Source organism: Eleutherodactylus coqui, chromosome 8 (genome assembly GCF_035609145.1).
Source record: "Eleutherodactylus coqui strain aEleCoq1 chromosome 8, aEleCoq1.hap1, whole genome shotgun sequence".
NCBI lineage: Eukaryota > Metazoa > Chordata > Amphibia > Anura > Eleutherodactylidae > Eleutherodactylus > Eleutherodactylus coqui.
Window position 1 is genome coordinate 166,537,856 of NC_089844.1, and position 72,089 is coordinate 166,609,944.

General features: G+C 48.8%; 1 pseudogene; it reads left to right on the top strand.

Annotated features, from left to right (window-relative positions):
* Positions 1-7,443: 7,443 nt before the first annotated feature.
* LOC136577651 (sulfotransferase 1A1-like) lies at positions 7,444-58,180 on the top strand (annotated as a pseudogene).
* Positions 58,181-72,089: the final 13,909 nt, after the last annotated feature.

Consider the following 72,089-nt stretch of genomic DNA (forward strand, 5'->3'; position numbering starts at 1 on the left):
AGTTTCCAGGGTAGTCAGTAATACTCTCTCTGGTGCAAAACACTTAAGTAGTTATAGAGTATTCCTTTTTCCACTTCTCACAAACAGTGTAATTAGTGGAAGTGTTAATGACGAAACTAAGGAAACACTCTTCAGCATCTACAGTGAGATTTAGGGGGACCATCCCTGAGTGTGGTCGGGCACTACCGCACACGCAACAGTTAGACTTGTTGCTCTTGTTATCATTGTACCTCATCAACTCCAACCAGAGATTCTGGTCGGAGTAGCCAGTCTCTTCTGTCAAGGTGTCCTCAAAGGTAGGGTCGGCTATGATCATCATGTTCTTTAAGGTCTTTATCTTACGGCGGAGAGGGTTAATTATGGGCAGAGGACTAAGTGAAGGCCTCCATTCGGGAGCATCTACCATATACCTTATTTTAAACTTCCCTAAGGGATCTGTCCTCCCGTACCGGTATGTCCCCAAACTGTAAGTCCCCCGGGCTTGGATTTTTCATGGTTAGTGTAAGAACCATATTAAAACCAAGTAACATACTAAGTTCAGCCTTCCAATACCCACTGTCCTTATTATTCTTAAGGAGGGTCATACGACTCATTAGGGATTTCCCGCTATCCTTATTATTCTTATTTAAGGCACTTTATAGGAACAGTCGGTTCCTGTGTTCCATCCCACTGATCCCCAATAACGGCAGTCTTCTCCCCAGACATTATCAGTGGCGCAAACATATTGTATTCCCCGGGTATATAAGTCATATAACCAGCTGGACTGAGCTAAATCTGATCTGCTGTGGGATTTTGCGCCTAGACACTGGACCACAGTACAATAGTCAAAGGAATATGCGGCCACTTGAGTGTTGGACGAGTTATACCAGAAGGTAACCGTACCCTCATATTCTTCCGACTAAGGATTCCAGTTGCCACCCTCCTCTCTCACTAGCCCCAACCAGAGTAATGTCCTCGGCACAACTAAGACTGGTCTCCCGGATCTGAGGCTTTCTTACAGTATGAAGCGTGGATCCATATAGGTCTTTCGGCTAGTTTCACAGCTGTGGCAGTAGTCAGAAGCACCTGGTAGGGACCATCAAATCGGGGCTCAAGAGGATGCTTCCTGAGGAACTTCTTGACACACACCCAACCCCCAGGCTGCAAGATATGTGTCGCAGTGTCTGCCTCTAAGTCTGGAAGAGAACACCTGTGCATAGGTTTTGGTTAGTGCTTTAACAACGGACATCACATACTTAGTCAACACATCAGATTGTAATTGTAACTACTGAGGATAGTAGCAACCTAGCCTTGGGGCTAGCCCAAACAATCTCGTAGGGAGATAATGCATGATCCCCCCTGGGTTCATATCTAACACTGAATAGGGCTATTGGATGACAGTCTTTCCAAAGTAGCCCCATTCTCGGCGTCATTTTAAGTATCGTGCTTTTTAGCGTGCCACCAAGTCTCTCCACCTTTCCACTACTCTAAGGGTGGTAGAGTGTGCAACAGGCCTGGGATACACCCAGAGCAGACATGACATGTTACATTCACCTGCGAAGTTTGTACCTCTGTCTGACTCTGAATCACTTCTGGTACCCCATATTCACAGTTTACCTCGTTCATGAGCTTCTTTGCGGTTACTTACTTGTTTGCCTTGGTAACAGGGTCGGCCTCCAACCTGCAAAGACATCAACAACAACAAGCGCATATTCATACTTCCCAACAAGTGGGAGCTGAATGTAGTCAATTTGCAATCCCTGAAATGGGTAGAGTGGTCTAGGCAAGTGTGATGTGGCAAATTTACTTCTGCCCTGTCTCACCTATGGCATAGATCATGCTAAACTGGACAAATGATGCAGCAGCTACAGAGAACCCAGGAGTCGCTCGTCCTCTTTCAAGCATCGACGTCATTGCTGCTTTACTAGGTGGGTCTTTCCGTGCGTCAGCTGGGCCATCATGGGATACAGGAACTGTGGTAGGCAAGTGCTGTTGACTGTTCACCATACACGGTTCTATTTCTGCTGCTCCCATTTTAGTCCATTTATCCTTTCCTTCCTTGCTGGCTTGTAACTGTAAAGTCTTTAGCATATCAAAGTCCAAATTCTGTCAATGTCCAAAGTTTTTGCCACTGACTCATGCTGTCAGTATCTTTTCTTCTTTCTTCCACGGCTTGAGGGCCGCTGCCTTTGCTGTGCTGTCGGCGAGGGTGTCGTCTCTCACTTCTCCATTGTAGGAATCCGTGTGAACTCTCCTCTGCCAGGTAGTAGTAGGGCCTCCATGAGACTCTGCACCGCTGCACCATTCTCAATTGGTTGTCCTGCTAAGGTAAAAAACTGTCTGGCCTTCCATATTGGGCCGTAATCATGAGCTATGCCAGATGCATACCAGGAGTCAGTGTAAAGGGTTGCCGCCTTACCTTTCGCCACTCTACATGCCTCAGTGAGGGCTTTCAGTTCCGCTTCTTGTGCTGAGACATGCGGAGGCAGAGCTTCTGCTTCTAGGACATCTTGTTGTGTGACCACTGCATATCCGATGTGGAGTCATCAATCCTCACCCTAGTACCATCTGCAAAAAGCTCAACATATGCATTGTCAACAGGGGTTCCAGTAACTGTTTGCATACCTGCAGTTTCTTGCTGTATCAGTACTAAATAATCATGTTGATGTTCTATTTCACATGGATCAGAGTCTTGTAGCACAAAATCATTTATTTCCTTTTTATTTTATTTATTTATTTTTTAAAAATCCAATAGCTGATCTACAACACCTAGATCACCTATGACCTAGATCACCTATGCCTCCCCCCTTTTGAACCGGAATACTCAATTGAAAAAAGAGTAGTCGGGTTCAAACTAGTACAACGTTGAAAAAGGAAACCAAGAGGCACAAAAACAAGCACTTTGTAGGTCAAGGTGACATTGTATGCAGCGAAGTCTGAGCGAAAATATCCTTTTTTTTCAAGTCGCAGTTAGCATTTCTAACACAAGGAGGCGCAACGCAAGCAAAATTTACAGCCACCCAGTGAAATAGCATCCAGGGAATTTCACCGTTTAACTTTCACTATCCTGTCAGAATATAATTATACCTTCAGTGTAGACTGACACTAGAATATACAAAGACATAAGGAAAAAAACTAAAAAGAATGCGGATGAATTGACATCCTACTCTGAGCAATTAAGTCCCTCTTTCTCACGTAAAAACCAAAACTACTTCGTCAAATTACGTGAAAAAGTTTGCTGGGTGACTGTAGGGAAATTATTCCATCTGTAGGATCCTTCCTTAACATCATCTGTCTGAACATCCATTGGAGAAGCAGGCAGCGGAAAACAGAGCCCCTGGGAACACACCATGAGAGGGCGTCCCCTACTCATGGGTTCACGGCTTCTGTCCTCCATGCATCAACTCCAATCTTCTATACACTATAAACCAGCTTAGTCTTCTACTATGTCCTAAGCTGCATCTTCACAAAGAACAAAGGTTTGTTTCCCTGAACTTATCACACATCCAAGGTGGCCACATTTTGGAGTGTAACAAAGTCTGGTCAAACAAGACCTTACTTCAGACAATCTTGATGTTAGCACTAGATACAGTGGCATTGGGGAATGTAGGCCTCCCAAGTGCAGCAAGATGGCCACCAGAGGCAGAAAGGGGCAGGGCTACAAATCTCCCAGGTGAGGCAAGATGGCTGCTGGAGGAGGAAGGGGCAGGGGCTTAGTCCTGTCCCGGATCGGAATGACCGGAAGTAACGTCACACACCCTGAAAGTGAGCAAATCGGGGGAAGTAATTTCAGGATGGGGGCAGGGCTCACCACACTTGCTGCAGAGTCACACTATGTGGGGGTTTTAAACATTGCAAGTGCAGCCGCCATTATAGGGATGGGCTATAGTCAACACAAAGGCATTACATTGTTCATGATACAGGCAATACACATCCCCAACTACACTCCCCCCCCCAATTCTGCTCGCGAACCCCTTTCCTACATTATACAACCTCCTAGCAATCTAAAGCACCATTCTGTCTGCCAGGGCCTCCTGCTTATCTTCTGAAAACTTTTCTGCGGTCTGTCTACAACCCAACATTCCTTTCTTTCAGCAACTTTCCTGATCCTTATCTTTGCTTGCTTTTTTTCCCACCATTCTCTAGAATTCCTAGACAACCTAGATCTATGCCGTATTCTATTCTGCCTGCTCATTCTATCCTATTTGAAATTTCTGGACGCAGTAAAACTTTACTAGATTCCACCTATCTCTTCTTACCTCGCAAATCACAATGTACATTAACTGTATAAACACAAAACAAAAGGAACAGACGGGTTAACTGGGAAATGCTCAGTGGCTTAACATCAGCCCACTCTCTTATCAGTAAAACCCCCAGTAACAAACACTGCACATTCTTTAAACAAGACCTTTGACTATACACAAAGACTGACGATTATATTCAGTGACCAAGACTAACAGTATTTGGAGTATCAAGCCGTCTCACACCACGGCTATAATCCCCGCGTATCCCTTTCCACATATGAGAACATAACACGCTCGATCATACAGGTAAATACGCCTATTTTAACCCCTGCGTATCCCTCCTTACATATGAGAGCATATACCACGCTCGATCATACAAGTGCATACGCCTATTTAAAATTTTCCTGGCCTCGCTCTCCAAGTGTATTAGAGCAAACCGTGCACTATTACATAGGAGAGTGCGCCCCGGGCGCGCTCCCTCAGGCTTATACAGCCAAGTCCGCCCTTCTGACACATTAACCCTCACAGAATCTGTCTCTTGGTCTTGTATACACAATCTTTAACCGCCTCAGACACAACATTCACAGCATACAGAATACCACTAGACAGGTTAAACGGTGATAATCGGGTAGACAGAACTATATTACCTGCCTTTCAGTGATTTATTACTCTGGCTGTAGAGGTGGGCAGATAAACAGACAGAAGTCATCTCACACAGGTAGATTAACATAAAGCTATCTTACCATATTCCGTAGATTTTCGGGCCCCTGAGTTCTGCGTTTTATCTACCAGTCTCTGTATCTTTCCAGAATAAAAAAAAAATCACAAATCTACCCGGCCCACCAAGGGACGCCAAATTGTACTGGATCATATTTTTCTCCAGCAGGTTTCAGGGTATTCTGTTGCTTCCTAATTGTATAGTGTGCACACATAATGAAAGAAACCAATCCGACAAAAGTCATCAGCCTTGAAGCTCAACCAGCTCTCTGGAGTTACAATTCCAGAGCCCTAATTTATTGAAACACATAATACCTGCCCTTTATGGGCGTATAACAGATTACATCAGTAACGTATACATATTCTTATTCGCTGGGTCATATAGAATTCCCTGCCTCCCTCCCCACCTTCTCTCAAGTCCAGTGTACGTGTGGACTTTGTCCTCTCAGCATGCGGTCAGTTAAAGGGGTTGTCTCGCGAAATCAAGTGGGGCTATACACTTCTGTATGGCCATATTAATGCACTTTGTAATATACATCGTGCATTAATTATGAGCCATACAGAAGTTATTCACTTACCTGCTCCGTTGCTAGCGTCCTCGTCTCCATGGTTCCGTCTAAATTCGCTGGCGGCTTGCTTTTTTAGACGCGCTTGCGCAGTCCGGTCTTCTGCTCTGAGCACGAGCCGCTTCAGTGTGCTCGCCGCTACAGCTCTTTTGCGCATGCGCAGACGAACTGTATCTTCTCGGGAGCGCGCTGGAGCGGCCATTCTGCTACCATCCTCTCTTAGAGGAAGGTGCAGAGCCGCCCAGCCCTCCAGCAGAGCTGCCCAGCCCAGCCCAGCCGCCCAGGTAAGTGATCGGTGACGGACTGACGGGGGTGACGCGTGACTGACTGCCGCTGTGGCCCCGGAGCCTACCATTGTGGCCCCAGAGCCTACCGCTGAGCCCCCGAGCCTACTGCTGTGGCCCCGGAGCCTACCGCTGGGCCCCAGAGCCTACCGCTGGGCCCCGGGGCCTACCGCTGGGCCCCGGAGCCTACCGCTGGGCCCCGAGGCCTACCGCTGGGGAGCCGGGGCGTAGCGCTTGGGAGCCGGGGCGTAGCACTGGGGAGCCGGGGCGTAGCGCTGGGGAGCCGGGGGCTAGCGCCGGTTACCTGCTCCCTGGCGATGGGTGACTGGTCGGCCGCGTTCAATCCCGGGGTCCGGTCGGCGGCTGCGGGGCGTCTGGTTGTCAGGGAGACACAGCTGGTAGCGTCTCGGGAGCGCGCACGTCGGGCTACAGCAAGCGACGGGAAAAGAGCCGGCGGCCATCTTGGGAAAATTTTTATAAGTTGCTGAAACGCTGGAACTGTAAGTACAAACCAGCTAGAAAAGTCATTTACAGGGGGGCTTAGTAATGTATGCTTAATTAGGGGGACTGGGCAAAAAAAAAATTCACTGCTTCCTCGAGACAACCCCTTTAAAGTAATTCCTTTGTTGGAGAAGTTGAAGGTGGGGGGAGGTGGGAGGAGAACGCCCAAAATGCATACAAGTAAAACACACAGTATAGGAATGTGATTTAACTCTTTCCTTATGTAGTGGACCTTTATATTAGGCTAAAGTTATAAAACACACATCTTTCATCATGCCATTGTCCTGCAATTACCATAATGAAATTATGCAGCCATTAGCCTCTACAGAGTTAAATCACTACAGCTGTGCAATACTTCTAGTTTATTACAAATCAATAGACATTTTACGCTAACTAATCTTCATGTCTACTACAAATGCACTGCTCAGATATGCTGATGTGAAGGAGCCTGCAGGCGGGTGGTGCTCCACCGCAGGCACAACGCTGCTCCTGCCTCACACTTTTGGGTTTCTCTAGTCTGGCTGTCTTGGCCTTGCGCCCTTTGGGGGACCCTACACACCGGTATACACCCTGTGAGACCCAACGCTCAACCACCTCCTAATTCCAACTGAAAAGGTAAAAGTGTTATCAATTTGGTACATTGCACACTCTCTCATTGCATCATTTAAATGCCCCAATCGGCGTTTGGAGGTCCTGAACGTCCCACTCTGCCTTCAGTGTTATCGGAGAGTTAGGATCGGTTGTCATGGCAGCCTAGGGCCTCCTGAAGGCCCCCAGGGATGCCATGAATGACCATCTATCAAGGCACACCTTCATAGATTACCCTTTCAGAACGCGGTATAATGCAATACTATTGTACTGCAGTATACTGTATGAGCGATCAAAAGATTGCAAGTTTAAATCCCATTAAAAACAAGTTTATAGGAGTTTTTTATTAAATATTAGAAAGAAAATTAAAACTTGTAACCCCCCCCAATAATGGCACAATTTTATTTCCTAGGTCTTTTCACACATTAATACTTCAGAGTTTTCCAGCACATTATGGGGTACACCAAAGAACGGAGAAAGGCTGCAGCAGGAAGGGTTAAACAAGTTCTATAATTATGCTCTAGTCACATCCAGAGCTGCATTCTCTTCTCTTATATAGGCTACAGCCATGGCTAATCGTCCTGCGATGAAGGTGGTCGGTGGGATGCCCCTCCTAGGGCCTTTTGCAGAAAACTGGGAGAGTGTTCAGTGTTTCCAGGCCAGAGAAGAGGACTTGCTGATCGCTACATACCCGAAATCTGGTGAGACTGAGGAACTTTATACACAGGGGCGTCCCTATCCTTGTCAGTCCCAGAGTCTCTGCTCTTCAGGTAGTGGCACTGCTGGCTGGGGTATCGGTATGTGGCACCGCTCCTCTTCCACCGTCCTTGTAGCTTCACCAGTCTTGTTGCGGGTCTGACTTGTCGCTACCTCTGACCTACCCTATAAACCTGCCCTTGTGTGCTCTGCCCCGCTCCTGAGTGCTTCATAATACCATCTTTAGGCTGCCTGTCCACGGGCGTTGCGGTATCTTGCGGCAGATCTCTGCCATATGGGAGCAGGGGCTGTCAGACGGATCTCCGCTGTCAGCCTATCTGACAGATAGGCTGACCGCAGAAAATCGCAGCAAATCACAGCATGCTGCGACTTGCTGGCTGCAGCGAAGAATCGCAATGATTCTCCACTCGTGGACAGGGGGCATGCGCATACTGTCAGGGGTTGAACCGGCGACCCAGCCCCTGTGCTTGAGGGGGCCCAGAGGCCGTCCTCCACCATATACAGGTACACTTTCAGATCGCACTGTCTGCGGCCGCCTGATTAGTGCGGTCTGGCCGACAGCATGAGCCAGAGACGAGAGGAGGAGGAGGAAGGACTAGATGAGGACAGGGGAAGAGGAGGGGGGATGAGGGAAGGAGCAGAGAGGACACAGACTCGTGCACAGCATAGCATGGAGCATGGATGATGAGGTCCTCTCCTTGCTGCTTCCCTCCTGCTGACACTGTGTACAGCTGCTCTCCTCACCACAGAAGTAGTCCAGGCCCCGGGGTATCTATCTAGTATCTATCTGGCCTCATGTCCACTCGCACGCACGGATTTCACTGCTGAATCCTGCACATGCGCACCAATTTCTTTTAAAAAATCTGTCTTTCCGCATATCCGCGGCACAGCACAAAAACAGCTGCGGATACGGACATCTTCCATAGGCTTCAAAGGAAGCTGCGGGAGCCGCCTGTGTGGCAGATCCACAGGAAAATGGAGCATGCTGCGATTCCTTCTCGTGCATGCGACCCGCACGCCAGGAAGGAATTCATCTGCATGCTTTTAGCTGCCTTACTGATGCTAATGCATCCCTATGGGCAGCAAGAGGCACGGATCTCCCTGCAGGGGCCACGCGCCAGTTTTATAAGTAAAATCTGCACGTGGGCATTGGCCCTCAGGTATAGGGAGGGGGGGGAAAAAGGGCCTGGGGGGGAGGGCGGACGGCCCAAGCTGAACTTTTGCACCCGAGCCCGTGGTACGCCTTTAGGTATGCCCCTGGTTCACTGCGTTCCCTGCGGCCGAATTATCACTACAGGGAATACAATCCAAACCCGCCCATGGACCACCAGCCTTATGCCTGCATCACACGAATGTATTTGCAAAGTGTTTGCACGTACAATATGTAGTGAATAGAACGCTCTGCAGCTCGGTAGCCTCACGCACGTGCCATGCCTGGCCCACGTCTTTAATTTGGTGGTTCAGCGCTTTATGAAAAGCTACCCACGCTTGTCAGACCTGCTCGGAAAGGTGCGCCAGCTCTGCGCACATTTCCGCAAGTCCCACACAGACGCTGCCACCCTGTGCACCCTGCAACATCGGTTTAATCTGCCAGTGCACCGACTGCTGTGCGACGTGCCCACATGGTGGAACTCTACGCTCCACATGTTGGCCAGGCTCTATGAGCAGTGTAGAGCTATAGTGGAATACGAACTCCAACATGGGCGGCGCAGTTGGAGTCAGCCTCCTCAATTCTTTACAGAAGAGTGGGCCTGGTTGGCAGACATCTGCCAGGTCCTTGGAAACTTTGAGGAGTCTAACCAGATGGTGAGCGGGGATGCTGCAATCTTTAACGTCACCATTCCTCTGCTATGCCTCTTGAGAAGTTCCCTGCAAAGCATAAAGGCAGACGCTTTGCGCTCGGAAACGGAGGCGGGGGAAGACAGTATGTCGCTGGATAGTCAGAGCACCCTCCTGTCTATATCTCAGCGCGTTGAGGAGGAAGAGGAGGTGGAGGAGCATGAGGAGGAGGGGAAAGAAACAGCTTGGCCCACTGCTGAGGGTACCCATGCTGCTTGCCTGTCATCCTTTCAGCGTGTATGGCCTAAGGAGGAGGAGGAGGATCCTGAAAGTGATCTTCCTAGTGAGGACAGCCATGTGCTGTGTACAGGTACCCTGGAACACATGGCTGACTTCATGTTAGGATGCCTTTCTCGTGACCCTCGCGTTACACGCATTCTGGCCACTACGGATTACTGGGTGTACACACTGCTCAACCCACGGTAAAAGGAGAACTTTTGCACTCTCATACCCGAAGAGGAAAGGGGTTCGAGAGTGATGCTATACCACACGACCCTGGCGGACAAGCTGACGGTAAAATTCCCATCCGACAGCGCTAGTGGCAGAAGGCGCAGTTCCGAGGGCCAGGTAGCAGGGGAGGCGCGGAGATCAGGCAGCATGTATAGCATAGGCAGGGGAACACTCTCTAAGGCCTTTGACAGCTTTCTGGCTCCCCAGCAAGACTGTGTCACCGCTCCCCAGTCAAGGCTAAGTCGGCGGGAGCACTGTAAAATGATGGTGAGGGAGTACGTAGCCGATCGCACGACCGTCCTCCGTGACGCCTCTGCCCCCTGCAACTACTGGGTGTCGAAGCTGGACATGTGGCCTGAACTCGCGCTGTATGCCCTGGAGGTGCTTGCTTGTCCTGCGGCTAGCGTCTTGTCAGAGAGGGTGTTTAGTGCGGCTGGGGAATCATCACGGATAAGCGTACCCGCCTGTCAACCGACAGTGCCGACAGGCTTACACTCATCAAGATGAACAAAGCCTGGATTTCCCCAGACTTCTCTTCTCCACCAGCGGACATCAGCGATACCTAAACAATACGTAGGCTGCACCCGCGGATGGAAGCATCGTTCTCCATCACCATCAAAAACGGGGACCTTTTAGCTTCATCAATCTGTATATTCTATTCATCCTCCTCCTCCTGCTCCTCCTCCTGAAACCTGACGTAATCACGCCGAACGGGCAATTTTTCTTAGGCCCACAAGGTTCAGTCATATAATTTTTGTAAACAATTTTTATACGTTTCAATGCTCATTAAAGCGTTGAAACTTGCACCTGAACCAATTTTTATTTTAACTGGGCTGCCTCCAGGCCTAGTTACAAATTAAGCCACATTAACCACAGCGATTAATGGGTTTCACCTGCCCTCTTGGTTGGGCATGGGCAATTTTTCTGAGGTACATTAGTACTGTTGGTAATTTTTTTGGGCCCTCACCTACAGTGTAATCCAATTAATTTTTTGCCCACCTGCATTAAAGCTGACCTTACATCAGCTGTGCTGGGCACTGCAATGGGATATATTTATGTACCACCGGTGGGTTCCAGGGAGCCACCCATGCTGTCGGTCCACACGGAGTTGTAACTGCATGTGTCCACTTCTAAAGAACCCCAGTCTGACTGGGGCATGCAGTGTGGGCCCAAGCCCACCTGCATTAAACATGACATTACCTCAGCTGTGATGGGCAATGCAATGGGATATACTTATGGACCGCCGGTGGCTTCCTGGGACCCACCCATGCTGTCGGTCCACACGGAGTTGTAACTGCATGTGTCCACTTCTAAAGAACCCCAGTCTGACTGGGGCATGCAGTGTGGGCCCAAGCCCACCTGCATTAAACATGACATTACCTCAGCTGTGATGGGCAATGCAATGGGATATATTTATGTACCGCCGGTGGCTTCCTGGGACCCACCCATGCTGTCGGTCCACACGGAGTTGTAACTGCATGAGTCCACTTCTAAAGAACCCCAGTCCGACTGGGGCATGCAGTGTGGGCCCAAGCCCACCTGCAGTAAACATGACATTACCTCAGCTGTGATGGGCAATGCAATGGAATATATTTATGTACCGCCGGTGGGTTCCAGGGAGCCACCCATGCTGTTCGTCCACACGGACTTCACAATAGGGAGTTGTACCTGCCTGTGTCTACTTATAAAAATCCCCAGTCTGACTGGGGCATGCAATGTGGGCCGAAGCCCACCTGCATTTAATCTGACGTTAGCCCTGCTGTCCAGGGCACTGCAATGGGATACATTTATGTACAGCCGGTGGGTTCCAGGGAGCCACCCATGCTGTGGGTGCACACGGAATTCCCATTGCGGAGTTCTACCTGCCTGTGACTATTTATAAAAAACCCCGGTCTGACTGGGGCATGCAGACACCTTGACAGAATGAATAGTGTGTGGCACATAGGTTCCCCATTGCTATGCCCACGTGTGCAGCTCCTGATGGCGGTGGCACAGGATTATATTTCTCATTGCTTCTGTACAGCATTGTGGGCTATCGTCCTGCCCCTTTTAAAGAGGGTCGCTGCCTAGCCGTGCCAACCCTCTGCAGTGTGTGCCTGCGGTTCCTCCTCATGGCAGACGCACTTATAAATAGACATGAGGGTGGCGTGGCATGGGGGCAGCTGAAGGCTGCACAGAGACACTTTGGTGTGTGCTGTGGACACTGGGTCGTGCGGGCGGGGGGGGGGGGGGCAGCATCTAACCCAGGAGAAGTGGCAACGGAGTGTCATGCAGGAAGTGATTGTGCTTTGTTGGAGGTAGTGTGGTGCTTAGCTAAGGTATGCATTGCTAATAAGGGCTTTTCAGAAGTTAAAATTGTTGGGGGGGGGGCACTCTTGCCGCTATTGTGGCTTAATAGTGGGACCTGGGAACTTGAGATGCAGCCCAACATGTAGCCCCTCGCCTGCCCTATCCGTTGCTGTGTCGTTCCAATCACTTTCTTGAATTGCCCAGATTTTCACAAATGGAAACCTTAGCGAGTATCAGCGATATACAAAAATGCTCGGGTCGCCCATTGACTTCAATGGGGTTCGTTATTCGAAACGTACCCTCGAGCATCGCGAAATTTTCGTCCCGAGTAACGAGCACCCGAGCATTTTGGTGCTCGCTCATCTCTAATTGGTACGGGTTGAGACCTCAGGTGCCAGTTCAGAAGAGTTTTGTAAACTAACTGCTCTCTTGGTGGATCCGGCTCATGTATTTGTCTTGACAGCCACTGCAGAAACTGAGCTTTCCGCAGGTCCTGACAAATAGTAAGCCACGTCCAATTCTGCAAAACAAAGGTTCTCCTGGGTCATCGCTTAGCCCAAGGAACTAGACATCTGACATAGGAACAAAAGCCACACCTGTACTTACACCTGCTTCTAAACTCCGCACCTTTCTGGGCTTTGTTTCATGCTGCCGCCCATGGATCCACTCTGTTTCCTCTCTTATGCAACTACTCTATGACTGTCTTTCAATCATTCTTTTCTCTCTCTCACCCCTGCACCCTTTTACACTTTATCATTTATTCTTTTCTGTACTGAATTTTCTGGCCATATGACGACAGTATTGACACAAAAGCACGGGGGACAACCACGGCCACTTGGATACTACTCCATGAGGCTGGATCCAGTGGCTCGAGGAGCTCCCTCATGTATGTGCGCGGTGGCAGCAGTACAGGCAATGGTTGACAAATCTTCGGAGTTGGTATTGAACTACCCCGTAGTGGTCCTCACCCCTCATGACATCCGGAGCATATACACGCAAGTGCAACCCAAGCACTTCTTTCTGGCCCATCAAATCTAGCCACAATGTGCTCCTGTCATTCTTTTCAATGTTACTACTACCTTGAACCCGGCTACTCTTCTTCCAATTAAGTATCCTAGTTCAAAAGGGGGGGAGGAGAAGACATAGGTGATCTAGGTATTGCAGGTCAGCTATTTTTAAACAAGGTTCTGATCTGTTTGAAATAGAATACCAGCCTGATTGTCTAGCGGTAATCGGTGCAAGGGGTTTCAGGAGTTCCAATTCAGCTGGCAGAAACTGAACCGCTTGAGGTAATGTTTAAAGGGTAGTGATGCCTCACGCGCTTCCTTGTGCTGGAAGGTCCTGAAAGCATATTGGGAACCGATGTGATGGGGCCCTTGGGATGTTGTATCGAACTTCACCCGTCCGGTGAGGCTCGTATACACCCCGGGTCTGAAAGTCACCCGACCTTCTGTCGGATGGCAGCAGACCAAGCGACACCTCTCCCTGTCCTCACTCTTATGCACGCAGAGGAGCAAGATTTTAATGTCATTCTCCGAGCCTTTGGGCTACCAGACAGACGGACCTTGGCAGACTGTCAGTCTCATTGGTAATGGTCTACCTAAAGGAAGGGGAAAAAGCCCCCTTGGTCCGTCAGTACCCCCTGGCACATGTCCAGGAAGATACAATTGCAGACACTGTCTCTTCTTTATGTTAACTTAATGCCCTTAAGGACTGTGTCTTCCCAGCCAATACCCCTTTTGTTCCCCGTTAAAGAGAAAGAGTTTAAAGGGCCAGCCAGACTGTCAGTATTTGTTTGCATTTATTTTCAGAGGAAAGCAGTACTGTTGGACAGTGCTGCCATAAGGGGCACAGAATAGCCCAAAACCAGTTCACCAGATGCATGAAGCTGGTATTAGATGCCTGGCCAATTCCCGAGGGCACCGCCCTCTTGTAATATGTTGATGATTTACTTTTTTTTATGTACTCCTGACCCAAATAGTTACCTCAATTCATCACTAAGCCTTCTGTGTTTCCTCCATCAGAGTAGAATGGCCGCAAAGCCAGCAAAGACAAACTTCAGTTCTGCAAATCTCACGTAGTGTTCCTGGGCCACTGCCTAGGTCCAGGTGCTAAACACCTGACGCCAGAGCGCACGAAGGTGGTAAGTGACATGCAACTTCCCACCTCCCATGCCCAGTTGCGTACCTTCTTGGGACTGGTTTCATACTGTCGTCCGTGGATACGCTCTGCCTCCATGACCATGCAGCCTCTGTACGACTGTTTGGGTTCACGGCCATTTGCCCTAACCCCGCAGGCCGAGTCAGCCTTCCATCAGCTGAAAGTACAGATAACCAGACTGCCAGACTATGACAAACCTTTCCAAATGTACATCACTGAGATGGCGGGACACGCCACCGCTGTACTGACACAAATGCATGGTGACAAAAAGCGACCTGTAGCATACTACAGTGCCCATCTTGACGCGGTGGCTAGAGGGTCTCTATCATGTGTCCGAGCGGTTCTAACAGTCCAGGCGCTACTGGACAAAAGTTCTGACGTTGTCCTAGATCAGACCATGGTGATCTACACCCCACATGACATACATGGTATCCTGACACAGGTAAGCCATAGACATCTGTCTCTTGCCAGACAGATAAAAATTGAACTCGCAGTGCATTCCTCCTCGAACATCTCATTCCAAAGGTGCACCACCTTGAATCCAGCCACCTTACGTTTACTAGGTGACGTAGATTCAAATGGGGGGAGTAAGTACAGGGGACCAGTTGTTTTACAACTCCCTGAGTGACGAACAGGAGGCATTTGACACCCGAAACCAGCATGACTGTGTGGCCCTCATGGCCCAGGAAATGGCTGGGTTTGCGCATGTCACAGACAAGCCCCTGCAGAACCCCCAGTTTGAGCTGTTTGTGGATGGATCCAGATACATGAATGACGAAGGAAGGTTTGTAACCGGTTTTGAAGTAGTCACACTGAATGAGATACTTGTACAAAACCACTGCCGCCACACATGTCAGCGCAGGCCTGTACAATCGCGAAGGATACCACTGCTAACATCTACACTGATTCCAGGTACGCCTTTGGTATTGCACTTGACTATGGGCCTATCTGGCGCGCGCAGAGCTTCACAGCTCAAGGCAAGCCGATCAAGAATAGAAAAGCTGTAAGTTTACTAATGAAAGCCATCATCTTGCCAGAACAGGTGGCCATAATAAAGGTTACTGAAGCCCCTGTTAACAAATGCATATTTTGAGTTGTTTTTTTTTTATATACATGGTCCCAGGGTGAGGATGGACAACTCCACACTGGATATGCAGTGGTCACACAACAAGATGTCCTAAAAGCAGAATGCCTCCGCATGTCTCAGCACAAGAAGCGGAACTGAAGGCCCTCACTGAGGCATGTAGAGTGGCAGAAGGTAAGATGGCAAACATTTACACTGACTCCCGGTATGCATTTGGCATAGCTCATGATTACGGCCCAACATGGAAGGCCAGACAGTTTTTTAACCTCAGCAGGACAGCCAATTAAGAATCATGCAGCGGTGCAGAGTCTCTTGGAAGCCCTATTTCTACCTGACAAAGTGGAGAGCTCACACCAATTCCTACATCAGAGAAGCAAGAGGCAACGTCATCACAGACCACACAGCAAAGGCAGCGGCCCTCAAGCCGTGGAAGAAAAGAAGAATTTGACAAAAACTTTGGACATTGACAAAAACTTTGAACTTTGATATGCTAAAGACTTTACAGTTAAAAGCCAGCAAGGAAGGAAAAGACAAATGGACTTAATATGGGAGCAGCAGAAACAGTACGGTGTATGGCGGACAGTCGACAGAACTTGCCTACCACAGTCCCTGTGCCCCATGATGGCCCAGCTGATGCCCGGAAAGACGCACCTCTCAAAGTAGCAATGATGTCGACGCTTGAACAAGGAAGGGTGGCTCCTGGGTTTTCTGTAGCTGCTGCATCATTTGTCCAATTTTGCATGATCTTTGCCTTAAGCAACAGGGCAGAAGTAAATTTGCCACATAACACTTGCCTAGACCACTCTACCCATTTCAGGGATTGCAAATTGACTACATTCAGCTCCCACTTGTTAGGAAGTATGAATATGTGCTTGTTGTTGTTGATTTCTTTTCAGGTTGGAGACCTACCCTGTTACTAAAGTAAATAAGCAGGTAACTGCACAGAAGCTCATGAATGAGGTAATCCGCAGATACGGGGTATTAGAGACAATTGAGAGTGACAGAGGTACACATTTTACAGGTGAAGTGATGCGAGAGGTGATGTCAGCCTTTGGGGTGGAACAAGCGTTTCACACCCCATACCACCCGCAGAGTTCAGACAAGGTTGAAAGACTAAATGGTACGCTTAAGTTGAAAGAAGTGTTGTTTGGCTCTATGCCAAGATTGGGGCTGTATCATCCACAGGCCCTACAGCAGGGCTATGACACAGTAGCCGGATATGTAAAGCACCTGTGTGACCAACTAACAATAACACAGAATCTAGTCTTTTTCTTCCATTCCAGACCCAGACAATTTAGAGGTATCACACTCTCTACAACCTGGAGACTGGGTGCTCGTAAAGAGGCGTGTCCGGAAATCCCTAGGGCCCAGATTCAAGGAGCCCTATCAAGTCCTGCTGACCACACCTACTTCAGTAAAAGTTGAAGGAACTGTTGCTTGTCTTGGGACTAATGGGACTTTTCACGCCCTGCTTTGCCCCCCCTCCCCATGAGAAGGAAAAATGAAGGACATTTTGTTTATTGATGGACTTTTTGGACTCCTCACTCCATGCTTCGCCCCTATGAGAGGGTGCAAAATGACAATGCCCAGAACCACTTTGTTAGACACCACCAAATACTGGTAGATGGACTGAACACCGCACAGGTGAAGGACTGTTGGACTTGCACACACACACCTGGTGCCACTAGTTTTCTTTTCCTGGTTGTTACTGTTCCGCCGAAAGAATTGCTTACATGGACAAATGAAAACTCAGAAATCTGAGATAGCTGGTGGGGTAACACATTTAGTTCTTTGAACCCTGCCAATTGGTTCTCTGGTCTGGGAGGGTGGTTCATGGGAATTTTACAAGGTATGCTTCAAGTAGCAATGATTTTGCTCGTCACATATATATTGCTTTAAAGTTAATCACGTCTTGTACCACACGTTGTAGTGAAAAAGCTTTTGCTAAACTTTAACCCAGATGGACTTTGGGACCACCACATGACTCTAGGGAATCTGGCAGAGCTGGCACCACTCGGGTGAAGTACCTAGCATGATGGTGGACCCTATGTCCAAATGGGGGAATGTGAGGGGTTAATTCGTGTTTATGCTTTTCTAAAGAGAAAGATAAGTGTATTTCATCTTCTTAAGCTTAACCACAAATACGTGTAAGGGTTGACGCTTTTAAAATGGACTACAAAGACTCCATTTTGTCTCTTTGCTTCTCTGCTATAATACACATATATTTTGTATTAATTTCAACTTTCACTTGAGAAAAATGTTAGATTTCAGTTAGAATGATCCACCTGGAAATATTAATTGGATTACCACTAGGTTTCTGTCCTGTTCTTATCTTTAAATAATTCTAGTTGAAACTTAGTAACAAGCTTACAGGAATGTACCTCCCAATTACACCTACACAGAGGAAGACATACCGATAAGAGGCTGAGATGTTTTAAATCAATACATGTGCTTATTAATTGTAATTGTATCTGGCATAAAGCCACTTGCTTCGTAGAAATGTATAAAGATTGAATACATTGTACATTAAACAGGCATTTCTTTGGTTAACACATACGGTGTGGTGTCCATTGAACTCCTCAGAGTATACTCGCAAGATTCAAACAGATTGGGAAGCAGACAGCATCAGCTGACGGGTCCCCTTGTGACCCCCCCCAAACAATATGGTGTGTATGGTGGCAGTAGGTCAGGGGGGCAGTGATATGGTCTGTATGGTGGCAGGAGGTCAGTGGGGCAGTCATATGGTCAGTATTGCAGCAGGAGGTCAGTGGGGCAGTCATATGGTCAGTATTGCAGCAGGAGGTCAGTGGGGCAGTCATATGGTCCGCATGGCGGAGGGGTCTCTGCATACACAGTGTATTATAGAGGTAATGTATCCATTGTTCCCATATAATCTTATTTCCCCCTATTTATACTTGAGTGATGTATTATATATAAGGGATGCACTATATACACGGTGCAGACAGGATCGCTGAGCAGAAGAACGATTTATAAAAAATCACTGATTACAGTTGTTTGTATTAGTTTGTAATCAGTATCTTCTACCACCAGGTGGCGACATTGCACTGCTGAGGCACTCACTAGTACAATGCAATGGTGTGTTGCTGCCACCTAGTGTTTCTACACGGAATGTGGATTGTGTTTAATATATTACCGTGTATTTAATGTCAAAGCTGTTCTACAGGTCCCTCCCCTTTATAATGGCTCCTCCTCTTTGTAGAGGCTGCACCCCTCCATTTATGCATAGGAATTATCAAACAATTTTGTCCTGTCACCAGTAGTTTACTTTCTTGTAGTTTATAACTGTTTTGCCCTTACCATCATGAAAGTCATTTTTGCAGGAGGTGGCAGGAGGTCAGTGGGGCAGTCATATGGTCTGAATGGAGGTAGGAGGTCAGTAGGGCGGTCATATGGTCTGTATAGTGGCAGGAGGTCAGTGGGGCAGTCATATGGTCTGTATGGTGGCAGGAGGTCAGTGGGGCAGTCATATGGTCTGTATGGTGGCAGGAGGTGAGTGGGGCAGTCATATGGTCTGTATGGTGGCAGGAGGTCAGTGGGGAAGTCACATGGTAAGTATTGCAGCAGGAGGTCAGTGAGGCAGTCATATGGTCTGTATGGTGACAGGAGGTCAGTGGGGCAGGCATATGGTGTGTATGGTGGCAGGAGGTCAGTGGGGCAGTCATGTGGTCTGTATTGTGGCCGGGGCTTAGTTGGGCAGTCATATGGTCTGTATGGTGGCAGGAGGTCAGTGGGGCAGTCATATGGTCTGTATGGTGGCAGGTCGTCAGTGGGGCAGTCATATGGTAAGTATTGCAGCAGGAGGTCAGTGAGGCAATCATATGATGTGTATGGTGGTAGGAGGTCTGTGGGGCAGTCATATGGTGTGTATGGAGGCAGGCGGTCAGTGTGGCAGTCATATGGTGTGTATGGTGGCTGGAGGTCAGTGGGGCAGTCATATGGTGCGTATGGTGGCGGGAGGTCAATGGGGCAGTCATATAGTGTATATACAGGCAGGAGGTCAGTCGGTCAGTCATATGGTCTGTATGGTAGCAGGAGGTCAGTGGGGCAGTCATATTGTGAGGGTATATATATATATATTGCCATATGTTTTTTTATGCTTTATACCTATATGCAAGTTTTATTCAATTCCAAATGAGAAAAAACTTATATGTCGCCTTACATCAGATATTCCAAGGCTTTGCAAGGCTGAGAGATGTTCTAGAAATTCAGAGATGATACCGAACCAGACATGAAGGCCGCGTGTACTTGGCCGTTTCCCCAGAAGCGCTGGAACAAGATATCAAGATGTTCAACCATGTACATAATTTTCACTGTCTCAGGCCGGAAATCCGGACTGCCCATATATGGTTATTAGCCCATCACCCCTTGATGGTGATGGGACAAAGGGTATAAGATCTCATGTAATCTGTAATAAAGCTCGACACGTCGGCAAAGCGCAGCCATGTCCCGTGTGAGGAATTATACCAGACCTCCCTGTGTGGTGTCTCTTCTTACCGCCGGCAACGGGGCAAGTGGGGTGGGCCCGATTGGTGCTGTACTTAGAATATTTTACCCTGACAATATGGTGTGTATGGTGGCAGGAGGTCAGTGGGGCAGTCATATGGTCTGTATGGTGGCAGGAGGTCTGTGGGGCAGTCATATGGTGTGTATGGAGGCAGGAGGTCAGTGGGGCAGTCATATGGTGTGTATGGAGGCAGGAGGTATGTGGGGCAGTGATATAGTGTGTATGGTGGCAGGAGGTCAGTGGGACAGTCATATGGTCCGCATGGCGGAGGGGGTCTCTGCATGCACAGTGTATTGTGGAGGTAATGTATCCATTGTTCCCATATAATCTTATTTCCCCCTATTTATACTTGAGTGATGTATTATATATAAGGGATGCACTATATACACGGTGCAGACAGGATCGCTGAGCAGAAGAACGATTTATAAAAAATCACGGATTACAGTTCTGTTTGTATTAGTTTGTAATCAGTATCTTCTACCACCAGGTGGCGACATTGCACTGCTAAGGCTCTCACTAGTACAATGCAGTGGTGTGTTGCTGCCACCTAGTGTTTCTACACGGAATGTGGCTTGCGTTTACTATATTACCCTGTATTTAATGTGAAAGCTGTTCTACAGGTCCCTCCCCTTTATAATGGCTCCTCCCCTTTGTAGAGGCTGCACCCCTCCATTTATGCATAGGAATTATCAAACAATTTTGTCCTGTCACCAGTAGTTCACTTTCTTGTAGTTTATAACTGTTTTGCCCTTACCATCATGAAAGTCATGTTTGCAGGAGGTGGCAGGAGGTCAGTGGGGCAGTCATATGGTCTGAATGGAGGCATGAGGTCAGTAGGGCGGTCATGTGGTCTGTATAGTGGCAGGAGGTCAGTAGGGCAGTCATATGGTCTGTATGGTGGCAGGAGGTCAGTGGGGCAGTCATATGGTCTGTATGGTGGCAGGAGGTCAGTGGGGCAGTCATATGGTCTGTATGGTGGCAGGAGGTCAGTGGGGCAGTCACATTGTATGGTGGCAGGAGGTCAGTGGGGCAGTCATATGGTCTGTATGGTGGCAGGAGGTCAGTGGGGCAGTCATATGGTCTGTATGGTGGCAGGAGGTCAGTGGGGCAGTCTTATGGTCTGTATGGTGGCAGGTCGTCAATTGGGCAGTCATGTGGTGTGTATGGAGGCAGGAGGTCAGTGTGGCCGTCATATGGTGTGTATGGTGGCGGGACGTCAGTGGGGCAGTCATATGGTCTGTATGGTGACAGGAGGTCAGTGGGGTAGTCATATGGTGTGTATGGAGGCAGGAGGTCAGTGGGGCAGTCATATGGTGTGTATGGAGGCAGGAGGTCAGTGTGGCCGTCATATGGTGCGTATGGTGGCGGGAGGTCGGTGGGGCAGCCATATGGTCTGTATGGTGGCAGGAGGTCAGTGTGGCCGTCATATGGTGTGTATGGAGGCAGGAGGTCATTGTGGCCGTCATATGGTGTGTATGGAGGCAGGAGCTCAGTGTGGCCGTCATATGGTGTGTATGGAGGCAGGAGCTCAGTGTGGCCGTCATATGGTGTGTATGGTGGCTGGAGGTCAGTGTGGCCGTCATGTGGTGTGTATGGTGGCTGGAGGTCAGTGGGGCCGTCATGTGGTGTGTATGGTGGCTGGAGGTCAGTTGGGCAGTCATATGGTGCATATGGTGGCGGGAGGTCAATGGGGCAGTCATATGGTGTATAAGGAGGCAGGAGGTCAGTGGGGCAGTCGTATGGTGGCAGGAGATCAGTGGGACAGTCATATCATCAGTATTGCAGCAGGAGGTCAGTGGGGCAGTCATATGGTCTGTATGGTGGCAGGTGGTCAGTGGGGCAGTCATATGGTCAGTATTGCAGTAGGAGGTCAGTGGGGCAGTCATGGTCTGTATGGTGGCAGGAGGTCAGTGGGGCAGTCATATGGGTCTGTATGGTGGCAGGAGGTCAGTGGGGCAGTCATATGGTCTGTATGGTGGCAGGAGGTCAGTGGGGCAGTCATATGGTCTGTATGGTGGCAGGAGGTCAGTCATATGGTCTGTATGGTGGCAGGAGGTCAGTGGGGCAGTCATATGGTCTGTATACTGGCAGGAGGTCAGTGGGGCAGTCATATGGTCTGTATAGTGGCAGGAGGTCAGTGGGGCAGTCATATGGTCTGTATGGTGGCAGGAGGTCAGTGGGGCAGTCATATGGTCTGTATGGTGGCAGGAGGTGAGTGGGGCAGTCTTATGGTCTGTATGGTGGCAGGTCGTCAGTGGGGCAGTCATATGGTCTGTATGGAGGCAGGAGGTCAGTGTGGCCGTCATATGGTGTGTATGGTGGCGGGAGGTCAGTGGGGCAGTCATATGGTGTGTATGGAGGCAGGAGGTCAGTGTGGCTGTCATATGGTGTGTATGGTGGCAGGAGGTCAGTGGGGCAGTCATATGGTCTGTATGGTGGCAGGAGGTCAGTGGGGCAGTCATGTGGTCTGTATGGTGGCAGGAGGTCAGTGAGGCAGGGATATGGTCTGTATGGTGGCAGGAGGTCAGTGGGGCAGTGATATGGTCTGTATGTTGGCAGGAGGTCAGTGGGGCAGTCATATGGTCTGTTTATTGGCAGGAGGTCAGTGGGGCAGTCATATGGTCTGTATGGTGGCAGGAGGTCAGTGGGGCAGTCATGTGGTCTGTATGGTGGCAGGAGGTCAGTGAGGCAGGGATATGGTCTGTATGGTGGCAGGAGGTCAGTTGGGCAGTGATATGGTCTGTATGTTGGCAGGAGGTCAGTGGGGCAGTCATATGGTCTGTATATTGGCAGGAGGTCAGTGGGGCAGTCATATGGTCTGTATGGTGGCAGGAGGTCAGTGGGGCAGTCATATGGTCTGTATGGTGGCAGGAGGTCAGTGGGGGAGTCATATGGTCAGTATTGCAGCAGGAGGTCAGTGGGGCAGTCATATGGTCTGAATGGTGGAAGGAGGTCAGTGGGGCAGTCATATGGTCAGTATTGCAGCAGGAGGTCAGTGGGGCAGTGATATGGTGTGTATGGTGGCAGGAGGTCAGTGGGGCAGGCATATGGTCTGTATGGAGGCAGGAGGTCTGTGGGGCAGTCATATAGTCTGTATGGTGGCAGGAGGTCAGTGGGGCAATGATATGGTCTGTATGGTGGCAGGAGGTCAGTGGGGCAGTCATATGGTCAGTATTGCAGCAGGAGGTTAGTGCGGCAATCATATGGTCAGTATTGCAGCAGGAGGCAAACGAGGCAGTCATATGGTCTGTATGGTGGCAGGAGGTCAGTGGGGCAGTCATATGGTTAGTATTGCAGCAGGAGGCAAACGAGGCAGTCATATGGTCTGTATGGTGGCAGGAGGTCAGTGGGGCAGTCATATGGTCAGTATTGCAGCAGGAGATCAGTGGGCCAGTGATATGGTCTGTATGGTGCAGGAGGTCAGTGGGGCAATCATATGGTCTTTATTGCAGCAGGAGGTCAGTGGGGCAGTCATATGGTCTGCATGGCGGAGGGGTCTCTGCATGCACAGTGTATTGTGGAGGTAATGTATCCATTGTTCCCATATAATCTTATTTCCCCCTATTTATACTTGAGTGATGTATTATATATAAGGGATGCACTATATACACGGTGCAGATAGGATCGCTGAGCAGAAGAACGATTTATAAAAATTCACTGATTAGACTTGTGTTTGTATTAGTTTGTAATCAGTATCTACTACCACTAGGTGGCGACATTGCACTACTAAGGCTCTCACTAGTACAATGCAATGGTGTGTTGCTGCCACCTAGTGTTTCTACACGGAATGTGGATTGTGTTTAATATATTACCGTGTATTTAATGTCAAAGCTGTTCTACAGGTCCCTCCCCTTTATGATGGCTCCTCCCCTTTGTAGAGGCTGCACACCTCCATTTATGCATAGGAATTATCAAACAATTTTGTCCTGTCACCAGTAGTTTACTTTCCTGTAGTTTATAACTGTTTTCCCCTTACCATGATGAAAGTCATTTTTGCAGGAGGTGGCAGGAGGTCAGTGGGGCAGTCATATGGTCTGTATGGTAGCAGGAGGTCAGTGGGGCAGTCATATGGTCTGTATGGTGGCGGGAGGTCAGTGGGGCAGTCATATGGTCTGTATGGTGGCAGGAGGTCAGTGGGGCAGTCACATTGTATGGTGGCAGGAGGTCAGTGGGGCAGTCATATGGTCTGTATGGTGGCAGGACGTCAGTGGGGCAGTCATATGGTCTGTATGGTGGCAGGAGGTCAGTGGGGCAGTGATATGGTCTGCATGGTGGCAGGAGGTCAGTGGGGCACTCATATGGTCAGTATTGCAGCAGGAGGTCAGTGGGGCAGTCATATGGTGTGTATGGTGGCAGGAGGTCAGTGCGGCAGTGATATGTTCTGTATGGTGGCAGGAGGTCAGTGCGGCAGTCATATGGTCTCTATGGTGGCAGGAGGTCAGTGCGGCAGTCATATGGTCTCTATGGTGGCAGGAGGTCAGTGGGGCAGTAATATGGTCTGTATGGTGGCAGGAGGTCAGTGGGGCAGTGATATGGGCTGTATGGTGGCAGGAGGTCAGTGGGGCAGTGATATGGGCTGTATGGTGGCAGGAGGTCAGTGGGGCAGTAATATGGGCTGTATGGTGGCAGGAGGTCAGTGGGGCAGTGATATGGGCTGTATGGTGGCAGGAGGTCAGTGGGGCAGTGATATGGGCTGTATGGTGGCAGGAGGTCAGTGGGGCAGTCATATGGTCAGTATTGCAGCAGGAGGTCAGTGGGGCAGTCATATGGTCATTATTGTAGCAGGAGGTCAGTGTGGCAGTCATATGGTCTGTATGGTGGCAGGAGGTCAGTGGGGCAGTCCTATGGTCAGTATTGCAGCAGGAGGTTAGTGGGGCAGTCATATGATCTGTATGGTGGCAGGAGGTCAGTGGGGCAGTCATATGGTCTGTATGGTGGCAGGAGGTCAGTGGGGCAGTCATATGGTCTGTATGGTGGCAGGAGGTCAGTGGGGCAGTCATATGGTCTGTATGGTGGCAGGAGGTCAGTGGGGCAGTCATATGGTGTGTATGGTGGCAGGAGGTCAGTGGGGCAGTCATATGGTGTGTATGGACGCAGGTCATCAATGTGGCTGTCATATGGTGTGTATGGTGGTTGGAGATCAGTGGGGCAGTCGTATGGTGTGTATGGTGGTTGGAGGTCAGTGGGGCAGTCATATTGTGTATATGGAGGCAGGAGGTCAGTGGGGCAGTCATATTGTGTATATGGTGGCAGGAGGTCAGTGGGGGAGTCATATGGTGTGTATGGAGGCAGGAGGTCAGTGGGGCAGTCATACGGTGAGTATGGAGGCAGAATGTCAGTGGGGCAGTCATATGGTCTTTATGGTGCCAGGAGGTCAGTGGGCCAGTCGTATGGTCTGTATGGTGGCAGGAGGTCAGTGGGGCAGTCATATGGTCTGTATGGTGGCAGGAGGTCAGTGGCGCAGTCATATGGTCAGTATTGCAGCAGGAGGTCAGTGGGGCAGTTATATGGTCTGTATGGTGGCAGGAGGTCAGTGGGGCAGTCATATGGTCAGTATTGCAGCAGGAGGTCTGTGGGGCAGTGATATGATCTGTATGGTGGCAGTAGGTCAGTGGGGCAGTCATATGGTCTGTATGGTGGCAGGAGGTCAGTGGGGCAGTGATATGGTCTGTATGGTGGCAGAAGGTCAGTGGGGCAGTCATATGGTCTGTATGGTGGCAGGAGGTCAGTGGGGCAGTGATATGGTCTGTATGGTGGCAGTAGGTCAGTGGGGCAGTCATATGGTCTGTATGGTGGCAGGAGGTCAATGGGGCAGTCATATGGTCTGTATGGTGGCAGGAGGTCAGTGGGGCAGTCATATGGTGTGTATAGTGGCAGGAGGTCAGTTGGGCAGTCATATGGTCTGTATTGCAGCTGGAGGTCAGTGGGGCAGTCATATGGTCAGTATTGCAGCAGGAGGTCAGTGGGGCAGTCATATGCTCTATATGGTGGCATGAGGTCAGTGGGGCAGGCATATGGTCTGTATGGTGGCAAAAGATCAATGGGGCAGTGATATGGTCTGTATGGTGGCAGGAGGTCAGTGGGGCAGGCATATGGTCTGTATGGTGGCAGGAGGTCAGTGGGGCAGTCATATGGTGTGCATGGTGGCAAAAGTTCAATGGGGCAGTGATATGGTCTCTATGGTGGCAGGAGGTCAGTGGGGCAGTCATATGGTCTGTATGGTGGCAGGAGGTCAGTGGGGCAGTCATATGGTCTGTATGGTGGCAGGAGGTCAGTGGGGCAGTCATATGGTCTGTACGGTGGCAGGAGGTCAGTGGGGCAGTCATATGGTCTGTACTGTGGCAGGAGGTCAATGGGGCAGTCATATGGCCTGTATGGTGGCAGGAGGTCAGTGGGGCAGTCATATGGTCTGTATGGTGGCAGGAGGTCAGTGGGGCAGTCATACGGTGTGTATGGAGGCAGAATGTCAGTGGGGCAGTCATATGGTCTTTATGGTGCCAGGAGGTCAGTGGGCCAGTCGTATGGTCTGTATGGTGGCAGGAGGTCAGTGGGGCAGTCATATGGTCTGTATGGTGGCAGGAGGTCAGTGGCGCAGTCATATGGTCAGTATTGCAGCAGGAGGTCAGTGGGGCAGGCATATGGTCTTTATGGTGCCAGGAGGTCAGTGGGCCAGTCGTATGGTCTGTATGGTGGCAGGAGGTCAGTGGGGCAGTCATATGGTCTGTATGGTGGCAGGAGGTCAGTAGGGCAGTCATATGGTCTGTATGGTGGCAGGAGGTCAGTGGGGCAGTCATATGGTCTGTATGGTGGCAGGAGGTCAGTGGGGCAGTCATATGGTGTGTATGGTGGCAGGAGGTCAGTGGGGCAGTCATATGGTGTGTATGGACGCAGGTCATCAATGTGGCTGTCATATGGTGTGTATGGTGGTTGGAGATCAGTGGGGCAGTCGTATGGTGTGTATGGTGGTTGGAGGTCAGTGGGGCAGTCATATTGTGTATATGGAGGCAGGAGGTCAGTGGGGCAGTCATATTGTGTATATGGAGGCAGGAGGTCAGTGGGGGAGTCATATGGTGTGTATGGAGGCAGGAGGTCAGTGGGGCAGTCATACGGTGAGTATGGAGGCAGAATGTCAGTGGGGCAGTCATATGGTCTTTATGGTGCCAGGAGGTCAGTGGGCCAGTCGTATGGTCTGTATGGTGGCAGGAGGTCAGTGGCGCAGTCATATGGTCAGTATTGCAGCAGGAGGTCAGTGGGGCAGTTATATGGTCTGTATGGTGGCAGGAGGTCAGTGGGGCAGTCATATGGTCAGTATTGCAGCAGGAGGTCTGTGGGGCAGTGATATGATCTGTATGGTGGCAGTAGGTCAGTGGGGCAGTCATATGGTCTGTATGGTGGCAGGAGGTCAGTGGGGCAGTGATATGGTCTGTATGGTGGCAGAAGGTCAGTGGGGCAGTCATATGGTCTGTATGGTGGCAGGAGGTCAGTGGGGCAGTGATATGGTCTGTATGGTGGCAGTAGGTCAGTGGGGCAGTCATATGGTCTGTATGGTGGCAGGAGGTCAATGGGGCAGTCATATGGTCTGTATGGTGGCAGGAGGTCAGTGGGGCAGTCATATGGTGTGTATAGTGGCAGGAGGTCAGTTGGGCAGTCATATGGTCTGTATTGCAGCTGGAGGTCAGTGGGGCAGTCATATGGTCAGTATTGCAGCAGGAGGTCAGTGGGGCAGTCATATGCTCTATATGGTGGCATGAGGTCAGTGGGGCAGGCATATGGTCTGTATGGTGGCAAAAGATCAATGGGGCAGTGATATGGTCTGTATGGTGGCAGGAGGTCAGTGGGGCAGGCATATGGTCTGTATGGTGGCAGGAGGTCAGTGGGGCAGTCATATGGTGTGCATGGTGGCAAAAGTTCAATGGGGCAGTGATATGGTCTCTATGGTGGCAGGAGGTCAGTGGGGCAGTCATATGGTCTGTACTGTGGCAGGAGGTCAGTGGGGCAGTCATATGGCCTGTATGGTGGCAGGAGGTCAGTGGGGCAGTCATATGGTCTGTATGGTGGCAGGAGGTCAGTGGGGCAGTCATACGGTGTGTATGGAGGCAGAATGTCAGTGGGGCAGTCATATGGTCTTTATGGTGCCAGGAGGTCAGTGGGCCAGTCGTATGGTCTGTATGGTGGCAGGAGGTCAGTGGGGCAGTCATATGGTCTGTATGGTGGCAGGAGGTCAGTGGGGCAGTCCTACGGTGAGTATTGCAGCAGGAGGTTAGTGGGGCAGTCATATGATCTGTATGGTGGCAGGAGGTCAGTGGGGCAGTCATATGGTCTGTATGGTGGCAGGAGGTCAGTGGGGCAGTCATATGGTCTGTATGGTGGCAGGAGGTCAGTGGGGCAGTCATATGGTCTGTATGGTGGCAGGAGGTCAGTGGGGCAGTCATATGGTGTGTATGGTGGCAGGAGGTCAGTGGGGCAGTCATATGGTGTGTATGGACGCAGGTCATCAATGTGGCTGTCATATGGTGTGTATGGAGGTTGGAGATCAGTGGGGCAGTCGTATGGTGTGTATGGTGGTTGGAGGTCAGTGGGGCAGTCATATTGTGTATATGGAGGCAGGAGGTCAGTGGGGCAGTCATATTGTGTATATGGAGGCAGGAGGTCAGTGGGGGAGTCATATGGTGTGTATGGAGGCAGGAGGTCAGTGGGGCAGTCATACGGTGAGTATGGAGGCAGAATGTCAGTGGGGCAGTCATATGGTCTTTATGGTGCCAGGAGGTCAGTGGGCCAGTCGTATGGTCTGTATGGTGGCAGGAGGTCAGTGGGGCAGTCATATGGTCTGTATTGCAGCAGGAGGTCAGTGGGGCAGTTATATGGTCTGTATGGTGGCAGGAGGTCAGTGGGGCAGTCATATGGTCAGTATTGCAGCAGGAGGTCTGTGGGGCAGTGATATGATCTGTATGGTGGCAGTAGGTCAGTGGGGCAGTGATATGGTCTGTATGGTGGCAGGAGGTCAGTGGGGCAGTGATATGGTCTGTATGGTGGCAGAAGGTCAGTGGGGCAGTCATATGGTCTGTATGGTGGCAGGAGGTCAGTGGGGCAGTGATATGGTCTGTATGGTGGCAGTAGGTCAGTGGGGCAGTCATATGGTCTGTATGGTGGCAGGAGGACAGTGGGGCAGTCATATGGTCTGTATTGCAGCAGGAGGTCAGTGGGGCAGTTATATGGTCTGTATGGTGGCAGGAGGTCAGTGGGGCAGTCATATGGTCAGTATTGCAGCAGGAGGTCTGTGGGGCAGTGATATGATCTGTATGGTGGCAGTAGGTCAGTGGGGCAGTGATATGGTCTGTATGGTGGCAGGAGGTCAGTGGGGCAGTGATATGGTCTGTATGGTGGCAGAAGGTCAGTGGGGCAGTCATATGGTCTGTATGGTGGCAGGAGGTCAGTGGGGCAGTGATATGGTCTGTATGGTGGCAGTAGGTCAGTGGGGCAGTCATATGGTCTGTATGGTGGCAGGAGGTCAATGGGGCAGTCATATGGTCTGTATGGTGGCAGGAGGTCAGTGGGGCAGTCATATGGTGTGTATAGTGGCAGGAGGTCAGTTGGGCAGTCATATGGTCTGTATTGCAGCTGGAGGTCAGTGGGGCAGTCATATGGTCAGTATTGCAGCAGGAGGTCAGTGGGGCAGTCATATGCTCTATATGGTGGCATGAGGTCAGTGGGGCAGGCATATGGTCTGTATGGTGGCAAAAGATCAATGGGGCAGTGATATGGTCTGTATGGTGGCAGGAGGTCAGTGGGGCAGGCATATGGTCTGTATGGTGGCAGGAGGTCAGTGGGGCAGTCATATGGTGTGCATGGTGGCAAAAGTTCAATGGGGCAGTGATATGGTCTCTATGGTGGCAGGAGGTCAGTGGGGCAGTCATATGGTCTGTATGGTGGCAGGAGGTCAGTGGGGCAGTCATATGGTCTGTATGGTGGCAGGAGGTCAGTGGGGCAGTCATATGGTCTGTACGGTGGCAGGAGGTCAGTGGGGCAGTCATATGGTCTGTACTGTGGCAGGAGGTCAGTGGGGCAGTCATATGGCCTGTATGGTGGCAGGAGGTCAGTGGGCCAGTCGTATGGTCTGTATGGTGGCAGGAGGTCAGTGGGGCAGTCATATGGTCTGTATGGTGGCAGGAGGTCAGTGGCGCAGTCATATGGTCAGTATTGCAGCAGGAGGTCAGTGGGGCAGGCATATGGTCTTTATGGTGCCAGGAGGTCAGTGGGCCAGTCGTATGGTCTGTATGGTGGCAGGAGGTCAGTGGGGCAGTCATATGGTCTGTATGGTTGCAGGAGGTCAGTGGGGCAGTCATATGGTCAGTATTGCAGCAGGAGGTCTGTGGGGCAGTGATATGATCTGTATGGTGGCAGGAGGTCAGTGGGGCAGTCATACGGTGTGTATGGAGGCAGAATGTCAGTGGGGCAGTCATATGGTCTTTATGGTGCCAGGAGGTCAGTGGGCCAGTCGTGTGGTCTGTATGGTGGCAGAAGGTCAGTGGGGCAGTCATATGGTCTGTATGGTGGCAGGAGGTCAGTGGCGCAGTCATATGGTCAGTATTGCAGCAGGAGGTCAGTGGGGCAGTCATATGGTCTGTATGGTGGCAGGAGGTCAGTGGGGCAGTCATATGGTCTGAATGGTGGTAGGAGGTCAGTGGGGCAGTCATATGGTCAGTATTGCAGCAGGAGGTCAGTGGGGCAGTGATATGGTGTGTATGGTGGCAGGAGGTCAGTGGAGCAGGCATATGGTCTGTATGGTGGCAGGAGGTCAGTGGGGCAGTCATATGGTGTGTATGGTGGTAGAGATCAATGGGGCAGTGATATGGTCTGTATGGTGGCAGGAGGTCAGTGGGGCAGTCATATGGTCAGTATTGTAGCAGGAGGTCAGTGCGGCAATCATATGGTCAGTATTGCAGCAGGAGGCAAACGAGGCAGTCATATGGTCTGTATGGTGGCAGGAGGTCAGTGGGGCAGTCATATGGTTAGTATTGCAGCAGGAGGCAAACGAGGCAGTCATATGGTCTGTATGGTGGCAGGAGGTTAGTGGGGCAGTCATATGGTCAGTATTGCAGCAGGAGGTGAGTAGGGCAGTCATATGGTATGTATGGTGGCGGGAGGTCAGTGGGGCAGGCATATGGTCTGTATGGTGGCAGGAGATCAATGGGCCAGTGATATGGTCTGTATGGTGGCAGGAGGTCAGTCGGGCAATCATATGGTCAGTATTGCAGCAGGAGGTCAGTGGGGCAGTCATATGGTGTGTATGGTGGCAGGAGGTCTGTGGGGTCGTCATATGGTCTGCATGGCGGAGGGGTCTCTGCATGCACAGTGTATTGTGGAGGTAATGTATCCATTGATCCCATATAATCTTATTTCCCCCTATTTATACTTGAGTGATGTATTATATATAAGGGATGCACTATATACACGGTGCAGACAGGATCGCTGAGCAGAAGAACGATTTATAAAAAATCACTGATTACACTTGTGTTTGTATTAGTTTGTAATCAGTATCTACTACCACTAGGTGGCGACATTGCACTACTAAGGCTCTCACTAGTACAATGCAATGGTGTGTTGCTGCCACCTAGTGTTTCTACACGGATTGTGTATTGTGTTTAATATATTACCGTGTATTTAAAGGGGTTGTCCCGAGGCAGCAAGTGGGTCTGTACACTTCTGCATGGCCATAATAATGCACTTTGTAATGTACATTGTGCATTAATTATGAGCCATGCAGAAGTTATAAAAAGTTTTATACTTACCTGTTCCGTTGCTGGCGTCCTCGTCTCCATGGTGCCGACTAATTTTCGCCCTCCGATGGCCAAATTAGCCGCGCTTGCGCAGTCCGGGTCTTCTGCAGTCTTCTATGGGGCTCCGTGTAGCTCCGTGTAGCTCCGCCCCGTCACGTGCCGATTCCAGCCAATCAGGAGGCTGGAATCGGCAGTGGACCGCACAGAAGAGCTGCGGTCCACGGAGGAAGAGGCCATCTTCAGCGGTGAGTAGAGAAGTCACCGGAGCGCGGGGATTCAGGTAAGCGCTCCGGTGAGCTTTCTTTACCTCCCTGCATCGGGGTTGTCTCGCGCCGAACGGGGGGGGGGTTGAAAAAAAAAAAAACCCGTTTCGGCGCGGGACAACCCCTTTAATGTCAAAGCTGTTCTACAGGTCCCTCCCCTTTATGATGGCTCCTCCCCTTTGTAGAGGCTGCACACCTCCATTTATGCATAGGAATTATCAAACAATTTTGTCCTGTCACCAGTAGTTTACTTTCTTGTAGTTTATAACTGTTTTCCCCTTACCATCATGAAAGTCATTTTTGCAGGAGGTGGCAGGAGGTCAGTGGGGCAGTCATATGGTCTGTATGGTAGCAGGAGGTCAGTGGGGCAGTCATATGGTCTGTATGGTGGCGGGAGGTTAGTGAGGCAGTCATATGGTGCGTATGGTGGCAGGAGGTCAATGGGGCAGTCATATGGTATATATACAGGCAGGAGGTCAGTGGGGCAGTCATATGGTGTGTATGGAGGCAGGAGGTCAGTGGGGCAGTCATGGTGTGTATGGAGGCAGGAGGTCTGTGGGGCAGTCATATAGTCTGTATGGTGGCAGGAGATCAGTGGGGCAGTCATATGGTCCGCATGGCGGAGGGGTCTCTGCATGCACAGTGTATTGTGGAGGTAATGTATCCATTGTTCCCATATAATCTTATTTCCCCCTATTTATACTTGAGTGATGTATTATATATAAGGGATGCACTATATACACGGTGCAGACAGGATCGCTGAGCAGAAGAACGATTTTTAAAAAATCACGGATTACACTTGTGCTTGCATCATTTTGTAATCAGTATCTTCTACCACCAGGTGGCGACATTGCACCGCTGAGGCACTCACTAGTTCAATGCAGTGGTGTGTTGCTGCCACCTAGTGTTTCTACACGGAATGTGGATTGTGTTTAATATATTACCGTGTATTTAATGTCAAAGCTGTTCTACAGGTCCCTCCCCTTTATGATGGCTCCTCCCCTTTGTAGAGGCTGCACCCCTCCATTTATGCATAGGAATTATCAAACAATTTTGTCCTGTCACCAGTAGTTTACTTTCTTGTAGTTTATAACGGTTTTCCCCTTACCATCATGAAAGTCATTTTTGCAGGAGGTGGCAGGAGGTCAGTGGGGCAGTCATATGGTCTGTATGGTGGCAGGAGGTCAGTGGGACAGTGATATGTTCTGTATGGTGGCAGGAGGTCAGTGCGGCAGTCATATGGTGTGTATGGTGGCAGGAGGTCAGTGCGGCAGTGATATGTTCTGTATGGTGGCAGGAGGTCAGTGCGGCAGTCATATGGTCTCTATGGTGGCAGGAGGTCAGTGGGGCAGTGATATGGTCTGTATGGTGGCAGGAGGTCAGTGGGGCAGTGATATGGGCTGTATGGTGGCAGGAGGTCAGTGGGGCAGTGATATGGGCTGTATGGTGGCAGGAGGTCAGTGGGGCAGTGATATGGGCTGTATGGTGGCAGGAGGTCAGTGGGGCAGTGATATGGGCTGTATGGTGGCAGGAGGTCAGTGGGGCAGTGATATGGGCTGTATGGTGGCAGGAGGTCAGTGGGGCAGTCATAGGGTCATTATTGCAGCAGGAGGTCAGTGGGGCAGTCATAGGGTCTGTATGGTGGCAGGAGGTCAGTGGGGCAGTCCTATGGTCAGTATTGCAGCAGGAGTTTAGTGGGGCAGTCATATGATCTGTATGGTGGCAGGAGGTCAGTGGGGCAGTCATATGGTCTGTATGGTGGCAGCAGGTCAGTGGGGCAGTCATATGGTCTGTATGGTGGCAGGAGGTCAGTGGGGCAGTCATATGGTGTGTATGGTGGCAGCTCGTCAGTGGGGCAGTCATATGGTGTGTATGGACGCAGGTCATCAATGTGGCTGTCATATGGTGTGTATGGTGGTTGTAGATCAGTGGGGCAGTCGTATGGTGTGTATGGTGGTTGGAGGTCAGTGGGGCAGTCATATTGTGTATATGGAGGCAGGAGGTCAGTGGGGCAGTGATATTGTGTATATGGAGGCAGGAGGTCAGTGGGGCAGTCATATGGTGTGTATGGAGGCAGGAGGTCAGTGGGGCAGTCATACGGTGTGTATGGAGGCAGAATGTCAGTGGGGCAGTCATATGGTCTTTATGGTGCCAGGAGGTCAGTGGGCCAGTCGTATGGTCTGTATGGTGGCAGGAGGTCAGTGGGGCAGTCATATGGTCAGTATTGCAGCAGGAGGTCAGTGGGGCAGTTATATGGTCTGTATGGTGGCAGGAGGTCAGTGGGGCAGTCATATGGTCAGTATTACAGCAGGAGGTCTGTGGGGCAGTGATATGATCTGTATGGTGGCAGTAGGTCAGTGGGGCAGTGATATGGTCTGTATGGTGGCAGGAGGTCAGTGGGGCAGTGATATGGTCTGTATGGTGGCAGTAGGTCACTGGGGCAGTCATATGGTCTGTATGGTGGCAGGAGGTCAATGGGGCAGTCATATGGTCTGTATGGTGGCAGGAGGTCAGTGCGGCAGTCATATGGTGTGTATGGTGGCAGGAGGTCAGTGGGGCAGTCATATGGTCAGTATTGCAGCTGGAGGTCAGTGGGGCAGTCATATGGTCAGTATTGCAGCAGGAGGTCAGTGGGGCAGTCATATGGTCTATATGGTGGCATGAGGTCAGTGGGGCAGGCATATGGTCTGTGTGGTGGCAAAAGATCAATGGGGCAGTGATATGGTCTGTATGGTGGCAGGAGGTCAGTGGGGCAGGCATATGGTCTGTATGGTGGCAGGAGGTCAGTGGGGCAGTCATATGGTGTGTATGGTGGCAAAAGTTCAATGGGGCAGTGATATGGTCTGTACTGTGGCAGGAGGTCAGTGGGGCAGTCATATGGCCTGTATGGTGGCAGGAGGTCAGTGGGGCAGTCATATGGTCTGTATGGTGGCAGGAGGTCAGTGGGGCAGTCATACGGTGTGTATGGAGGCAGAATGTCAGTGGGGCAGTCATATGGTCTTTATGGTGCCAGGAGGTCAGTGGGCCAGTCGTATGGTCTGTATGGTGGCAGGAGGTCAGTGGGGCAGTCATATGGTCTGTATGGTGGCAGGAGGTCAGTGGCGCAGTCATATGGTCAGTATTGCAGCAGGAGGTCAGTGGGGCAGTGATATGGTCTGTATGGTGGCAGGAGGTCAGTGGGGCAGTCATATGGTCAGTATTGCAGCAGGAGGTCTGTGGGGCAGTGATATGATCTGTATGGTGGCAGGAGGTCAGTGGGGCAGTCATACGGTGTGTATGGAGGCAGAATGTCAGTGGGGCAGTCATATGGTCTTTATGGTGCCAGGAGGTCAGTGGGCCAATCGTGTGGTCTGTATGGTGGCAGAAGGTCAGTGGGGCAGTCATATGGTCTGTATGGTGGCAGGAGGTCAGTGGCGCAGTCATATGGTCAGTATTGCAGCAGGAGGTCAGTGGGGCAGTCATATGGTCTGTATGGTGGCAGGAGGTCAGTGGGGCAGTCATATGGTCTGTATGGTGGCAGGAGGTCAGTGGGGGAGTCATATGGTCAGTATTGCAGCAGGAGGTCAGTGGGGCAGTCATATGGTCTGAATGGTGGCAGGAGGTCAGTGGGGCAGTCATATGGTCAGTATTGCAGCAGGAGGTCAGTGGGGCAGTGATATGGTGTGTATGGTGGCAGGAGGTCAGTGGGGCAGTGATATGGTCTGTATGGTGGCAGGAGGTCAGTGGGGCAGTCATATGGTCAGTATTGTAGCAGGAGGTCATTGCGGCAATCATATGGTCAGTATTGCAGCAGGAGGCAAACGAGGCAGTCATATGGTCTGTATGGTGGCAGGAGGTCAGTGGGGCAGTCATATGGTTAGTATTTCAGCAGGAGGCAAACGAGGCAGTCATATGATCTGTATGGTGGCAGGAGATCAATGGGCCAGTGATATGGTCTGTATGGTGGCAGGAGGTCAGTGGGGCAATCATATGGTCAGTATTGCAGCAGGAGGTCAGTGGGGCAGTCATATGGTGTGTATGGTGGCAGGAGGTCTGTGGGGCCGTCATATGGTCTGCATGGCGGAGGGGTCTGTGCATGCACAGTGTATTGTGGAGGTAATGTATCCATTGATCCCATATAATCTTATTTCCCCCTATTTATACTTGAGTGATGTATTATATATAAGGGATGCACTATATACACGGTGCAGATAGGATCGCTGAGCAGAAGAACGATTTATAAAAAATCACTGATTACACTTGTGTTTGTATTAGTTTGTAATCAGTATCTTCTACCACCAGGTGGCGACATTGCACTACTAAGGCTCTCACTAGTACAATGCAATGGTGTGTTGCTGCCACCTAGTGTTTCTACACGGAATGTGGATTGTGTTTAATATATTACCGTGTATTTAATGTCAAAGCTGTTCTACAGGTCCCTCCCCTTTATGATGGCTCCTCCCCTTTGTAGAGGCTGCACACCTCCATTTATGCATAGGAATTATCAAACAATTTTGTCCTCTCACCAGTAGTTTACTTTCTTGTAGTTTATAACTGTTTTCCCCATACCATCATGAAAGTCATTTTTGCAGGAGGTGGCAGGAGGTCAGTGGGGCAGTCATATGGTCTGTATGGTGGCAGGAGGTCAGTGGGGCAGTCATATGGTCTGTATGGTGGCGGGAGGTCAGTGGGGCAGTCATATGGTCCGTATGGTGGCGGGAGGTCAGTGGGGCAGTCATATGGTCTGTATAGTAGCAGGAGGTCAGTGGGGCAGTCATATGGTCTGTATGGTGGCAGGAGGTCAGTAGGGCAGTCATATGGTCTGTATGGTGGCAGGAGGTCAGTGGGGCAGTCATATGGTCTGTACTGTGGCAGGAGGTCAGTGGGGCAGTCATATGGTCTGTACAGCAGCAGGTCAATGGGGCTTACATATGGCCTGTTTGTTCCCAGGAGGTCAATGGGACAGTCATATGGTCTGTATGGTGGCAGGAGGTCAGTGGGGCAGTCATATGGTCTGTATGGTGGCAGGAGGTCAGTGGGGCAGTCATATGGTCTGTATGGTGGCAGGAGGTCAGTGGGGCAGTGATATGGTCTGCATGGTGGCAGGAGGTCAGTGGGGCAGTCATATGGTCAGTATTGCAGCAGGAGGTCAGTGGGGCAGTCATATGGTGTGTATGGTGGCAGGAGGTCAGTGGGGCAGTCATATAGTCAGTATTGCAGCAGGAGGTCAGTGGGGCAGTCATATGGTGTGTATGGTGGCAGGAGGTCAGTGGGGCAGTCATATGGTCAGTATTGCAGCAGGAGGTCAGTGGGGCAGTCATATGGTCAGTATTGCAGCAGGAGGTCAGTGGGGCAGGCATATGGTCTGTATGGTGGCAGGAGGTCAGTGGGGCAGTCATATGGTCTGTATGGTGGCAGAAGATCAATGGGGCAGTGATATGGTCTGTATGTTGGCAGGAGGTCATTGGGGCAGTCTTATGGTCAGTATTGCAGCAGGAGGTCAGTGGGGCAGGCATATGGTCTGTATGGTGGCAGGAGGTCAGTGGGGCAGTCATATGGTCTGTATGGTGGCAGAAGATCAATGAGGCAGTGATATGGTCTGTATGTTGGCAGGAGGTCATTGGGGCAGTCTTATGGTCAGTATTGCAGCAGGAGGTCAGTGGGGCAGTCATATGGTGTGTATGGTGGCAGGAGGTCAGAAGGGCAGTCATATGGTGTGTATGGTGGCAGGAGGTCAGTAGGGCAGTCATATGGTCTGTATGGTGGCAGGAGGTCAGTGGGGCAGTCATATGGTCAGTATGGTGGCAGGAGGTCAGTGGGGCAGTCATATGGTCTTTATGGTAGCAGGAGATCAGTGGGACAGTCATATGGTCTTTATGGTAGCAGGAGGTCAGTGGGGCAGTCATTTGGTCTGTATGGTGGAAGGAGGTCAGTGGGGCAGTCATATGGTCATTATTGCAGCAGGAGGTGTGTGGAGCAGTCATATGGTGTGTATGGTGGCAGGAGGTCAGTGGGGCAGGCATATGTTCAGTATTGCAGCAGGAGGTCAGTGGGGCAGTCATATGGTCAGTATTGCAGCAGGAGGTCAGTCATATGGTCTGTATGGTGGCGGGAGGTCAGTGGGGCAGTCATATGGTCTGTTTGGTGGCAGGAAATCAATGGGGCAGTGATATGGTCTGTATGGTGGCAGGAGGTCATTGGGGCAGTCTTATGGTCAGTATTGCAGCAGGAGGTCAGTGGGGCAGTCATATGGTGTGTATGGTGGCAGGAGGTCAGAAGGGCAGTCATATGGTCTGTATGGTGGCAGGAGGTCAGTGGGGCAGTCATATGGTCTGTATGGTGGCAGGAGGTCAGTGGGGCAGTCATATGGTCTGTATGGTGGCAGGAGGTCAGTGGGGCAGTCATATGGTCAGTATGGTGGTAGGAGGTCAGTGGGGCAGTCATATGGTCAGTATGGTGGCAGGAGGTCAGTGGGGCAGTCATATGGTCTTTATGGTAGCAGGAGATCAGTGGGGCAGTCATATGGTCTTTATGGTAGCAGGAGATCAGTGGGACAGTCATATGGTCTTTATGGTAGCAGGAGGTCAGTGGGGCAGTCATTTGGTCTGTATGGTGGAAGGAGGTCAGTGGGGCAGTCATATGGTCATTATTGCAGCAGGAGGTGTGTGGAGCAGTCATATGGTGTGTATGGTGGCAGGAGGTCAGTGGGGCAGGCATTTTGGTCAGTATTGCAGCAGGAGGTCAGTGGGGCAGTCATATTGTGAGGGGTTAATTCGTGTTTATGCTTTTCTAAAGAGAAAGATAGGTGTATTTCATCTTCCTAAGCTTAACCACAAATACGTGTAACGTTTGACGCTTTTAAAATGGACTACAAAGGCTCCATTTTGTCTCTTTGCTTGTCTGCTATAATACACATATATTTTGTATTAATTTCAACTTTCACTTGAGAAAAATGTTAGATTGCAGTTAGAATGATCCACCTGGAAATATTAATTGGATTACCACTAGGTTTCTGTCCTGTTCTTATCTTTAAACAATTCTAGTTGAAACTTACTAACAAGCTTACAGGAATGTACCTCCCGATTACACCTACACAGAGGAAGACATACTGATAAGAGGCTGAGATGTTTTAAATCAATACATGTGCGTATTAATTTTAATTGTATCTGGCATAAAGCCACTTGCTTCATAGAAATGTATAAAGATTGAATACATTGTACATTAAACAGGCATTTCTTTGGTTAAAACATACGGTGTGGTATCCATTGAACTCCTCAGAGTATACTCGCAAGATTCAAACAGATTGGGAAGCAGACAGCATCAGCTAACGGGTCCTCTTGTGACCCCCCTAACATTACTTGGCGCCAGAACGTGGGGCAAAAGTTAACTTCTTACCTGCAGCCGATACCTGACGACCCTACCTGCCGACCAGCCGGACCAGAGGCCACGGGACCCCAGATCTACAAAACACCGGTGTAAGGTAAGCCCTTGACTTACCACTTCAGCTCTGGGCTCCCCTGACTTCGGTAACGTGTTGACAGGAGGTGAGTCGCTGCATCTTTATAGGACGCTACTGCCTGTTATTTACGGTGTTCTTAGTAACCGTGCTAGACGGAAGAACCCTTGTGTGTATATTGCCATGCTGTCTGCTGTAGAAATTATTGCTTTTTGCCGCACTCATAATGTTAGCTGTAATTTGTAATAAGATTACTAAAAGCCGCCCAGCAAGGCAAGCTGTGGTCCTTCCTCTATCCCCGTAAGAAGTAAAGATATTGCGAATGAATATCCTGCCTGTTGCGGACGTAGCAGAAGGGACTGAAAAGTCCATAAGTATTTCTGCCAGTTGCGGACTCGCAGAAGAGAAGTATCCTGCCAATACTTGGCAGGAGGGCCCTAAATAAATATCCTGCCCGTTGCGGACGTGGCAGAAGGGACTGAAAAGTCCATAAGTATCCTGCCAGTTGCGGACTCGGCAGTAGGGACAATAGTGGTAAATCGAGAGCTAAGTCCATAGTTAGAATGGGGTCCGACCAGTCTCAGACTTTCTTGACACCCATTGAAATAATAAGATTGGGGAAAGGGAAGGACATTTGTAGGCAAGCCTATAAAATATATCAACAGATAGGACTTAAAAAGAACAGACAATATAGAAAACCGCTAGAGAATGTAGTAAGTTGTTGAGAAAAGCAGGTGTTTAGAATTTTGGGAACCTTAGACCAACGAGTTTGGGAAAGATTCAGAGATAGTCAAAGGTTGGATAAAAGTAAGCTAGACAGATGGATTGAGGCAAGTGTAGATACGGCAGTTATCAGAGAAAGGGAATCCTTTATAGTCTGTGTTCCTTTGGGACATAAAGCAAGTTCATGCAGAATCTGTTGACAATTATGTGACAAATAACCATCATTGTTTGTCTTGTATGTCTTGATGTTATGTAATCTAATCTTTGTTGTACGTCTTAGTCTCCGTCATACAAGTGTAAGAAAGTGTAAGAAAGTTATACCCTCCTCACGGCTGTGGGGGCTTTTAAGAATACAAGGGTTAAAAATGCTGCCATGTCAAAAGCGCTTAGCATGTTGTCTTTTCTATGTGTTTAACTATTCCCCTGCCGTCCGTGTTTGATAGTCTGTGCAGAGAAATATACCTCTTGTTGTTGCTAATGATTGGTGTTGTTTGGAGTCTGAATGTTCTGGCCACTTTCTAGAGTCTTGGTTGTTGTTCTATTTCATAGAGAGATAAAATTCAAGGTCATAGAAAGAAAGATGTTGATGAAATAAGAAACTTGTAATGAATTACATAAATTAATTGTCTTGAAAGTGGAAAGCATGTAGGGATTTTGAGGTATGTTTTTGCTTTTTGGGTAAATGTCAGTTCTGTGATTGGTTGGATGTCTGTATCACTGCTGAATGCTGTTAGTACTGTACTGTCTCTGAGAGAATGTTCTGCAGGGGCTTGTTGTAATTCATGTCTTTTGTTATTTGTACTGATATCTTACAAGCCTTATCTGCATCCATCAAATTCTCACCAGATGGATCGGTACTAGAGATGAGTGAACGTACTTGTCCGAGCTTGATACTCGTTCGAGTATTAGCGTGTTCGAGATGCTCGTTACTAGAGGCGAGCACCACTCGATGTTCGAGTTACTTTCACTTTCATCTCTGAGACGTTAGCGCGCTTTTCTGGCCAATAGAAAGACAGGGAAGGCATTACAACTTCCCCCTGCGACGTTTAAGCCCTATACCACCCCCCTGCAGTGAGTGGCTGGCGAGATCAGGTGTCACCCGAGTATATAAATCGGCCCCTCCCGCGGCTCGCCACAGATGCATTCTGACATAGCTCAGGGAAAGTGCTGCTGATGGTGGAGCTGCTATAGGGAGAGTGTTAGGAGTGATTTTAGGCTTCAAGAACCCCAACGGTCCTTCTTAGGGCCACATCTGACTGTGTGCAGTACTGTTGAGGCTGCTTTTTGCAGTGTTGCACTTTTTTTTTTTTTTTGTATATCGGCCATGCAGAGCATTGCGTCCTAAGTCTGCAGTAATTTTACATAGTCCAGGGCCAGTAGTGGTGAGGCAGGGACAGTGAAAGTGATATACTGTGTATATAGGCAGTGGGCTTTTCCAAAAACATTTGTGAAAAAACATTCTATTTGGGCTGCTGTGACCGTCCTGAGTGTACTGCGTCTCTGCTGGGGGTAGTAGTCCTAATTAATACGCAGCCAGCTAAGTGTTAGAGCAGGCTTGCGCAAAATTCTTTCCTGGCTCTGCTGTGCGTTACACATCACCGCTGTCATCCTGTCCAGAGGGAAACAGTCTGCAGTAATTTTACATAGTCCAGGGCCAGTAGTGGTGAGCCAGGGACAGTGAAAGAGATATACTGTGTATATAGGCAGTGGGCTTTTCCAAAAACATTTGTGAAAAAACATTCTATTTGGGCTGCTGTGACCGTCCTGAGTGTACTGCGTCTCTGCTGGGGGTAGTAGTCCTAATTAATACGCAGCCAGCTAAGTGTTAGAGCAGGCTTGCGCAAAATTCTTTCCTGGCTCTGCTGTGCGTTACACATCACCGCTGTCATCCTGTCCAGAGGGAAACAGTCTGCAGTAATTTTACATAGTCCAGGGCCAGTGGTGGTGAGCCAGGGACAGTGAAAGAGATATACTGTGTATATAGGCAGTGGGCTTTTCCAAAACAATTTGGGAAAAAAACATTCTATTTGGGCTGCCTGTGACCGTCCTGAGTGTACTGCGTCTCTGCTGGGGGTAGTAGTCCTAATTAATACGCAGCCAGCTAAGTGTTAGAGCAGGCTTGCGCAAAATTCTTTCCTGGCTCTGCTGTGCGTTACACATCACCGCTGTCATCCTCTCCAGAGGGAAACAGTCTGCAGTAATTTTACATAGTATAGGGCCAGTAGTGCTGAGGCAGGGACAGTGAAAAAGGTGAAAGAGATATACTGTCTATATAGGCAGTGGACTTGTTCCAAAGAATTTGGGGAAAAAAAATCTATTTGGGCTGCCTGTGACCGTCCTCAGTGTACTGCGTCTCTGCTGGGGGTAGTAGTCCTAATTAATAAGCAGCCAGCTAAGTGTTACAGCAGGCTTGCGCAAAATTCTTTCCTGGCTCTGCTGTGCGTTCCGTAAACAAAGTCAGCCTCCAACCACAGGCCAATAAGCGGCACATTTAATTACAGCATTCTGTTTCTGCACTACTGGTAATACACCATGCTGAGGGGTAGGGGCAGGCCTAGAGGACGTGGACGCGGGCGAGGACGCGGAGGCCCAAGTCAGGGTGTGGGCACAGGCCGAGCTCCTGATCCAGGTGTATCGCAGCCGACTGCTGCGGGATTAGGAGAGAGGCACGTTTCTGGCGTCCCCACATTCATCTCACAATTAATGGGTCCACGCGGTAGACCTTTATTAGAAAATGAGCAGTGTGAGCAGGTCCTGTCGTGGATGGCAGAAAGTGCATCCAGCAATCTATCGACCACCCAGAATTCTGCGCCGTCCACTGCTGCAACTCTGAATCCTCTGGCTGCTGCTCCTCCTTCCTCCCAGCCTCCTCACTCTATTACAATGACACATTCCGAGGAGCAGGCAGACTCCCAGGAACTGTTCTCGGGCCCCTGCCCAGAATGGGCGGCAATGGTTCCGAATCCTCTCCCACTGGAGGAGTTTGTCGTGACCGATGCCCAACCTTTGGAAAGTTCCCGGAGTCCGGGGGATGAGGCTGGGGACTTCCGGCAACTGTCTCAAGAGCTTTCAGTGGGTGAGGAGGACGATGACGATGAGACACAGTTGTCTATCACTCAGGTAGTAGTAATTGGAGTAAGTCCGAGGGAGAAGCGCACAGAGATTCGGAGGAAGAGCAGCAGGACGATGAGGTGACTGACCCCACCTGGTTTGCTACGCCTACTGAGGACAGGTCTTCAGAGGGGGAGGCAAGGGCAGCAGCAGGGCAGGTTGCAAGAGGCAGTGCGGTGGCCAGGGGTAGAGGCAGGGCTAGACCGAATAATCCACCAACTGTTTCCCAAAGCGCCCCCTCGCGCCATGCCACCCTGCAGAGGCCGAGGTGCTCAAAGGTCTGGCAGTTTTTCACTGAGAGTGCAGACGACCGACGAACAGTGGTGTGCAACCTTTGTCGCGCCAAGATCAGCCAGGGAGCCACCACCACCAGCATGCGCAGACATATGATGGCCAAGCACCCCACAAGGTGGGACGAAGGCCGTTCACCGCCTCCGGTTTGCACCGCTGCCTCTCCCCCTGTGCCCCAACCTGCCACTGAGATCCAACCGCCCTCTCAGGACACAGGCACTACCGTCTCCTGGCCTGCACCCACACCCTCACCTCCGCTGTCCTCGGCCCCATCCACCAATGTCTCTCAGCGCACCGTCCAGCCGTCGCTAGCGCAAGTGTTGGAGCGCAAGTACGCCGCCACGCACCCGCACGCTCAAGCGTTAAACGTGCACATAGCCAAATTTATCAGCCTGGAGATGCTGCCGTATAGGCCTGTGGAAACGGAGGCTTTCAAAGGTATGATGGCGGCGGCGGCCCCGCGCTACTCAGTTCCCAGTCGCCACTACTTTTCCCGATGTGCCGTCCCAGCCCTGCACGACCACGTTTCCCGCAACATTGTACGCGCCCTCACCAACGCGGTTACTGCCAAGGTCCACTTAACAACGGACACGTGGACAAGCACAGGCGGGCAGGGCCACTATATCTCCCTGACGGCACATTGGGTGAATTTAGTGGAGGCTGGGAAAGAGTCAGAGCCTGGGACCGCTCACGTCCTACCCACCCCCTGAATTGCGGGCCCCAGCTCGGTGGTGGTATCTGCGGTGGTGTATTCTTCCTCCACTAAACCACCCTCCTCCTCCTCCTCCTACGCAACCTCTGTCTTGCAATCAAGATGTGTCAGCAGCAGCACGTCGCCAGGAGTCGGTGTCGCGCGGCGTGGCAGCACAGCGGTGGGCAAGCGTCAGCAGGCCGTGCTGAAACTACTCAGCTTAGGAGAGAAGAGGCACATGGCCCACGAACTGCTGCAGGGTCTGACAGAGCAGACCGACCGCTGGCTTGCGCCGCTGAGCCTCCAACCGGGCATGTTCGTGTGTGACAACGGTCGTAACCTGGTGCCGCCATTGACTTGAATGGGTTTGTTTGCATAAATGCATCTGGTGTCCACGGGCGTGATGCTGGCGGTAAATCGCTGGCAAATCACGCTGTCTGAAGCTTTCGCGAATAGTTGTGATTCTCCATGGTCAGCCTAGCTGTCAGATAGGTTGACAGGGGAGATCCGTCTACCGTTTCCTGCGGCGACCGCAATGCCCGTGGACAGGCAGCCTAAGCTGCTTGACACATGGTGATTTCCACACTGGTGTGGAAGACTGGGGCAGGCAGAATAGAGAAGCTTCCTGGTCTGGGTCGGGTGCAGGGGCTATTTAGGAGGCTGTCGGCAGGGCGGGTTTCCCTAGGATGGGTGCAGGGGCTACTTAAGCCCCCGGCAGGGCAGGTGCCTTCTGGATGGCTGCAGGAGCTACTCGGGAGGCTGCCGGCAGGGCGGGTTCCTCCTGGTCAGCTGCTGAGCGCCCTTGGCGGTCAGTGACATGCCAGCCGTTTCCTCCAGTACGGCTGAGCTGTGTCCATGGTGTGCTTGATGGCAGGAGACGTACCTGGCTTGGTGTGGAATTATCTCTCTAGCATAACTGCACTTAACAACAAAAGTTACAGACTGTTTTCAATAACTGAAGTCGTAGAGCAGTAACCCATGACTATTGGCACCGTGCACAGTGTCAATTCCCACAACTCCTCTAATTACCATTGACAACGGGGACCTTCACATGACCATGCTCAATAGATGTTGACTCTTTATGGTTCAAAAGTTTTTTATTTTGTCTGTATTATAGTTATGAGGATTACAAAATGGTAGTGTCATTTTCATCAAATAAACATTTTTACAGTAACAGAGCTTGTCTTTCCTTAACTGGCCTACTTTCTTGTTCCTTAAAACAGACTATCTAAATTATAACATTAACCGTGATGCTATCAACATTTGTAATTTGTAACTCTCACGTTGAGGTCTTAAGTCTCTGGATTCAGTTACTGATTGAATAAAACAAACGAAGAAAAGCTGAACAATTCTAATGTGATGACTTCCTATGAAGATAACTATGAAAGTAGAGAGTGAAGTTAAGAGGGTTAAGGTATTAAGAATAAAGGGGGGGAGAGAAGGTTGAGGGGGGGGGGGGCGACATCTTACGCCTTGAGGTGGGGGTTACGGTTTCAAGGTCTAATGGGGTCAGAAGGGGTTGCTGACTGCGTTCGTATTAGGGGGCAACCCCCTTTCTAGCCAGAGGTCGAGATCGCGGGAGAGGCGAAACTGATTCCACGACATCCAGGTGGTCTGATACTTGTCAAATCTCATCTCGTCCCTGGCACATAGCTCCTCCATATATTTTATGTGGTCTAACTCCTCTAGCCACATTAGTCTGGAGGGGGGGGGTTGGTGATTTCCATTTCTTAGGGATTATCTGGCGCATTGCCAGGACGAAGAATCTTAACAGGGAGCTTTTTGATTGTGCCAGCGGGCCCGGGAACATTGACAGTAATGCGATCTCGGGGGTTAGTTGTATTTGGTTTCTGCTAACTGCGGTGTAGAGGGAGTTTATCTCCCGCCAGAGGGGACAGATCAGTGGACAGTCCCACCAAATATGTATAAATGTTCCAGTTCCCGTCATGCATCTCCAGCAGGTATCCGGATACTGGGGGAACATCCTCGCCAATCTTGCTGGTGTCTGATACCATCTAGTTAAGATTTTATAATTTAATTCCTGTGACTTGCTGGATGTATTTATTTTGTGAGTCAAAGTATAGGCCCTTGCCCATGACTCCTCTGAGGGCATAGTGTTCAGCTCTCTCCCCCATTCCCGCTCCAACGCCTCATTACAGTGTTGTGTATCTTCGACCAAGAGCATACGATATAGGTTTGAGATTTTGTGGTGGTCTGTGGGTGTTGTCATGCATAGGTTTTCGAAGGGAGTGATGGGGCGCCTCAGCTGATGTATATCCCCTAACGAGCCGACATAGTGGCGTAATTGCAGGTACTGAAACCACGCTCCGGTATGGGGCCGCTGCTCCTCTATGATCTCGTGTAGCGGTTTAATACCGGTATCAGAGATCATGTCCCGTACTCTTGGGATTGTGTTTGTGATCATGTTGGTCAACGCGGAGCCCCGTGGGAAGGAGGGGGCATCAGGGTTTCCTACCAAGGGTGTCAGTGGGCCCGGCCTGTGAATCAAGCCCGTCTTAGTCGCAGGGCCTATCCAAGCTGTCACCATGTCTTCTATGAATGGGGATAGTCCCATCCCTCTGTGTTTCCCTTTGCCTGGTAGCCATATGATCCCCTTGCCCTGGAAATGTGTCATGTCCTGCTCCGTCTCAACCCATAGCTTCTGTGATCTGCCGTGAAGGAGATCAAGAATTCGTTTGGACAGCGTTGCTCTGTAGTATAGGGCTATATTCGGGACCCCCATGCCGCCTGATTCTCTTAGGCTGGTTAGGGCTTTCCACCTGCGCCTAGGTTTGGCCCCTCCCCATATGAAGCTCATGATCACCTTCCTAACCCGTGCCAGAAAAGAGCCCGGTAGGGCGACTGGGACTGTCTGGAGGATGTAAAGAAACCTCGGGAGGGCATTCATTTTTACTGTGCTAATCCTTCCAAACCAGGACAAGGAGACTCCTTTCCACCTATTAAAGTCTGACTCTAATTTGGTTAAGAGAGGCACATAGTTTTTTGTAAATAGTTTGCCCGGGTCTGTACTGAGCACCGTTCCTAGGTACGTTATTTCTTTGGTTTTCCATCGGAATGGGAGAGATGGTTTTAAGGTTTCAACTTCTGTATTTGGTAGGGTTACGTTAAGGATCAGTGACTTGCTTAGATTGACTTTAAAATTGGATAGTCTACCAAATCTTTTAAACTCTTCTAGTATGTTAGGGAGTGCTATTCTTGGGTTTCTGATGTAAATTAACAAATCATCTGCGTATAAAGCTACTTTATGTTCATTTTCTCCTGTTCTAATTCCTTGCAGGTTGGGATTCGTCCTAAGAGCACTCGCCAGAGTCTCCATGACTAGGATGTACAGGGAGGGGGACAGGGGACAGCCTTGTCGGGTGCCGTTGTGGATGTGGATCGGGCGTGACAGTAGGCCGTTGACCCTTACGCGGGCTGAGGGGTCTCTATATAATGCCATCACCCAGTCCATGAACCTGGGCCCAAGGCCAGTGCGTTGTAATGTCGCCTCCATGAATCCCCAACTCACCCTATCAAACGCCTTCTCGGCATCCACCGAGAGTAGGCATAGGGGCTCCCCGAGCTTACGGGCTCTAGACATCAACGCCAGTGTTCTTATTGTGCTATCCCCTGCCTCCCTCCCCGCGACAAAGCCCACCTGGTCTCTATGTACCAGTGTTGGGATACACGTCTGAAGACGTGTTGTCAGGATTTTTGCAAATATTTTCGTATCTATATTTAGAAGGGATATCGGCCTATAGCTACCACAGGCAGCTGGGTCTTTACCTGGTTTAGGTATTACAGTTATTACTGCCTGTAGTGCCTGGGCGGGAAAGGGGCAGGACCCCGATATGGCGTTAAATGCGTTAAGCATTAGGGGGGTTAATTTTTCTCCCAAAAGTTTGAAAAAGCGTGGGGTGTAGCCATCAGGTCCCGGGCTTTTACCGTTTTTGAGGGAATGGATCGCTTCTTTTATTTCCTGAGGGGAGATGTCTCCCTCTAAGGCCGCCTGCATTGTCTCTGATATCCGTTTTTGGGCATAACTGGTTAGGTACTCGTTTCTGTCCTCGGTCAGTTCTATGTTTTGTTCCCTGTATTTGTCCGGTAGGTTATACAGGTTGTGATAATAGTTATAGAAATTGTCAATTATTTCGGTGTTGGTATGGACCAGCCCGCCTCCTGGGGTTTGGGTTGCAAAGACGTATGTCTGCGGTGCTCGGGGATTCAGGGCCCTGGCTAGTCCTCTGCTACATTTGTTGCCATATTCATAAAATTTTCCCCGGGCTCTATCCCTTTGGCATAATGAGATCTGGTCCATGAGGAGGAGTATTTTATTTCGGGTTGCGGATATTTCTGCTGTTCTGGTATCTTGTGTTGCTTTTTTGTTTAGGTTCTCCAGGTGACTTAGGTGGTCAAGGAGGCTTTTTAAGGTAATGGCCCTTTCTCTTTTTAACCGTGCCCCATGTGAGATGAGGACTCCGCGGATCACGCACTTAAGTGCTTCCCATTTAGTCGGCGCAGGGGTGGGGTCAGAGGTGTGGTCGTTCGTGAAATTTTCGATAGTCTGCTGAATTTCCTGCATGCATATTGCGTCATTCAGCAGGTTATCGTTTAGACGCCAGTTAAACTCCTTCTGTTCCCCGGGTTTTCCTCTCAGCGATCCCCATACCGGAGCGTGATCAGACCATATGAGTGACCCTATCGAACTGAGGGGGTTTCGGTCAAGGAGTTAGTGCGAGACAAGTAAATAATCTAAGCGCTGGTAGCAGTTGTGGGAGGGCGAGTAGAAACTGTAGTCTTTTGTTTTTGGGTGTAATGTCCTCCATAGATCAACCAGTCTAAGGTTGTGGAGCTCCTTGCGGAGTCTGCGTAGTGCTGTGTGTGTGGTTTTAGACTTACCCTCGGAGGAGTCGAGCGCGGGGTCCAGGCTAAGGTTAAGGTCGCCTCCAAGGATAATGTTGGAGCCGTCCGCAAAGGCCCTTAGTGCCCCCAGTATCCGGATTCCAAAGCGTACCTGTGCTTGGTTTGGGAAATATACGTTAGCAAAAGTCAAGATTTCACTTCCAGTTTGAATTTTTAAAAAAAGATATCGTCCCTCTGGATCTACTGATGAGGAGATAAATTTATGGGGAAACTGTCTATGGATTGCAATTGATGTGCCTCCTGCTTTTTTGGTGGGGTGTGGGCTATGGTGCCAAGTGGTATAGTTGCGGTTTTTGATTTTGGGAATTTTATGGGCCTGAAAGTGTGTCTCCTGTAATAGGGCTACCATAATTTTGTGTCTATGAAGGTGATCCAATATCTGTCCCCTCTTGGCGGGTTTGTTTACCCCTCTTACGTTGTATGTGCCGAATGAGATGTCATCCATTTGTGGTCTCAATTACCGTTGTTACCTTAAGGTTGAGTGGGGGTGGGGGAGGGTAGATCTTGGGGGGGGTGGGGGGGGGGGGGGGAGGAAAAGAAGACTGAAAGAAAGAGTGAGGGGAGGTAGAAGTAAGGTTTTGTATAACAAACCTTGTGCAACTACAGACAGCTGCACGTGATTTCGTGGTGAGGTGTTAGCAAAGTGCTAGTTGTCGCTATATTATGCGACGGTTCACCCTGGGTGGGAAGTGGCGGGAGGTCTGCAAGAGTGGGGTTGGGCTCCGGTCGTCTTCCCCTCCAGAGTGAATATGGGTAAGCTGAGGTACCCGTAAGGGGTCCTATTCATATATGGTGCCTCCAAATTTTGGCGAGTTTAAACTGCAATACAATCTGAGCACGAACTCTAGAAACTTTAAGCAAGCTATGTTAGAACAATCAACAGGCAAATTGTGTCAACGATGGTTCAGAACTTTTTGTTAATGGGGCGTGGGCCCTGACTCAAAGTCCTGGGACTATGTGGGTCACATGGTGTACCAAGGTACGCTTTCAGGTGTCTGCTATGGGTCCTCTACGTCGTTCGCGTCGTTGTTTTGGTTGAGCCATTTGCCACTGTTCTTTGGTCTTCTGCGTAAGCAGGTTCGGCATTGTGGGCCAGTCTGGGAGATTGATCTGCGGAAGCTGGAGTGTTCCTAGAAACTTGGGTAAATCTCCCAGTGAGCGCAGTGTTGCTGTTTTGCCCTCCCTTGTGGCCGTCAGGGAAAACGGGAACCCCCAGCGGTATGGTATATTGTTATCTTTAAGTGTTGTTAAGAGCGGTTTCAGGGCTCCTCTGAGCCGGAGTGTGTGGCGCGCGAGATCTTGCAATATTATAATCGGTCTGTCTTTATGTAGGAGGTCTCCCTTCTCCCTAGCGGCACGCAGGATAGCATCTTTTTCCTTGTAGAAATGAATTCTGCAAATTATATCTCTGGGCCGTTTGGGGTCTGTTGCTTTTGGCCCCAATGCTCTGTGGATTCTGTCCATCATGACAGGGTTGTCTGATGAGCGACCTAGGAGCTGTGAGAAGAGTGTTTGTGCCCAATCTTCTAATTGGTGGCCCTCGATTTCCTCTGTTACACCTCGGATGCGCAAATTATTTCTTCGGTTTCTATTCTCGAGATCATCGAGGTGCATTGTGAGGTTGTGGATTTGGTCTGCCTGATACTGAATGGCTTGTTTGTGTTATTCGAGTATAGCTGTTGTTTCTTCCTGGGTTTCCTCTACCTCTAGGAGTCTGTGGCCCATTTGCTGTATGTCTGTGTGAATCCGCTCTAGCGCTTGTTTGTTAGATGTCTCGAGTCTGGTGAACAGGGCATAAAGTTCATCTTTGGTGGGTATAGACATGATGCGCGTTTTCCACGCATCGCTATCTTCCTTGCTCGTGTTTTGAATGTTTGTGGTGCGCTCTGGGCTGCTGGCGGGACTTGGGTCTGATGATATTGACCACCCCGTGCTGTCTGCCTTCTTGTTTGCATTGGGGGCTGTTTGTGACTCCCTGTAGGGTGACTTATGCGGTATGGGTGCAAGTGGGCTATCATGCCCTTTACTCACAGTTTTGCTGTTCCTTTGGGCAGTTTGGGAGGTCTCCTGCTCCTCGTTGCTTGTGTCTTGTGGTCCCCTCTGCTCATCTTCTCCTGATGAGTTGCTGGCTGGTGAGCGCTGCAGGGGTGAGTGCTGCTGGTGTGGGTGCTCCGCGGGAGGTTCTACTCCACGTGTGTTCTCTGGGGTCGGCGCCATCTTTATTTTCTGTGTTCCCCTCTGTGGGATATCGGCGCTGTGGTCCGCTGCTGCCGCTCCTCTCACCGCTTCTGCCTGCGGGGGTTGTGAAGGTGAGCGCTTCTGTTTTGAGCCGGCTGCCTGTGAGAGGAAGGTCTCGGCGCTCTCCGGTGCCATCCTGCACTTTCTCGTGTGTGACCCCGGCGTCCCGAGATAGCGCTCCATGCCGCTTTTTCTTTTGTTTTCCGCCGGGGTTTTAGCCTCTGCCGTCGCCCGCTTCCTTGCCTGGCTCATTGGTGGTGATTTCGCCGTTATTTGGAGGTGGATGATGGTTTTAGGAGAGGTTAGACCGGGAGCGCTGTTCTCATGCGTCCTGCTCGGCCATCCGCTAACCACGCCATAGATGTTGACTCTTTACAGGTACCACTTGGGTGAGCAAGGTTGTGGACTTAATGCTCCAAAATGGAGATGTTGCAAAAAGCCAACGTGGAGCCATATTTGAGCGGGTGCCCTTTCTGGAGTATGCGGTGCCTGACATGTCGTCAGGTAAGTGGTGCCAATAAAGTTATTTTACAGTGTTTTTTTGGGGTTTGAATTTCCCAATAAATGAGCAGGTAACACCAAAACCTTGATGAACCATCGGCCTTGTAGGAGTCCATGTCTTATGTTGTCATCACATTCCTTCATACATAAGTCCAACTTGTCACCTCTTCCTCAGGAACGGAGATCCTTGATGCTATGGACTCTCCCCGCGTGATTAAAACTCATTTACCAGTGCACCTCCTGCCAAGCAGCTTCTGGTAGAAGAAGTCCAAGGTAGTGAGTTCTTTGTAGACCACAGCTGATCTCACTGGAGTCTGGTTTGATATGGAGTCTTGATTTCCTTCACTTTGGTGTGAATCCCCGTTTTTCCTCCCCTTATAGCCAGGCCTTTTACATTTTCCCTCCTATGCTATAATGGCTGGCCTATAACTCTTGCTGTAGTTCTTGATTTATCAGTATAGAAGGCTTGTATGATGAGGTCTACCTCTCTCTAGATAACAGGCTGGTCCATATAACAGGTCGGTCTTTCCTTCTTTACAGCCTGATTCTTTTGCTATCTGTCTTCCCTTAGAACCTGGTCTGTTTTTTTGCAGTGCCTATTGGAAGAGTCTGGTCCATTTCTTGCTTGAGCAAAATCTGTCTTGTAGAGTTTGGTCCCCCTACTACAATGTATCCAGGTCTATTGGACTTGCTGTAGAACCTAATCTGCCTACTTGCCTGCAAACAGCCTATATAAAGAGTTGCACAGTCTCTTTTTCCCTTTAAAGCAGGGGTGTCAAACTCCTTTTCACCAAGGGCCACATCAGGCTTATAGTGACCTTCAAAGGGCCGATTGTAAGACAGTATAGTGAGGTCCTGTTCACACCAGCGTATTTGCGTACAAAATATGCAGTGAATAGAAGCCATTGATTTCAATGAAAACATGAAGTCAGAAAAAAGAATCTGCGCTCAAAGATGGAGTCAACTGAGGACAAATTCACATGAAAGTAATAGTGAGGTGTGACACTTACTTGAAAGGAGGGGGGTATGATCCACAAATGCCCCCTCCTCAGAGTGTCCTCAACACAATGCAGAGCTGTGCTCCAAGATGCATAATAGTAGTCCAGGAGTTTAAAGTCTGACGAAACTTTTAATAAGGCGACGCGTTTCAGTGCACAACAAAGCACCTTTCTCAAGCCATACAGATTTGATTTCAATGAGTCATTCACATGAATATAGATTTTCACAAAGCATGACCTATTATGTTACATACTACGTACCGCAATAGGCCATTAAAGTGAATGGGCCGCGCAAATACATGGTGAATGCGCAGGAAACCTGTGTATTCACTGCTTATTTGCGCACCATTTCAGTGGGCCCATCTGCGTGTTTTTTTTTTTCTCTATTGTGGAAATACGCAGTGTATTTGTACGACCGAAACACTATTACGCCCTCGTGAACGAGCCCTAATGGTGACACCCTCACCCCCCTCTAGTGGTCGCAGTAGTCATAGTGACTCTCATAGTAGCCCCAGTAGTAACAGGGTACCCCCACAGTAATAGTAACCCCCCATAGTAATAAATCCCCGTCAGTAATATTAACCCCATAACAATATTAACCCCAACCCATATACTTCCTCCTTGCTGTCAGCACCGCTCCTCCTCTGCTCGCGCTGAGCCTGGATGCACACTGACGTCAGCGTGTAGCCTGGCACACTTCCTCCCTGAGTCCTCTCCTGCGGAACTGAGGAGCAGAGGACTCAGGGGAGGAGGATCCTGGCTGCACACTGACGTCAGAGTGTGCGCCAGAATCAGCGCTGCCAACGTGATTTCCAGTGGGGAGCTACGGCACCCCAGCTGGTAATCACTACAGTGGTGAGCGTCTGTCGGCACGCCGCGAGCCACATAAAATGAGGCAGCGGTCCTTGTGTTTGATAACTGTGCCTTAAAGGCACTGTTTTGTTTTGTTTTTTGCTTCTCCAACTTACAAAAAATCTTAACTCTTATTTTTCCAACAATGTGGCTGTCTGAGGGCTTATTTTTGTGGGGCAAGTTATATTTTTCAATTCTACTATTTTTAATGTATCATTCACATTAATGTAAACATTTATATATGGTGTAAAATGGAAGAAGACACTATTTCAATATCTTTGGTGGGAGGGAATTGTTTTTACAGTGTACACACAGCGGCAAAAATTACATGATAACTTTATTCCATGGGTCAGTAGGATTACGACGATACCAAATTTATACATATATAATTTTATTTTTTTATTTTTTTTACGACTTTTTGATCACTTCATTAAGTTTCTACTTGGAGATGGGATGACCAATAGAAGTGCAATTTTGCCTTTTTTTATTTATTAGTATTTAAATGTTTATTATGTTCACCATGTAGTGTTGATGTGAGGAGAGAGAACCGACCCCAACTTCTTAAAAAAAAAAAAGCAGGTACCCATTCACAATACAGGTGTTTTTCTATGCGGCCATCCGACTCTAGGATCACCGCACAGAGGTGCTTGATTGTGACACCCATGCGTATGTGGGGTGTATCTAGGCTAAGCCTTTTCTGGAGTAACTGCCTGCCAAAGAGTCTGTGGGGGGACTCCTTACCCCCCCTCCTCCTCTGGACTGTATTGATCCTGTGTATCCTCCCTACCTCTGAGCTATAGCCTGTCAGTACGTCAAGTGACTTGTACCTGTAATACCTGTTCAAGTCTTTTTTCAGGTAAAAGTTATACTGGGCATTAACTGTTCCTAAGGACTCGAGGTTATATATCTATATCTTTCTCTGTGTTTATTACTCCGCCGCATAGAATAATGGTATGTGGGAACTGTTGCATCACAAGTGATATCTACTACAACACCCACACACACCACTATCATCCCCTTTATTGGCACTCCCAGCCAAAGGAGTGTTGAAGCCTGGCATGCAATCTACACTGGCCTTGACAGCATGTCATCCCTCCGGGACCAGAGCATGGCGAGTGACACGTCAGCACTTAACCTTCCCAGCTCTTCACGTTAGCCAGGTGCCCAGGGTCACCCCTCTGGAGTGTTGCACAATCTCATCACTGTGGAGCCATTCGGGACACCCTAATGCCGATTGGGTCATTTGAATTCCGCTGTCAAAAGTGGTGTGACTGCTGCTTGCAGTTGTTGTGGATGGTGTCAGAGGCAGTTGGCCCTCGCTGTGCATGGAGCAGGATGGGCTCACCATCCATACAAACCCTGCTGCTGCTGGGCGTCTATGTATGCCATCTAGTGTCAAGGAGTTAAGGTGGTCATACACGTTCAATAGCTTTCTCCCCTCCTGTAGACCCTGATCACCCCCTGCTCCTATACCCAGGGCCATCTCTCTTGCGTAGAGCCTGGTTCATAAATCAATGTGTTCCCTCATCAGGCCGATCACATCTCTATCTCTAGTTCGCCCTCCTTTCATGGCAGAATCAGTAACTTCTTGTCGCCTTTTCTCCCTGCAGATAATTTACGTGGCTCGGAACCCTAAGGATGTATTTGTGTCATATTATCACTCTTATCGCATGTCCTATGTGCACCCAGATCCGGGGACGCTTGAAGAATATCCAGAAGATCCTAAAAGGAACAGGTACAAGTAATGTATCCTCTCATTATGCTGGTAGCATAAGGGTTAACTCCTATAGGGGTCTGTAGTAGGGGAACTGGACTGCAGCCTTCTCTGGTGCAAGGAAATGCTTCCTCTACCAAACACATACCAGTTACTAAACCGGTGGTCTGCAGCCTGTGAGACCCCCCCGCTGTTATAGAATTACGACCCTCAGCAGGCACCTTCTAGATGTCCTGTCCATGCTCATACTTGTCCTTTCTCCCATAGTTGCCTTTGGGCCATGGAGTGACCATGTGAAGTGCTGGTGGAAGATCAGACAGCAGAAGGACGTCCTCTACCTGTTCTACGAGGACCTGTTAGAGGTAGCAATAGATATTTACTCATCCTAGGTATCCATTGTGGATTAGATCCGAGTGCAGAGCACCCTGGAAATGACCAAGATAATGTTCACTTTATATTAGACAGACGGGGGTTAGCCAAATCAGTAGCTATATTGTGCACACCAGGGGCCGATTACGGTTACCAAGGGTCTTGGCCTGTCTGGAAACTGTGGACCCCCAAGGAGTCTAAAGTTCTATAATAATCTGATATTTACTACAGAGACAATACCAGAACCAAGCTCATTCCATAGATACGATAACAGAACCAAGATATCTACATACCAACCTCTAAACAAGAAAAAAAGGACCCACCATGATCACATAGTATCACCATATAGTAACTAATACCACCATAGTGTTACTAAAGTAAGACCACTGCAAAGATCAGTACTGCTAATAGTGAAACTATATAAGAGCCAAATAATACCGCCATACTGTTACTGAGAAAAATACTATACAAAGACCAATATTGCCGCTATATAGTGGTAGATATCTGCTCTAGACAGGCTCTCTGCAGACCATATCAGTAATTACAGTACCGTTACCTCTAATGATAACAGGTTATGTCCTCTCTGACTGGAGTTGTTCACTTTCCCTTTTCTTCTCCATCCGACCCAGAATACCAAGATGACTTTACCAATTCCCCATAATGTCCCCTCTGTGGCCCTGCTTCCTAGTAGTGTCCCTTCTAAGGCCCAGCTTCTTATTAATGCCCAAATTTGTAATATTGCCCCATCTATGGCCCTAATTCCTAGTTGTCCCCACTGTGGCCCCAGTTACTACTAGTGTCCCCTCTGTGGCCCCATCTGCTTATAGTGCCCCTTCTTTGATTCTGCTTACTAAAGTGCCCAGCCACCACCCAATACAGGCTTCAGCCTAACAATCCCACATGCGTTGCGCTGTCTGTTGCTTGATGCTGAGCGCTCTATGTAGAGTTTAACATGTCTCCTCTCTCCCGTCTCCTGCGGTCAGTACAGTGACCCAGGAAGCAGCAATGTTATAGCACCCCTGCTGCGCAGTATGAAGGTACATTTAGTCACCGAGTAACCTTTGGTTTCATAGAATTGCACAGTCCCTGTTAGTAGTGATGGGCCGGCCGCTAACGAGCCGGCTCCTGTAAGTAAACGATGGGGGTGGGGGAAGTAGGACTTCATGGAGCGGTGCCACACACCCATAGAAGCCGCTCTAAGCCCACATAACCTGCAATGATGACAGTTTTTTTCGCTTTTTGCTGAGCCAGATCATTTAGCTCAGTTCAACAAGAAGAAGACGCTCACTGTTCAACTAGTCCCAACTGGGGTCGTTGCTGCGCAGAAGAGAATTTCAAGTTATCCACTAACCACATGATAGGGAATAACTGATTAATGGGGGTCTCACCTCAATCTTGAGAACAGGACTCCCATGTCCTGCTCTCCTGTCCTTATGGGGATCGCTTCTCTCCCCGCAGTGACGTCACTCTGAATGCAGCATTGGCTGCTCATGTGCGGTCAGTACTCCATTCACTTCAATGGGGCTGATGGAAATACCCGAGCGAGAAGTGAATGTATCACTGGTATACTTATATGACCAGCGCTTCATTCAGTCTCTTTACTAGGGGGTGCAGTAACATCGCACTGAGGAGGATGGGGGACATGAGACCCATCGATCAGCAAGTTACACTTTGCCCTGTGGATAGGGAATAACTTGAAATTCTTGTACAGCTCCTTTAATGATACTCTACAAATTCTGTGCAACTTTCTTACCCTTGACGTACCCTTGGATGAGGGGTTGAGGCGGTTTTCTAAACTTCTCCATCTGCTTGGTACAGGACTCAAAACGTGAGATCAGGAAGGTGATGAAGTACATGGGGAAGTATCTACCTGAGGATGTTCTGGAGAAGATCCACCAGCGTACAACCTTCAAGACCATAAAGGAAAACCACATGGCCAACTACAGCTCCATCCCGACCCATGTTATGGACCACGAGGTCTCTCCTTTCATGAGGAAAGGTACCGTCTATTTCCGCGTTACTATTAACTACTGATAGCGTGTTACTTATGGTCACTAAATCCTGCACTTCTGCCTTTCTAGGAATTTGCGGCGACTGGAAGAACCATCTCACTGTGGCTCACAATGAATTACTTGATGCCTGTTATAAGAGGGAGATGTCTGACACCGACCTGACCTTCCGCTTCGAGGTCTGAGTCAATGACCTACTGACTGTCTCCCTTCCATTCCCAGTCTCTGCCCGCATTGCACATGGACAGACATCCTAAAGAATACAATTACTGCCCCATGACTTCTTATCACCTTTTCTTCTGTATTTACCCCGTTCCAAAAATAAAGACATTTCATGATTTATAGCAGTGGAGGAATACGTCTTCTGGCAGGTAAATGGCAGCCAATTTGTGTACGGGTCATTGCTTAAAGTCTAGGCTGGGGGCGAGGAGGTAACAGCGCTGTCGGGCTTTTGGCACCTTAATGACCCCCACACCTGATTAGGTCTGTAGTGGAGATTACCTTCATCATTAATACACGCACTAGCTGTCTGATGCTGCGTGCGATGTGCACCGTATAGCTTTTTTACTCCTCCTCCTGGCTCCAGTGCTCGGAGTACAGCGAGTATCGGGGAGAGGAGGAGTAACGAAGCTATGCGTGTAACATTGCCAGACTGCTATTGTGTGTATTAATGATGAAGGTAATCTCTACCATGGATCAGATACCAGTTCTGGGGTGATAAAGGGAGTTCTGTTACTAGATGGGGCCACACAGAGGGTCCAATTATTAGGTGGGGCCACTAAGGGTGAATCTATGTAGAGGGATCCCTTTTACTAGATGGGCCTACACAGAGGGTCCAATTATTAGGCGGGACCACAGAGGGTGTCTCATTATAAAGGTGGGTCTACATAGTGGGATCTCTATTACCAAGTGGGGCCACATAGGGGATCCCTATTCCCGAGTGTCAGGAAAATACTGAATGTATGAATATTTAGATTCAATTTCATTTTAATTCCTTCAGTCAGGAGTATACAGTGTGTGATTCTTTCAGACATGACTTCTGAACCATCATTGTTCTGGACCGAGAGCCAAGGCAGATAGTCGTGTCTGGGGAGAGGTATTTATTGGTGTATGCACACACCAGAATCAACATGTTGAGTGTGTAGTTTGAGATATATCTTGTCTTGGGTAGAGAGACGTACAATGGATGGGGGTAAGTGGTGAGTCCCTATTACCTAGTGGGGCCATGCATAGGGGGGCAGTCCCTATTACCCAGTAGGGCCATGCATATGGTGAAGGGGGGGTCCCTGTTATCGAGTGGGGCAATACATTGGGGGGGGACCCTATTACCGAGTGGGGACATGCATATGGGAGGGGAAACCCTATTACCGAGTGGGGCCATGCATATGGGAGGGGAAACCCTATTACTGAGTGGGGCAATGCATATGGGAGGGGAGACCATATCACTGAGTAGGGCCATGCGTGGAGGGAGTCCCTATTACGAGTTGGGCTATGCATGGGGGCAGGGAAGTCCCTATTACCGAGTGGGGGCATGCATGGGGGGGGGGGGGTGTCCCTATCACCTTGTGGGGCCTACATATAGGGGAGGGAGGGGAGTCCCTATTACCAAGTGGGGCTATGCATATGGGGGGGGGGGGATGTAAGTCCCTATTACCGAGTTGGGTCATTCAGGAGGTAAGGGGGAAGTCCCTATTATCTAGTGGGGCCATGCATATGGGGGAGAGGGGGGAGGGAGTTCCTTTTACCAAGTTGGGTTATGCATATGGGGGTGGGGGAGTCCCTAATAATGAGTTGGGTCATTTATGAGGGGTAAGGGGGGTGTCCCTATTACCGAGTGGAGCAATGCATACGGGAGAGTCCCTATTACCGAGTGGGGCCATGCATATGGGGGGTGGGGGTGGAGAGTCCCTATTACAGAGTTGGGTCATTAATGGGTGGTAAGGGGGGGGGGGGGGGGGAGTCCCTATTACTGAATGGAGCCATGCATATGGGGTATCCGTATTACCAAGTGGGGCCATGCATATGAGGGGGGTCCCACACATTTGTTACCTCTAAAGCAGTATCCTAGGGTGTCCGTGTATATGAGGTAATTGTCACATCCATAAAAGGGACTGAGTCTTTATTGAGCCCATGTAAGAAAAGACAACGTTTCGGTTGCTAACTGCTTTGTTAAGCCAATATGTGGTTTATTTACATTGGCGGGAGTCCCTGTTATCTAGTGAGGCCATGCATGTGGAGGATGGGTGAATCCCTATTACTGAGTGGGGAAATGCATATGGGCGGATGGGGAAGGGGGGGGGGGGGGGGAGAACGACCCTATTACTGAGTTTGGTCATTTGAGGGAAGGGGGGGGGGTTCCTATTACCAAGTGGGGCCATGAATATTGGGGGGGGGGGGGGGGGGGAGTCCCTATTACCGAGTGGGGTCATTTATGGGGGGGTAAGGAGGGAGTCCCTATTACTGAGTGGGCCATGCATGGGGGGGGGTTCCTATTACAGAGTGGGGCCATGCATATGGGAGTGTCATAATTACCCAGTAGGGGCATGCATATGGGGAGAGGGAGTCCCTATTACGGAGTTGGGTCATTCATGGGGGGTAAGGTGAAAGTCCCTATTCTCTATAGAGAGAAGAAAACCGTATATGGACGATTGCAAGCTGAAATGTCACCTGTGATCACTGGAGGTAACTGCACTGTAATGACTATCACTGTAGAGAGCTGTTAATTGAGTACATTATATGGTGACTGCATTATTTATAGGTAAACTAGAACAGATCCGCTGTACCTAAGCCTGCCACATTATAAGGTGGTTATATAGGGTGAGTTTAATATGTTCTTCTTTCCTGTAGTTCAAAAGCAGCGCATATACATATTTATTCCCCTACCTCATGTTTTGAACAGATGACACGAAGAGTTAAAAGGTATAGAGCAGCCCTATAAAAGGGTCCTAAGCCCCTCCCCCTTTGTGTATTTTAAAAGAAGGTACCAGAAGCATTAACTAAAAAAAAACTTGATTGGGAGGGAAGTTAAGTGCTGCTGTTTGGACTACAGCAACAAAGGCCAGCATAATAAATTCTACCATCTGAAACAGCAGCTCATATATATATATATAATTAGTGTGTATGTGTATTATAGCACAATTTCTTAAGGGTGGGAAATACCAAAAATTTTATATTGAAGGTCCAACGGAAGATTCTTCCCTTGCTGAGAAGTCTAGTCTATAATGGCAAATGAAGGTATTAAGAGTTCTCCACCATGTCACCCGGCAGATGCTTTCAGTTGGAACTTGAGCACCTCCTGCTCATAAAGTTGCTGTTGGTCTAGTAGAATGAACCTGAATTCCATCAGAGGGAAATATTCCTTTCTGCTATAACAAGATCTGGTAGCCACCATCAAGCTATGGTTAATTTTGAGGTCTTATCCCCCTTTTTTGGGCCACTATTGAGCACAAAAGATGATCTGTCCTCCAGAAGTCTTCTGTCCGGGCCAGATAGATCCTTAGACTTCTGCTTACATCCAATGTCTAGTGTGATTGTTCTCAGTAAGAGAAACCAGGCAATCTTGTAGATATGATACCTTTTAATGGCTAACAAAAATACATGATGTTACAGCGAGCTTTCGGATGGTTCTGTTATCCACACTTCATCAGGCTAAAATGAAACTGGTTTGGATGGCACACAATTATAACACACAGATGCGGAGGTGAGGGGGAGGGGTGGGAGATACACCTTTTGATCTAAATAAATGTTCACAAACAGAAATTTGAGACTTAAGGCTGACTTGGACACCGATTTTTCCCTCAAATCGCTCAAAGCCATCTTTTGAGCGATAATCGTTCGGTCTAACTGCACTGAGATTGTGCAGTTTTCGTTAACTGATTGCTGATCCTTCAGCAACAACTTATCAGTGATTCACAGTGGGATACAGCTGATACTATTGTTTCAGCTGTATCCCGCTACCTGAAGACAGGCGAGGTATGAAGAACACAGCTGTCCAGCTGCCTTCTTCATACCCCGCTCGGAGCGCTCAGCTGTATAACAGCTCGGCGCTCCAAGCAGAGAAAAGCTGGATGCAGAAGACAAGTGATACGGCTTGTCTTCTGCATCCCCCGCTTGAAGCGCAAGGTGATCGCTCAACGTTTTTTGGTTTTAGTTTATCGCTCAATCTAAACAAAGACACAGATGCTTAATTAGTCCACTGAGCTGCAGAATGTGACAGTTTTATGATGCCTCTTATTTTTACTTGAACTGCACATGGAAAGATGGTAATACTAGCTCTGTAGCACCACCTATTGGATGGCAACATTCCTACAATAAATTTCAGAATTTTTATTAGAAAAACAAAACACAGACAATGGTTGTGAAGAGGACAAAGTCTTGACTTTCTTCAGACCTTTCATATTCTCCACTTATGCAAGAATCTCGGGCTGAGGTTCATTCCATTCTTGAGGGTATCAGACATTGCCATAAATTTATACCCCCAAATTATTCTGCGACGCTGTGACTTGAAGGTGCCCTCTGAACGCCAGGGGGATGACTGCTCCAGTGAGACGGGGACAGGGAGCGCAGGGCAGGCTAGACAGGTTCTAGTGGTGGGAGACTAAATTATTAGGGGGATAGAGAGGGCAATCTGCCATAAAGACCGGGATCGTCGAACGGTGTGTTGTCTTCCTGGCGCTCCAGTTCGACACATCGCGGATCGGATTGACAGATTACTGGGAGGGGCTGGTGAGGATCCAGCAGTCATGGTGCACGTTGGCACCAATGAACAAGTTAGAGGTCAATGGAGGGCCCTCAAAAATGATTTCAGGGACTTAGGGTCCAAGCTTAGGGCGCGGACCTCCAGGGTGGTTTTCTCGGAAATACTACCTGTACCTAAAGCCACACTAGAAAGGCAGCAGGAACTTAGGGAGGTAAACAAGTGGCTCCGGAGTTGGTGTAAAAAGGAGGGATTTGGGTTCCTAGAGAACTGGGCTGACTTTGCTGTCGGCTACAGGCCCTACCGTAGGGACGGGCTGCATCTTAATGGGGAGGGTGCAGCTGTGCTGGGGGAAAAGATGGCTAGAAGGCTGGAGGAGTGTTTAAACTAGGGACTGGGGGGGAGGGTAAAATGAGAAATAGTGGGGTAGCCAGTGTAACTAGCGATCCGGGTCCAAGCAAAGGGAATGGGGGTCGAGCAGGGGGTGGGGTTAGTACAGTTAGAACTGATCGATCAGCCATAAGTACGAATAGCAACAAAACAAATTTAAAAAACAAAAAAAATGATATAAATTGTATGACCATGAATGCACGAAGTCTGATCGGTAAAGTAGGTGAGCTTGAAGCGAGAATGACTGATGAAAACTATGATATAGTCGGAATTACTGAAACATGGCTTGATGATAAGTGCGATTGGGCGGTAAATTTGCAGGGGTACAATCTCTTCAGAAGAGACCGAAGGAACCAGAAAGGGGGAGGGGTATGTCTGTATGTCAAATCAAACTTGAAGCCGAGGCTACGGGAGGATATAGGGGTAGGAGACGAACAGGTGGAATCTCTGTGTGTAGAAATACAGGGAGGAAAAAATAACAAAATCCTGATAGGGGTCTTCTATCGACCACCAAAAGCAACAGAAGAAACTGAAAACTTACTACTAAGGCAGATAGAAGAGGTGTCAAAGCGAAACGAAGTAATTATCATGGGGGACTTTAATTATCCAGATATAACATGGGAGAACGAAACCTGCAAATCTCACAGGGGTGATAAGTTCTTGAGAGTAATTAAAGACAATTACCTGAACCAACTTGTGCAGGAACCAACAAGAGGGAGGGCCATTCTGGACCTAGTACTAACCAACAAACCGGAACGTATAAAGGGGGTGCAGGTTGAGGGGCACTTGGGGAACAGCGACCACAATATAATCAACTTCCAGCTGTCAATCAATAGGAAGCCTTATCAGGGAGTGGCAAAGAAACTAAACTTTAGTAAAGCAAAATTTGATGAGCTTAGAACTACTATCGGTAACATTAATTGGGACAACATCCTCAAAAATATCAGTACGGAGGACAAATGGGAAAAGTTCAAAAGGATCCTAATCGCCTCATGTGAGCAGTCCATTCCCTTTAAAAATAAAAGAAACTCAGCTAAAAGGAAACCAATGTGGCTCGACAAGACGGTACGAGGGGCAATAAACGAAAAGAAGAAAGCGTTCAAACTACTAAAGCAACAAGGCAGCGAAGAAGCGCTAAAATCGTACAGGGAAAAAAACAAAATATGCAAAGATACGATCAAAACTGCCAAGGAGGAAGCAGAAAGACGGATCGCAAAAGAGAGCAAAAACAACCCGAAGCTATTTTTCAACTACATTAACAGCAAAAGGATTTGCAGGGAGAGCGCTGGCCCTTTAAAAAACAATGCAGGAGAAATCATTGATGAAGACGAAGGGAAAGCAAATCTACTAAACCGTTTCTTCTCAAGTGTATTCACCAAAGAAAAGGAAATGCCACACGAGATGCAGGGGAATAAAACGAACCCCTCACAAAATATCTCATACCTGACGCAGGAGGAGGTGCGGAAGCGTCTAAAGAAAACTAAAATTGATAAATCGCCGGGCCCAGATGGATTACACCCAAGGATACTAAAGGGACTAAGTGACAAGATAGCTAGGCCGCTATACCTAATATTTCTAGACACTATCAAGACCGGAGTAGTACCATTGGACTGGCGCATTGCCAACGTGGTTCCAATTTACAAAAAAGGGAGCAAAAGTGAGCCTGGTAACTACAGGCCAGTAAGTCTCACTTCAGTAACGGGAAAAATTTTCGAGGGGATTCTGAGAGACGCCATCGATGAGTACCTCAAGGAGATTAAGGGAATAACTCCTCACCAGCATGGATTCATGAAGGGTCGCTCATGTCAAACAAATCTGATCAGTTTCTATGATGAAGTAAGCTCTAAGCTGGACCAGGGAGAATCTATTGATCTTGTATATCTGGACTTCTCTAAAGCCTTTGACACCGTGCCACATAATAGGCTAATATACAAAATGAGGCAGCTCGGACTGGGTGAAAACGTGTGTAAGTGGGTAAAAAATTGGCTCAATGATAGAAAGCAGAGGGTGGTAATAAATGGCTCATACTCTGATTGGACCACAGTCGCTAGCGGGGTGCCACAGGGTTCAGTACTAGGCCCCACTCTGTTCAACATATTTATCAATGACCTGATAGAGGGGCTGCACAGCAAAATATCAATATTTGCAGATGACACAAAATTATACAATATAATTAATGCAACGGAGGACAACGTGCGGCTACAAACGGACCTGGATAAGCTGGGAGCTTGGGCAGGAAAATGGCAAATGAAGTTCAATGTTGAAAAATGTAAGACTATGCACATGGGCAGGAGGAACGGATGTCACAAATATTCACTTAATGGGGTACCACTAGGGAAAAGTGATATGGAAAAGGATCTGGGGGTATTAGTGGATAATAGACTAAACTGGAGTAACCAATGCCAGTCAGCTGCTGCAAAGGCAAATAAAGTCTTGGGGTGCATTAAAAGAGGTATAGGGGCGAAGGATGAGAACGTTATCCTTCCATTATATAAGGCACTTGTCAGGCCTCACATGGAATACTGCGTACAATTCTGGACACCGGTGCTCAGGAAAGATGTCACAGTGCTTGAAGGGGTTCAAAGAAGGGCAACTAAACTAATACATGGAATGACGGGACTGGAATACCCTGAGAGGCTATCCAAACTGGGACTATTTACTCTAGAAAAAAGAAGGTTAAGAGGCGACCAAATAACCATGTATAAGTACATGAGGGGACAACACATGGATCTCTCCCGCGATCTGTTTACACCCAGGACCATGACGGTAACAAGAGGACATCCGCTACGATTAGAGGAAAGTAGGTTTCATCACCAACATAGAAGGGGATTCTTTACTGTAAGAGCAGTTAGACTGTGGAACTCTCTGCCAGAGGAAGTGGTGATGGCAAAATCCATAGAGGAGTTTAAAAGGGGACTTGATGTCTTTCTGGAGAAGAAGGATATTACAGGATATAAATATTAGGTTAAGTGTCAATCCTGGTATATAGGCAGGTAGGAACTATTAGGGGTTGATCCAGGGAACAGTCTGATTGCCATTAGGGAGTCGGGAAGGAATTTTTCCCCCAAAAGGGCTAATTGGCTTCTGGCCTTGGGTTTTTTTGCCTTCCTCTGGATCAACACAGTAGGATAGACAGGCTGGACTAGATGGACATTGTCTTCATTCGGCCTTACATACTATGTTACTATGTAGTATATCATGTATTTAGCATCATGTATTTTTGTTGGCCATTAAAAGGTATCATAGCTACAAGATTAACTGGTTTCTCTTAATGAGAACAATCACACTTTGCTCTACTGGCTAACACAGTACCAAACCCCCTTTTTTTCATACATTCAGTGTCTGTAGTGCCTTTCCTTCTCCAAGAATGGTTCAATGTTGGTATGGGAAGGACACTTGGGTTTGAATGAGAGGAGAGTTCTTAGTAGCACCTTGTCTTGGTGAAACAATAGAAAGGGTTCTTTTGCAGCTAGTGCTTGCAATTCACTCATCCTCTTGGCCGATGTAATTGGTACTAAGAATACAACCTTTCAGTAAGAGATGATAACTCTGCTTCTGCAATGGCTCAGAGTGGTTCATGCAATCTTCTTACTACCAACAGCAGGTCCTGTTTTGAAAAAAAGATTGGTTGTGGATTGACAAAGCTTTTGGATAGCCACCAGAAACCCTTTTTTTTTACCATGGTTGCTTGGCAAGAGATTTTCCAAAGAAAGCTGATAAAGTCGAGCCCTGAACCCTAATAGTATTAAGTCTAAGCCCTTTTTCAAATACATCCTATTAAGAATTGTAACAGGCTTGCTATTGAGGGTTGTTCTGCTGAAAGCCTTCTTTGGTCACACCATATTTAAAGGTGGACACCATAATGGAGTAGGCCTTATTTTTTGCAACACCTCTGGCAGCCATCAAGGTTGAGACTACTGAGTCTGACTGGCCTAGGTTTCCCTAATAGGGACCCGTCAATCTCCAGGTCGTCAGGCTGACTATATTAATGTCCTTGGACAACAACCTGTTCTGGTACACCATGTGCGGTCTAAGCGGAAGACTCCATTAGGTTTCTTGTCTCATCCTCAGGAGCAGGGGAAACCACGCTCTTCACGGCCAAAATGGTATGACGGCAAACACTGGGGCTTGGTCTTGCCTGACCTTTGCCAGGACTCTTGAGACCATCGGCACAAGAGGCAACACAGAAGCCAGCTGAAAGTTCCGCACGATGGAAAAGGCATCTAGCAAGTACGGTTTCTCCCGGTGATAGAGTTAAATTTCTCAAGCTTAGTGTTGGCCCTCATTCAACAGCTGGTGGGCAGATGGGATCTGCCCAAAATTGACCTGACAGCAAACACTTTTGGGTATAGTGCCTATTTACCTGGAATCAGTTGAAACCAGCTTAGATAATCAACCCATATGTTCAGCTTTTCCCGAATGTGAACCATTTCTGTAGGACCCTGAAGTGCCATATAGTCCATGAAACAGCCTGTTAGTTGCAGACATCATCCCTGGACCTGTCATCACCTAGCGAAATGAGACTTGACCCGGTATCAACAATGCCTGTACCTGTGAGTTCAGGCTTTTAAATCTTCTCAATGTGATCAAAAGGAAATTGCAACTCTGTTAGCTCCTCACCTCTGAAGAGGAGCAGCCAACTTCATTTACTGACTTGAAAATCTCTTTCAGAGGGGCAGGAAGTTAGACTTTTACCCCATCGGCACTCTTGAGAAGATCCCTGGTCTTGCAAGTTCTCGCGTAGCTCCCTCATGGATGTGCGAACAAGGTCCTTTACCCAGGACATCATCCCCTGATAGGTGGTAGAGGAAGCTAGTGCTGACTCCCAATTTAGAAAGTCCCCTAAGGAGAAGGATAGGATTATAGATTAAAATCTTTTACCTTCAATACTAAGGAAGGTTGGGCAAAAAAGAAAAAACCTTTACTGCAAAGCCAATCTCGACAGCCATCTGGAAGTGGTATTACACAATTCTTACAAGATGCATGATGTCTTTTTGAAGTCCTCACTAGATATAATTCTACAAAAGAATCACTGATCAGCAATAGGCAGAGAGAGAAGGATGCTTACCTTGCACACATCCTATGGTTTAAATAGCTCCCCCCCATTAATTGGGATGCAGGCTCTACAGCACAGCGTTCTGCCCCAGTGTTGGCACAATGTGCCCATAAAAAGACCAAACACAGCACATAGAATGCAGAACAATGAATCCCTGTCTGATTAGGAAGCCTAATGTGCTTCTCCCATTATAGTGCACCACTTTCCAAGTTGGCAATGAGGCAAAAAAGGTAACTTTTTAACTTTTAGCAAGAAGGCCACTGCTGCTTCACCCATAGACTCCCTAGCAGGGACACTGACAATTTACTTTTTGCTTATCAGATCACTGCTGTCCAGCTTTAGCAAGATGGCTATGACAGCTCCACAGTCCAATATAGCGCAGCTTTGATGTAGAACCATAATGGAATTATCAGCATAGCTGGATATATCGGTGCAGGCTTGTCATCCTCAGCTGTAGTGAAAACACTGTAATGCCCTTTACGTGGGCCGAGAATCTCACAATTCTCGTTTGTCCCATGGTACGAACTGTTGACGAGATCACCAGCTCACTCGCACTAGCGTCGCTCGGGCACTCATCATTCAGTGTTTAAACTGCCCGACCGACACACCGCCTGGCGTTGATTTTCATGTCAGCTGAAACCCAATGACGAACAAAAACCACACAATTCTCGTTCGCGTCCAGTCGTTGGCTCAAATTTAACCCTTTCAAATCCAATTTCCCTGCAACCTGCAAATTCCACAGCGCTTATATATTTTGGGTGGGAAATAGCGTTGTGGATTCCTTGGAGTTACTCAACAGAGATGCATAGAAATGATGGCATGATGATTTTATTAGCACTTTTTTGAAAATTAAACGTGAGTTATGAGATTTTCACGTTGGGAAACTGATTTATAATAATCCTGTAAATATATTGTGAGACGGTGACCGGCAAGGTGCTGGAGGGCAGGTATGTGTCACCGAGGATGCTCTCCTATGCTGCCTTGGGGAGCGCTTGGTCAGATGCGTGCCACCGAGCAGCCTGGGCTCGGTGGAGGAAGCCGGCAGTATAGTGTTAGTAGCATTAAGCCACTAACACGCTGTAGTATGTAAGTGGCTCCAAGCCACATAATCCGGGCCGGCTTTTCCTGGAGTGACCAAAGTGAAGGGTGGGATGGTCACTCCCACGTACCAGGTGGGGCTGGTACCAGGCCATATAAAGCCTGGGCCTACAGGGCCAGGAGGAGAGCTGAGAACCCTGCAGGTCTGAGAGTCCTGGCTGGCTGTGTGCAGGAGCCACTTTGTTACCAGTGTGTAGACAGGGACGCTACATGTATAGTAAGTGCTCAGACGAGCAGGATTTACTTTGTGTTTGCCTGATGTTAAGGCCTGTATTTTGCTTTTGTTTGCTTGGAAATAAACCCAGGAAAAGCCTGGACTAAAGACTTTATTCTATGTGTCACTGTCTCTGACTGCTTATGCCCAGGGCGCAACCGATCCTAAACGCTAATCCCCCACAATATGTATATTGATATAACATATCCGGCGTCCAGGCGGCAGGCAGACTAATGCGTGGGAGACCGCGGGTAATGAAGATGGATGTCACGGGTGGCTCTGTGAACTCTGCCTACAATGGTGGCAAAACGGCCCAGCTCAGCCGCGCAGTGGAACAGGGATAATAACTTTAGCAATTAAGTTAACGGTTGTGTCACGGTGACGCCAGTACCTTTTGGGGGGTGAACTTCAGTAGATGGTAATGAAATAATTGAGACAAGTCCACTGTAGCTTAGTTGCAAACTGAAGGTACACAGTTTACTCAGCAATGTGTTAAATAACAAAGAAATTACACAGTCCACTGTGATGCAGGGTTAAGTTCAGCATTCAAATAACGTTCTTCCAGTACATCAACATCACAAGCAACTTTATTTTCAACACTCTCGCTCTCTTTTTGTTTAAGTTTACTCAAGACAGAATCCCATCAGTCTAAGTTATCTGAGCGTTGTGTCCAAAGGATTGCTTTACGGACATTTGTAGTTATGGAGAATGGGGTTACTTGTATTTTCCCTGACTTTAGATTTAGCAGGGCCTCGTATCACTCACTGTTGTGTCAGGGAAATTCTGCGTACAGCACCAATCAGGCCCACCCCAATGCCCCGCTGCCGGCGGTAAAGAAGAGAGACCACACACGGAGGTCTGGTATAGTTCCTCACACGGGGACATAACTGCACACTTTATTACAGATTACATGGGATCTTATACCCTTTGGTCTCATCACTAGGAATGGACGATGGTCTCATTGGCTCAAATTCACCGCATAACCATATATGTAAAGTCCGGATTTCCGCCTGAGACAGTGAAAGTTATATACGTAGTTGAACAGTCGTTATCTAGATACGGCGCTTCTGGGAAAACAGCCAAGCACACGGCCTTCGTATCCGGTTCTTCCTTGCGGTGTTTAAGATACATTTTGTCTTCGCCTTGCAAGGCCTTTGGAATATCTGATGTAAGGCGACAGATTAAGTTTTTCTCATTTGGAATTGAATAGAACTTGCATATAGGTATAAAAGCATAAAAAACATATAGCAATATATACATATATCCTCACAGTTGTGTAGAAAGATCCAAGCTTTTCTCCTCCATCCTGCACTTTGTTCTGCAGCTTATGGTCTCTCACTCTTCACTCCAGGTAACATTCGATTCTGCAGCACCGCTGCACACCTCCTTCCCTGTCGACCTCCAGATGACTACTCCTCAAACTCCTCCTTCACTTCCTGTCTCTTCTCCCACACTTTCTCTCTAAGTCCTCCTCACATCCTGCCTCGCCCAGCTCACTTTCCCGGGCTTGCATCTCCTCCACCAATCAGGGATTTTTATTAACAGCAACCAATCAGGAGCCAGCGTTATTGGGCAGAATAGCCTATCGCCCATGAAGAAAGGGGAAAGACAGGGTCTTTCTCACGTTGATACCGGTCATGTCTTCGGAGGAGTACATAACCAGGTGTTTTAGGACCTGCGATTATGTTACTATCCTGTAGGACCTCTCGGGCCACTACACATACATTTATATAATAAGACTATTAATTTCTAATTTCCTTAATCATAGATAGATAGATGGAGAAATATGAGATACATAGATATTAGATAGATATATAGATATTAGATTGATACATACATATGAGATACATATAGATTAGATAGATATCAGATAGATATTAGATATATAAATAGATATAAGATAGACATTAGATATGAATTCGATAGATCAATATTAGATAGATAGATATGAGATATATGAGATAGATAAATGATACATACATATGAGATAGATATCAGCTAGATAGACAGTGAAATAGATAGCGAGATAAATAGCTAGATATGAGATAGACAGATATGAGATAGATAGATATATAGGTATTAGATAGATTGATACTAGAGATGAGCGAGCGTACTCGGAAAAGCACTACTCGCTCGAGTAATGTGCTTTATCCGAGTATCGCTGTGCTCGGGCCTGAAGATTCGGGTGCCGCTGCGGCTGACAGGTGAGTCGCAGCGGGGAGCAGGGGAGAGCGGGCGGGAGAGAGGGAGAGAAAGATCCTACCTCCGTTCCTCCCCGCTCGCCCCTGCAGCTCCCCGCTCCGTGCCGGCACCCGAATCTTCTGACCTGAGCACAGCGATACTCGGATAAAGCAAATTACTCGAGCGAGTAGTGCTTTTCCGAGTACGCTCGCTCATCTCTAATTGATACATACATATGAGACAGGTAGATATCAATTATTAGATAGATAGGGACATATGATATAGATATATATGAGCTAGATAGATATTAGATAGACAGACAGATATGAGATAAATATTAGATAAATGCTAAATGTATATGAAATAGATAGATTAGATAGATATGAGCTATTTATGAGATAGATAGATAGATATCTATCTCTGTAATGAAGTGCCATACAGAGACATCCTCTAACTGCATACAATGTATATAGCATATGTTTCTTTCTGCTCTCTTCTGCATATTATTATAAACATGTGTCAGACTTCGCCCTACATGGAAGCTTCACAGGGAAATCTCAATGTCAGACGACGTCCAGCACTGGATTGGAGAGGGTTAAACTGAACGATAATCGTC